This window comes from Quercus robur, chromosome 4, assembly GCF_932294415.1.
Source record: "Quercus robur chromosome 4, dhQueRobu3.1, whole genome shotgun sequence".
NCBI classification, from domain to species: domain Eukaryota; kingdom Viridiplantae; phylum Streptophyta; class Magnoliopsida; order Fagales; family Fagaceae; genus Quercus; species Quercus robur.
Window position 1 is genome coordinate 4,572,187 of NC_065537.1, and position 72,089 is coordinate 4,644,275.

Here is a 72,089-nt window from a genome sequence, read left to right on the forward strand (position 1 = left end):
TTTATACAAATTTTATTTTCAACCAAACAAACACAAATGAGGGAAACTAAAATCTTTTTTGTCCTCCCACTTTTCCATCCTCTCTCCATTTTCTATCCTCTCACTTTTCCATCCTCCCAACCAAACGGACCCTAAACATTCTAGAACGTTTCTCATATTTTGATTTGAATGATTAAACAATATTTAGATTTTCAACCCATCATATTGTTGGTATAATTTATTTTAGGGTAAAATATCATTTTCATTCTTAAACTTTCACAACAGTTTGTTTTTCATCCCTAAAATTTTAAAAATTTGTTTTTCGTCCTTAAACTTTACAAAATGTTCTACTTTTCATCATTTCATCTATATCCGTTAGATTATGTCCTACGTGGCTTAATAGAGTGCTGATGTGGTATCTGCCTTGGACTAAACTAATTTATTTTTTATAAATTATAAACATGTGCCACACAATGATTGGATCACTTGGATTAAAATTTTCAGTGAGACAAAATTACCCTCACACCCACACAGCCCAATCCAAACAACCCAATCTCCAAAATCCCAAAATCTGAAAAGATGAACCCCAGGTCCCCTAACGCCGTAGTCAAATATAGATAATTAAACACAATTTAAAATTAAACACAATTTTTTGTCATAAAATATAGATAATTAGTCAAATAATTTTTTTTAAGTAACATAATTAGTCACATATTAAAATTCTAACCTAAATTTAATACTACTTAGGATCAATTTTTCTAATTTTTAATAAGATAAAACATGTGGTGATTTTTATTTATTTTTTTTTTTTTGAGAAAGATGTTGTGATTTTTATTTAGTATATGTGATTGTTTTTACTATTTTATTTTATAGTTCATTAATATTAGATTCTTAGTATTTTGCATTCATTAACTCACTTGACACAAAGATTAAAAAACTTAAGTAGACACATGGCACAAGCTTAGGTGCTTAAGTAGATTATTATGGTGTAGTCCCCATATAAATTTAAATACATGGTGCAAAATTGGATTATTATTTCAAATTCTAATTCAACTCTCTCTAAGTTTTACCTATTAATATATATATTGATGACTTATAAATTTGAGTTTTTTTTTAGTTATATGATTATTTTTTTTATGGTTTATTATATCGGACTCCTCATTTTCTACACTAAATTAACTAATTTGGCACAAAAAATTAAAAATTTAGATTAGATGAGACACGTGGTACAAAATTAAACTCTAATCGAAATTAAATTTTTACACTAAATTAACTCACTTGGCACAAATTTCTAAAGATGAGACACATGACACAAAATTAGACTCTAATTGAATTTCAATTTGAAATTTAATTGGATTTTCTTTTTGCTTTACCTATTATTATATATATAGACTAGTATGTAACTCATGCTTACGCACGGGAATGAAGAATCGTAGTAATGCTATTGATATTAGATTGGATTATTAAACATGTAAGACATAGTTTGACTCGTACATTTGGAGGTACTAAATAGTTTTTTCTTGCAATTTTCATGATATTAGTTGCACTAAGTTTCTCATTACATTGCTATTACATATATAATTTTGAAAATCACTATTGGATCTACATATACAATATCAATTCACAATTATTATATGTGAAAGTATACTAAATACAACACAAAATAAAATAATAAATTAGTCAAATATATCTCTTAAATTGAATGGAGATAGGTGTATGAGATCGTTTAACTCAATTACAGTTTGTTATGTTCAATATCTTCGTATAAAAATATCTAAATAGAAACTGTATAAAAAATACATTCATTAGTTCAGAGCTAGAAAAAATAATAACAAAATTCTAAACAATTTAATTTGTATGGAAAGCTAACAAAAGCAAAATCCAATTTTGATTCTAATTGAATTTTCTATAAACTATGGTTTAATATTTATATATATAACCTAGTTAGTAATGGACCATACATAGTCATGGTATATTAAATAAATGACTTATAAATTTGAATTGTTTTTAATTATGTGATTAGGTATTTTATGGTTTATTTATATTGGACTCTTGGTTTTCTACACTAAATTAACTCATTTGGCACAAAAATGAAAAAAAAAAAAAAACTTAGATTAAATGAGACATGTGGCGCAAGATTAAACTCTAATTGAAATCCAATTTTTACCATGAATTAACTCACTTGGCACAAAAATTTAAAACTTAGATAAGATGGGACACGTGGCACAAAATTAGACTTTAATTGAATTCCAACTTGAATTCCAATTGAATTTTCTCTCAGTTTTACATATCTATATATCTATATATATATTAGTTTGTAACCCCATGTATATGCATGGATACACTTAAAGATGTACAATAAGATACATAATATAATTCCTATATATATAATTTAAATACTATTGATAGTCATTTTTATATTTTATTAACTCTTTAAAAAATGTTGTAAGGATAATATTAGGTATAAAATGTAAATTGTCTATTTTAAAAAAAAAATATTGTGAAGCATTTTTTTTTTTTTTTACGATTAATTTATTCTAGATTCTTTGATTTTTGTACTTAATAACTCACTTGGATAAATATTTATGATATGGTTCCACATTTGATTCTAAAATTAAGAAATAAAACTCTTTAAAAATAAATAATTTAGGAAACATGGCGCAAAATTGGAACTCTAATTTGGAATTCTAATTTGAATTTCTCTCAACTTCACCTATTATTATTATTATTATATAGATATATAGACAATAATTCTATCTTTTGTAAAAAAAAAAAAAAAATCCCTATGGTGACCTATCCCAGGGCTTTTGGAAGTGCTGGAATAGGTGGACCCTATTCCAGCGCTTCAGAAAGCGCCGAGATAGGTCATTCTCCATAAGGGAATGAAGGGACCTGTCCCAACGCTTTTCAAAGCGCTGGAATAAGTCAACCTATTCCAGCGCTTCAGAAAGCACCCTATTCCAGCGCTTCAGAAAGCGCCGAGATAGGTCATTCTCCATAAGGGAATGAAGGGACCTGTCCCAACGCTTTTCAAAGCGCTGGAATAAGTCAACCTATTTCAGCGCTTCAGAAAGCGCTGGGATAGGTCATTCTCCATAAGGGAATGGAGGAACCTGTCTCAGCGCTTTCAAAAGCGCTGGGACAAGTCCCTCCATTCCCTTATGGAGAATGACCTATCCCAGCGCTTTTAAAAGCGCTGGAATAGGTTGATCTTATTCCAGCGCTCTTAAAAGCGCTGGGATATGTCTTTCCCCCTAAGGGAAATCAGTAACCCTATCCCAGCGCTTTTGGGCTTCCTATACCAGCGTTTTTGAAAAACGCTGCTATAGGCCTCCTATTGCAGCGCTTTATAAAGCGCCGATTTTGAGCCGCCGTAATAGGATCTCCTATACCAGCGTTTTCAAAAAGCGCTAGTACAGGCTTATCTATTACGGCGGTTTGTAAAAACGCTGGGAAAAAAACCCTGGGACAGGACGATTTTTTTGTAGTGTGAAGTTTAATCAGGACTAATGTGACCGATTCAACTGGCTTTATTTTGGATTGGGTCATTTTATTGAGTTTAACTAAAATAATTGGATTTTATTCAACTATTTAAGCCAATTATTCAATAAATGATTCTTATTTAAACAATTGATCCTATAGGTCTTATGACTTCTCATGATGTTGTGACTTGATTTTTTATGATCCAAAACCACGTTAACTCTTTTAGGAAAAAAAAATTACAATTTACATTTAATAAATTTAATGAATTGTCATTTTTTGTTATTTAATTTTTTAAAAAAAGTTTAAATTTTTTATATTTTAGTTTACTAACTTTGACAACATTATCTTTTCTATAAAAGAAAAAAACAAAAACTTTGACAACACTGTTATTTTAATCTTTTCATATAATACCGTTTGAAAAATGCCATTAATACTCTTAAATTTTTTCACATTTATAATATTTAAAATGATTTTAAACAGTATTTACAAGATGAATATGTTAGATAAATATTATGGAATGAATAAGAAATTGACTTCTAATATGTCAACTTAAACATGATATTGAACTGGTGAAAATCCTTGAATCCTACATAGGAAATAGAGAATATGGAGTTCTGTGCTCATAGATTGGACATTAGGTTGGGTTTTAGGCATGTAAACTGGGTCCTCTTGTCCAAATAATAATAAGATTTTATTATTTTATTTTTTGAGTCAGTAAGTCTATATACAATAGTTATTTTTGAAACAATGTGTTTGTTCAGTAACGTATATTTTCATAGTCATTCATTCATGAAAAACAATTTTTTGGAGAAACTCTTCCTGAGAGAAAATATTTTGTGCATTCATTTGAGTCAAAGAGAGAGAAAGAGACATAGAGTTTTTCACAAAGCACAGATCTTGTGTGCTTCTTCTCCGTGTTGTAGATCATTTTATCCTCGGAGGCAGACATCCGTGAGTCTCAAAGCACCACAGATTATGTGAGGGGCGAAATCTGCTTTAAGGAGATTTGTGTCAAACACAAGACTTGATCTAAATCGTTCATCCTTCACGCATTTAGTCTGTGCGCTGAGTTTTTAATTATTTGCAGATTTCTTCATATATATATATATATATATATATATACCGTATCTATTTATTACTTTTGTCTATCACATCTATTTGTGTTATTACTTATATTTAAATATTTAAATATGTATGTTGTTCATTTTGCTTTATCACAAAAGTGAAATTTTGAAATATATCTAACAATCTTAAAGCCAATTTTTAGTTTCTTAATTTATTTTTGTGATTACTGTGAAAGGATTTGTAATTATCCTGAATCCCGGAGATTGTTATAATATAACCGTACGTTTGACTGAGTTGGTTTCGATGGACATTCTTTTGTTGGCTTCATTTTTAAATCTGGGTAGATTTTCAATACGGTATGGACATTCTTTTGTTGGCTTCATTTTTAAATCTGGGTAGATTTTTTATATGGTAGCATCGTAATTCCCGAAAAGGTTTGTTTTATTTTTTATTTTTTTTGTTTAAATTAAACAAAACAAAATAGTGCAATGATGATTTGCACGGTTGGAGAGGCTAACACATATTTGATATTTGTGATAAAGAGAGGTTCTTTATATTGTTTGATATTTCTTTTTGGGCCTTGAAAGTTATTAATAAGTCAAGTTTGGCCTCTAATTTGGTTGGGTAATATTTACTGATTGCAAGGGTAGTGTATCCTTAATTTTTTGAATACATATTGACGGTTTGATATTTGTGATTCGGATTGCACTAACATACTTCGAATTTTGAGATTCTTGTTATCATTGCAATTTTCCCATTCGGAGGATCATTTTCTGGTTAAGAGGGAATATACCCTTTTAAAGATGAGACTTTTTGCTGTAAGTCTGTATCTTACTAACATATCTATGACTTAATGAAAAGCATGTGTTGCTTGTTTGACTATTGTTATGTGATTTAATATCAACACGTTCTTGCTGAGAGAATGTGATTCACTTTACCCTTTTATTCATTGACCCATTGTTATATATTTTGCCATGGTAAAGCTGCTATAATATATAGTCTTTATTGCAGTACTGAGTATTGACCATAAAGGTTTGATTTTAGACTTCTGTAAAATCTATGTGCCGGAGTATCATACGTTTGACTATTGAATTCTGTGCAAGATTGCAATGGCACTAGTCTATGGCATGTAATCAGTAATCTATAAGTAATACAAATATATAGACACTATGGCTGCGTCAAATTTGAAAAGGAATGAGACAAATTGCACACTGGGGCGGTTTTATGGCACTTCATTCTCAGTTAGAGAGTGTACGTTTACCCCTAGGCTATAGATATTATTTATTTATAAAGTTTAAGAGACAATTTTATGTATTGATATGGAGGACACATGATTATTGTATTTGAGCATGTATAATCTTATTTAATTACATACATGTATATATATTTTGAGCATGTGTGAACTTGATTGGATATTAATGTGTTTAATCCTAATATATGTTTTGTAATATTTCTTTGAATGAAATATATGTTACCTGCCTTAGTTGACATACTTGAGTTGTTTAAAATTTAGAATGCACAAGAGTTTGTTATGAGTGATTATTAAGTAAGCAAGGATGAGGCATTAGAGATATTTATTCATTATAAGAATGAAGTTGAGAAATAACTCAATGAATGTAATAAGTTCTTGATTACCGTAGAACTTGTGGGAGGAAGCTATTATTTCGACCAATTATTTGTTCATTGAGATGCCTTAAAAGAAACCACTAAGACACCTTGTGAATTATGGAAAGAGTGATCGTCTTTCTATAAATATTCTTTAAATGTGGGGGTGTTTGATGGAGGTGGTTGTTCCTATTCCTAAATGATAAAGAACCATTGATTGTGTTTTCATAGGTTATGGTCATAACAGTAGTGCATAGTACTTTCTAATTAATAAATCTATTATTTTTATATGCATGAAAAGTAATTAGAATATGTTTTAAGTGTTAAAACATTCTTAAAATAAAGTTTGAGTACCCCCTCAAAAAAAAAAAAAAAAAAAAAGTTTGAGTATACATTTAGTATCTCTCATGATCAAGAGTTAATGGAAGAGAAGTTAAGCCTAAGCATAGTAAAAGGACAAATATCATATTCGTTTGGTCTAGATTTTCTAATTTATATGTTAGAAGATGAACTTAAAACTTCAAAGAAGCAATATCCTAAGGTGCCTTCTTGGAAAAGAGATTGTCAATAGTGCAATAAATCCATCTTAGAAATCTATGCATAGTAGTGGGTAGATCTACCACTTAGGAATTTGAGAGTTGATGGAATTATTGACTATTACAATGCGAGACTTGTTTTAGAAGGCTACAAATAAAAGGAAGATGAGAGTTTTCTTGATACACGATAAACCAAAGGGGTTAATGATTCTTGTACAAGGAAACAAAGTGTGTAGGCTTGTTAAATCTTTGTATAGATTGAACCAAGTTTTAATGCAATGACATGAGAAATTTGACAATGAGATGATGTCAAATGAGTTTAGATTTAATGCAGCTAGTGTGTGATGTGAAATACTTCACAAAGGCTATGACGTTGTGGGATATGCTCGTGTATGTAGCAATAATAAAAGCTACCAAGATGATGTCGACCGATAAGTTCAACTCGAAAGATATAGGTGTTGTAGATGTGATACAAAAAATGAAAATTTCTAATATATCTGATGGATTTGTCTTGTCTCAATTACATGAGAGACGTGATGACAGTCTAGTGAGAGCACCTTATTTAAAGAGCATATATATATTTTTTGAGAAGTCTATAAATCTAAACAAACATGCATTGTTGGATACTTGTGCCTCCTGTTTGTATATATTGGTAAGGCACTAAGTTATGGTAGGTCTCAACATATTTGTTGAAAACATAATACCATGAGGTAGTTGCTTTCAAAATGGAAGTACTTTCATATTATAAGACAGATCCATAATCAATTTTTTGAGTGGAGAGCAAGTAAACTGCTCATCGAAGGGAATGGTGTTAAAGCCTATGACCTAAAGTTTCCATGACGGTAAGCCCACCTAGTTGACTGGAGATCCCAAAATCTAGGTTTTCAAAGAGACAACAAAATTATGGAGACTAATTTTTATCACTATGAAGATAACATCTTCCACTCATTCCTATGATGAAATAGTGATGCCTGTAAGCGATATTCAGGATAAGCTTTGCTTTTAATGATTCTTATATCTTGGAAAACCAAGTGGGGTATAGCACGATATTCTTAATAGGAGTCACCTATATGAGTGTGAAATGGGCTGCTTCCATGAGAGTTTTAAGGCTGAATTCTCTAAAGCACTTCATGAATTTACCAAGATATGTTCAGGGCCGAAATGAACACAACTATAAGAATGAAATATGTTTGCAAATGAGTTGTGTGAATTATATTGTCTTGGTATACACAAACAACTGACAGTTCAAAAATATTGTGTTCACTAATTAGCCAGTATATCCGATAGTCTTTCACAAAGCCAAAAGCCACCTCTCCTGACATAGTAACTTTTTTTCTACTCTCTCTGTGTTTGCATCATCATTTGCATTGTGTTTTATTAATTTCTGTTCACGTGGGGGATTGTTAGATAAATGTTATGGAGTGAATAAGAAATTAAATTCTAATGTGTTCACTTGAACATGATATTGAAGTGATGGAAATCCTTAAGTCCTACATAGGAAATGATAGAGAATGTGGGTTTCTGTGCTCATGGGTTGGACATTAGGTTCGGCTTTAGGCACGTGCAGACTGAGCCCCCTTGTCCAAATAATAATAAGATTTTATTATTTTATTTTTTGAGTCATTAAGTCTGTATACAGCAGTTATTTCTGAAACAATGTGTCTGTTCAGTAAAGTATATTTTGATAGTCTATCATTCATGAAAAACAATTTTTTGGAGAAACTCTTCCTAAGAGAAAATATTTTGTGCATTCATTTGAATCAAAGAGAGAGAAAGAGACATAGAGTTGTTCACATAGCACGGACCTTGTGTGCATCTTCTCCGTGTTGTAGATCATTTTATCCTAGGGGGCAGACGTTTGTGAGTCTTAAAGCACCACGATTGTGTGAGGGGCGAATCTGTTTTAAGGAAATTGAGTCAAATACAAGACTTGATCTGAATCATTTATTTTTCACGCATTTGGTCTATGAGTTTTTAATTATTTGCAGATTTCTTCTTATATATATATATTTGTTTTTACTTATCACATCTATTTGTGTTATTATTTATATTTAGATCTGTATGTTATTCCTTTTGCTTTATCACAAAAGTAAATTGTTGAAATATATCTAACAGAATAAAATGATATTGTCATATTTAATGGATTGAGACGACAAAATTTCAATTTGCTAGACTAAAAGAACAATTAATTCATCAAGCTTATTGAATGTAATTGGTTTTTTTTTTTTTTTTTTTGCCTTAATTTTAACTAATATAGTAATCAATACGCAAGGCCAGCCTACTTCATTCACTTTCACCCATTATATATGAATAAAACTTAGGTACAGTATCTAAGTCTTAAAAGGGGAACCTAAAGAACAACACATAAGTATTATACCTACCTAAGTACTGTACATAAGTCTTGCTTTATATATATATATATATATATATGGAAAAGCATCTTTTCATGGCCAAGGGCTAAATTGAAGAAGAGCCCTTCCTTATTAGCTAAGAAATATCAAATATGCTACCATTGACTAATTAAAAGATAATAAACTATACAATTAAAAAGAAAAAAATTAATCCAGCAGGAAAATTAGGGCCACTCTAATTCACAGTATTGGCCTTGTTCAATGTTAATAGAATTTAGAGTTGAACTAATTAAGACCTACAATGTTACCAATAAATAAAAATAAATCTTTTTTTTTTCCTTTTTTTTTTTTAGTAAATTGCAAATTACACCTCTAAAGTTTAGGGGTGATTGAATTTTACACCCTAAAGTTTCTGAATTTAGATATTACCCCCTGAAGTTTGGTGATGTTTGAATTTTACACTCTGATATTTCAGAATTTGGATTTTACCCCCTATAATTTAGGAGTGTTTTGATTTTATTCCCTAAAGTTTTGGAGTGCTTAGATTTTACACTCCCAAATTCTGAAACTTTGGGAGTGTAAAATCCAAACACTCCTAAACTTTAAGGGGCAAAATCTAAGTTCTGAAATGTTAGGGTGTAAAATCAAAGCACCCCAAATTTCAAGAGGTAAAATCCAATTTTTGAAACCTTAGGGTATAAAATCCAATCACTACCAAACTTTAGGAGTGTAATTTGCAATTTACCTTCTTTTTTTTTTTCTTTTTTTTTTTTTTACCACTCATTGAAAGAATGGAAAAGTACGAAAATTTTCGAATGTTTTTGCATTGTAACTGATAACATCGTGAATGTTTATGATTGAAGCATTTTCAAATTCGGAGATTGAAGTTGAACAACAGAAAGGAAGTTGCTTAATGCTCACAGCTACAAGTTGAGAATATACGTAAAGTAAACAATTAACTACGCAATTAAATTATTAGTTTAATTTGCAGAACCCTTTGTTTAAGGAACATTTTAGTAAAATACACATAAAAATACAGTAATAGTATAAGGTAAATGCTCACGGATGCTCTTAGGGTATTGGTTAATAATTTATTTAAAGAAAGTTTTTACGTAAAAAGAAAAGAAAAAAAAAACAATTAATGTTTTAACTGTTTTTTTCATTTCTCATAAAAGTAGTGTCAAAACTTTTTTAAAATTGATTGTTAATGCACTCGTTAGCATGACCTATAGTATAATAATGATATCTTTACTCGGATGGGTTACACGTAAAATCATTCCCATGGTTCTTGTGCCTGTATTGAATTTAAGGACACAGATAACTCTCTCTCTCTCTCTCTCTCTCTCTCTCTCTCTCTCTCTCTCTCTCTCTCTCTCTCTCTCTCTCTCTCTCTCTCTCTCTATATATATATATATATATATATATATTAATAGCTAAAGTTCAAAGAAAATCTAATTAGATTTTAATTGAATTCTCAATTTTGTGTCATGTGTCTCATTTAATTTTTAATTTTGTATCAAGTGAATTATTGAATGTAAAAATCGAATAGTATAAATCCAATTAGATTCTAAATTGGATTTCAATTGGAGTCTAATTTTTGTCAAAATCTACCCATGACCCACATTATAAACCCACCATAATCTTCGTCAAAATCAACCCTTGACCCAAACAACTCAGATTAGTGATGGGCAAGGCGACGAGAAGGCATGGAAATATAGGCGGCTTGGCAAGAGGCGAAGGCCGGTAGCTTGGTAAGATCAGCTATGGCGGAGATTGGTGGCTCACTCTATTGGCTAAGAGTGAGAGAGGAAAAGGGAGAGAGAAAGAGGTTGAGAAAAAAAATGAGAGGCTAAGATAAAGAGAAAGACACGTGAGAATGCTCAAATCTAACAGATGTGCATGCAAAATCTCAATCTCAGCGAGACATATTTAATGTTGGCTTGGAATCTTTGACTTTTAGTTTTGGACTTTTAGGGTTGATTAAATTTTCAAAATGATCGTGACCACCTAACATGCACCTGGTCCCATCAAAAAAATAAAAAACATGCACCTGGTCCCTGGCGGAGTCACGTGGGGACCTAAGAACCATGGCCGCCAAAAAATTTGGACTTCATTTATTAATTTTAGAAAGAGAATTTTTTTTACCTGTTAGTACACTAGATTTTCCTGTGATTTCTAACTTCTAACATTTCCTCTCAAAAAAAAAAAAAAAAAAAAGAGAATTTTATCTTAGGACCGACAAATTAAGATGGAAGAAGTAGCAGATATATAAATTTTAGAGTTATCCTAACTAATTTGAAACCCAATTCTCATATCTGGTTAATAAATATAATCCAATTAGTTATAAATATATATGTCAAAAATTACAATAATCATATACAATTATCTCAATAAATAAAAGAGAAAAAAATTATTTTTTTCTCCATGTAACTCAAGTTCATGAAACACGAGTTTCAAAACGCCATTATAGGTCCTTAAAACGTCACTATAGGCTCTTTAAAAACACCACTATAGGGCTTAATTTGATTTTGAGAAAATCGAGTTTCAAAAGAGAGACGTTTCTTTAATTAGTTTGAAAAATATGACAAAATGCTGGATTTTTTAAAAGAAAAATTAAAAAAAAAAAAGGGCAAAAGCCATTTTCTCCTTCTTTTTCCTTCTTTTTAGTTGCGTCTACCTTCTTCTTCTTCTCTTTATTTTTCTTTCCTCTAGTTCTTCAGTTATTTACAAGGTAACAAAGCAAAGTGTGAATGATAATTGCAAACCAACTTGATTTCTTAAATATTAATCCTCCACTAGAATGAACGCAGGTACGTTTAGAATCTTTTCGACAGCCATGTAGGCTGTGTAGCATTCCCACTTCCCCAGATACTGTTCTTATTTTTTGTTATTTGACTTTTCTTATCATATATTGTGGATAAATTTGTTATTAAAATAATTAATATATCAGGTACCATTATAAGTGTACCTAACTAAAATATACTACTATTTATCATTTAGTTTATAGATAAAATAATATAGCATATAGTTGTTTATAGTTTATTATATTTTTTTAATGTATTGAAATTGGAATGGTTGTTTGTTTATTATTTAGCAGTCTTTAGATTATTAGTATTTTTTTAATCTTAGTCATTATTCTTAACTAGTTGCTAAATTTAGTTATTTGTGAGGTAGACTAAAATATTTTATAAAATCTTAAATTGATAAGGAAACTACACCATTGCATTTTTTTTTTTTTTTTGTATGACTTCAATTTGTGTTACAATTTGATGAAGAAGCTATTTCTTGAACGTTCAATAACTTACAAAAAATTTGTCAGACAGTTTCAGATACTGCAAAAAAATAACTCAAAAATTTAGATATTAAAACTTTTGAAAGTCCAAAAAATATTAAAGAATCAGATGATTTACTGCTTAGAAATTATTAAAACAAAACAAAATATATATGACTAAACAATAGAGAAATATAAGAGAAAAATGAGTTACATTCAAAAGAATAATTTATGGCTATAATTATTGAAAGGAATCCAAATATTAGAGTCTACAAATTCAGATGTTAAAACTTTCAAAATGCCAAAAAATATATATAATTAAATAATAAGTTCTTGAAAAAATTCAAAAAATATAGAACTATTCAAAAGAGAAATATAAGAAAAAGAAAAAAGTACACGAATCCATAAAGTAATAAGTTTTAAATTTTAACAGGTCTAAACTTTAAACAAACCTTATCAACATGTGGCCCACGCTAAAAAATGTTGAGCAGGATCTCACGTTGAGATAATAAAAGCCATAACTCCTCTTAATATATCTTGTATAAGCTTTCTGCCGAAGAAATTAACATACTTTCATATCGTGAGATGAAGCAAAGACATATGCAGTAGCAACAACCTTAAATTTCAATTATTGCAAGCCTTTTTATCTTGTATTACAAGGTAACAAAGCCAAGTGTGAATGATAATTGCAAACCAACTTGATTTATTAAATATTAATCCTCCACTAGAATGAACGCATGTATGTTTAGAATCATTTCGACAGCCATGTAGGCTGTGTAGCATTCCCACTTCCCCAGATACTGTTCTTATTTTTGGTTATTTGACTTTTCTTATCTTATATTGTGGATAAATTTGTTATTAAAATAATTAATATATCAGGTACCATTATAAGGGTACCTAACTAAAATATACTACTATTTATCATTTGGTTTATAGATAAAATAATATAGCATATAATTGTTTTTAGTTTATTATATTTTTTAAATGTATTGAAATTGGAATGGTTGTTTGTTTATTATTTAGCCGTCTTCAGATTATTAGTTTTGTTTTTTAATCTTAGTCATTATTCTTAACTAATCACTAAATTTACCTATTTGTGAGGTAGACTAAAATATTTTACAAAATCTTAAATTGATTTGGAAACTACACCATTGCATGATTTTTTTTCTTGTATGACTTTAATCTGTGTTACAATTTGATAAAGAAGTTATTGCTTGAACGTCCAATGGCTTACAAAAAATTTGTCAAATGGTTTCAGATACTGCAAAAAAAAAAACTCAAAAATTCATATGTTAAAACTTCTGAAATACCAAAAAATTAATATTAAAAAATTAGATGATTCACTGCTTAGAAATTATTAAAACAAAACAAAATATATATGACTAAACAACAGAGAAATATAAGAGAAAGATGGGTTACATTCAAAAGAATAATCTATGGCTATAATTATTGAAAGGAATCCAAAGATTTAGAGTCTACAAATTATAGATAATATATATGTGTGTGTGTGTGTGTGCGCGCGCACACGTGTGTGTGTATGTATGCGCGCGTGCGCACACAAATTCAGATGTTAAAACTTTCAAAATGCCAAAAAAAAATATAATTAAAGAATAAGTTATTGAAAAAATTCAAAAAAATATATGACTATTCAAAAGAGAAATATAAGAAAAAGAAAAAAGTACACGAATCCATAAAGTAATAAATTTTAAATTTTAACAAGTCTAAACTTTAAACAAAGTTTATCAGCATGTGGCCCACGCTAAAAAATGTTGAGCAGGATCTCACGTTGAAATAATAAAAGTCATAGCTCCTCTTAATATATCTTATATAAGCTTTCTGCTCAAGAAATTAACATACTTTCATATCGTGAGGTGAAGACATATGCAGTAGCAACAACCTTAAATTTCAATTATTGCAATCCTTTTTATCTTGTAAAAAACGACTAAAGAGAGTTTGGTGGTTCATGTATGAAAATCACTTTTTAAAATATACATGAAAAACCATAAAATTAAATAAAAATTTAACAAAGTAGAGGACAAGAAAATAACAGTAGAAGAGCTCGTACCGCTACTCAGCTTTAAATATATATATATAGTGTTCATGATTAACCTCGCAAATTATGAGATAAATTATCAACGTTTGAATTTGCATTTAAGTTGGATTTGTTGGAAAGATAGAGTTTCACTCCTTATTAAGTTTGGACTAAACAAAAATAATTTTGTAAAAAAAAAAAAAATGATAATGATGAGTTTGAGTTTAAGTTGGACTTGTTAGAGAGATAGAGTTTCACTCATTGTCAAGTTTAGACTAAACAAAAATAATTTTATTTATAAAAAAAATGATAATAATGTGGCAAGCTCTAGAGAGGTCAATAAAAAATCAATGACACAAACACACACACAGATGGGTGATAATTTAATTTGAAAAATCTATGTCTATGGGCAAGATTAGGACTATTGCTTTATTCTTAAGAAAGAAAGGAAGACAGTAATTCATAAAATAGTACACTTTGGGCCCGGTTCTAATGTTGAGCGTCCTTACAAATCTCCAAGGATTCAATTTGAAAAAACATCCTTTTGGACCAAATTCATTTAAAATTTTCACCACTTACTTCCAATGAAGTTGATGTTAGAACTTTAAAACAAGATCCATGATTACACACTCAAATGTGAAACTATTTAGTCAATCTATAGGATGAAATCAGGCAGGAAAACACAAAGGAAAATAATAGTTATCTCATTTTTTTTTCCCGAAAATAAATTGTTGGCTTCGTCACTACTAGGGATATGATACTAAATATGACGATTTCTAAAAAATTAGGACAGGAATAGAAGAATTAATTATTTATTAAATATATTGTTAACTATTTATTTTTCAGATATTATTAAGCATATATTAATTTAAGAGTAATAAAGATAACTAGTCGCTAACCCGTGCGATGCACGGGATTCTTTAAAAAAAAAATTGCAATTATCATTTGCTGCACTAAATCAAAATGAAATCCTGTATATCATCTCCATAAAAATACATACATGCCAAAAAGATTAATACCACTACCATAGGTCCATTGGCAATGAAGTTATTTTCATAGTTACATACATACTGTGAATAAACAAATAAACAAATTGCAATAATGATCGCAATCTTATTTTCATAATAAATAAATAGAATATAGTTACCAATGTCAAATTCTTTTGCTATGACTCAAAAAGAGTAGAGAAAGAACATAATACAACAAGTCTGCATTATATTGAAGAGTACATCATATATTTATTCAACATAAATCATTGGGTTTTATAAATCTTCTTTGCTTGCTCACATTCGCAACCACGTCTCTTGTGCTAAGATACCATAGATATTGCTTTTTCAAAATCATGAATAGACTTTGCCAATAAAGCCTTCTCCATGTCAAACCCTTTTGCTTTGCCTTGAAATAGTTCCTAGAAAACAGCTGCTTTACCCAAGTTGGGGGCTTTGAGAATAGAAGAAGAATTATAGTATTTGAGAAAGTGCAATAACCACAACATATTGGTGTTATTTTCATATATAACAGATAAGGAAATGTGGAAACACCATTACTAAACAAAACATGTTCTTTAAACTCAGAAAGTATCATTAACAGGCAATTCTGTCAACTTCTTCTCTCTTTTCTTAAGCGAAAAAAATAAATAAATAAAATAATTGCTTTTCCCCTACCATAGGCAAAATGACCATAATCCAAAGCTCTACCCAAATACAATTTAGGATAGTTAAGGACAACCAATATGAGAATCAACTTCAAAATAATTAAATAAGAAATAAAGACCACCATAGCTCAATTTTTAAAGGAGCTTTCCTCATAGACACATGCATAAGAAATCAATATATCAGACACATAAAGAAACAACATTTAAAGCAACCCAAATGAGATTTCAAGAAAAATAAGCTCGGCTAAATTTAATTATGAAACCCAGATGTCATAGTAGTGAAGCTAAAATTTTCTTAACAATCACTTATGAACAATTATGAAGCATATATAAATCATTAAACAAACTTTTTAAAAAATCAATGACATAGATAATCCATTTTCACCACCCTTTCTTCTACCAACCTTCCCTCACTTATTTAAGAGGAACCTAGCTAGCCCTCTCAAAGGTTGTAAGGTTGAATTTAATCAACCATGTGTTGGCTTTATTCCGTGACAAATTTGCTTGTAATACAACACTTAGAAACCCTGTATTTAGGTGGGAATCATGTAAGGGTAATGTGTGAGTGTGAAGAAATGCTCAAGACTGTACAGTGAAGCAGGGACTCACGGCTTGATCTCGCGGGAGGCTCGCGGCTTGCAAGCCGCCAAAAGTTGCACACGCGCAGAGCATGCAGGGGAGTTGAACAGTCATGCCACCTAGAGCACTACAAGACAAAAATCCAGACTGGCCATTAAGTTAGCTCGCGGCTTGAACTCGCGACTCAGTCAAGTCGCGAGGTCAAGTCGCCAGTCAACCCTGTTTTTGGAAAAACTGACTCTTCGCATTCCATTCTCACACCAGTATAAATATCCCTCATTCCCATAAAATATGTGTGGCTATTCAGAAAGAAAAACCCTAAGAGAGGTTTCTTCAAAACACCCACCCAATTAGAGAGAGCTACTCATTCTTAGAGAGAAATCTTTGTAGTCTCTTCTCATTCCCTCTCTCATTGTCATACCTATTAAGAGGAAATTTCTATCCAAACACTACCCACACCCATTTAGAGTGTTGAGTGTTCTTGGAGTTTTGGGAAGCATTGGAAGATGCCAAGGATGGCGGATGCTATGGTTTAGTAACGGAATCCGGTAAGCTAGAAAAGAAAAAGGTTCGGCGCAACCTCGTTGGAGCAAGAAACTTGGAGGGCTTAGGTACATCGGGTAAATTAGGCTTGGAGGGTCTATTGCTGTTCATGTATCCCAACTACATTTTCTAGTGGATTATTGACCGCTTGGAGGGCGGCGGAGAGGTTTTACGCCGAGGGCTTCGGTTTCCTCTTCGATAACACATCGTGTGTTGTCCTTGTGTTTGCATCTCTTTTCCCTTTATCTTTGCCTTTTATTTTCTGCTGTGGATGTGATTTATAATTGGCTTAAATTGTTTTCCAATTCTGTTTATAGCTTATGTTCATTTTCCGCACACTAGTTGTTTGACATAAAGCTTGAATTGGTTAATTTGTAAATTGGGGGTCTAAACGTTCAAGGGTGTTTATACACATATTTGAACATTCAATTGGTATCAGAGCGGGTACACTTGTTGTGGTTTAAATACCTAAGTGTGATCCTTGACCCCTTGTGTTTATTTGCCATGGATTGTGCTTTGTATGCCTCTTTGCATGATTTGGTTGGTGATGAATATAACATGCCATGTGTTTGTGAAAATGCCTCTATAAGTGTTAATCCTCATAAGTGTGATGACATGTTATTTGAATCTATGGGTGTTGTTGACAAACTCTTGAAGAAAAATGCTAAGAAGTTTCAAAAGAATTTAAGCAAGTTATTTTGTGAAAAGGATGATTTGATTGCTAAGCTCAATGAATCCAACAAATTGGTTGTGAAATATAAAAAACTTGCTGAAGATTCTCTTGAAAAGCTAAAAGAGTTTGAATGTTTGAATATGGACTTGGATGCTAAACTTGTTTTGTCTAACAAACTTGTTGATGAGTTAAAATGTGAAAATGAATCTCTTAAGATGCATGCCAAGTGTTTGATTGCTGAACCCATTGATAAAATGGATGATAATATGTGTTGCAATCATGTTGTGGTACCCGATCTTGTGCCTAATGTGTATTCTACCTCTAAGGACAAATCGGTGTACGTTCCTCCACACAAAAGAAATCAAAATGTGGAGAGAAAGGCTGTTAAGTCAAAGCCTCTATTTAGGTCTCAACCTAAGGCTTTGGATGGATCTAAGTTTGTTCCAACTTGCCACCATTGTGGTGTGATTGGTCATATAAGACCTCAATGTCATAAGTTGAAGAGGGAACAAAACCATATTGCTAGATCCCTTCCCAAAAGGCCTAGTGGACCTAAACACATTGTGTGTCACCATTGTGGTGCTTTTGGTCATCTAAGACCTCATTGTTCTAAGTTTCATGCTCTTAAAAGAATCAAAAGAAAAGAGAAACTTGAACTTCTTGGAAGTTGTACTAAAAAGAGTAAACCAGTTTTAAGTGAAAATAGCATGTTGTTAAAGAAAATGTTTAATGCTCTTAACTCCTTGACTATGTGCATCTCCGGTTCTCATTCTTCCAACCCTCATCTCACTTCTCATGAAACACTCATTCCAAACAATCATTTCGTTTGGATGAGGAAGGGTTCCTATGGTTGAGCTTTTGCTCTTTTGGTCCTTGATCTAATTCTTTCGATCTTTGTAGGACCCTTCATGCATTAAATGTCATATCTTCATGCATTTTGTGCATCTTGCATTTATTTGTATGCATTGTTTTGTTTTTGATCTTACTTTTATATTTCAGTTTTGTGTGAGTAAAAAATCCAAAACCACATAAAAAGTGAAAAATTCAAAAAGTTTGATCGTATATGTTTGAGCACATATCACATGTGAGTTTGGCCTTGTACCTTTGTACAAATGGCTTTGTGGATTTACGAGCTTAGCTTGTTATTTTTGCACCTATATCTTTGTGGGAAAAATCTTGACATATTTGTGTGATTGTTGTAAATCGATCTTCAAGCTTGTCATGAATGATTAGTCAATAGTCATGTTGGTTTTGATACATGCGTAGACTTGTGCTTATATCTCTTCCCACCCTTTTATTTTTATTGCCTAAAGAGCTCAATAAATGTAAATCTCAAAATGAAAAGAGATAATGAGCTGCAAAAGCCGTCGCACATACTAGTATTCGACTAGGAAAAAGGGAAAGCGACTTAAATGAAATTGTATGATGCCCAAAAAGCCAAGGGCTTGTTCATCAAATTGAAATATCACAAATTTCAGGCATCGATCTCAAAATGAGATGTTTTGATTCAAAATGATCAAATGTTATGAATTGTAAAGAAGCCAAATGAAAAGCTTCATCATATGTAATCATTTTCTTGTGGGAGGTCATATATGTTCATTTCTATAATTGAGATAGACCACTTGACTTAGCACTAGTTGTGTATGACTTAATTGAATTGATTATTGAAGCTTCACTCTAGACTAAGGACTATTCCACATTTGATACACACACACAACACACATGCCTAATATTCAATGAATGTCTTATTTATTTGTTAGATTGTACTTGTCTAAATGTGATGTGTGTGTGCTCAATCATATATGGTTCAATTCAAAAAGATTTTTGATCATTTTATATGTTTTTCGAAGTGATTTTTATCACTCTTTGTGTTCATGTTTAGTGTTTACTTTGTTTTTCATTGATTAACCATGTTCTGTATTGAAAAACTAGTGTCAGAGTTTTTCGCGGCTCAGCTAGCGACTCGCCAGTCGCGAAACCCCAGTCGCGAGCTCATCCAGAAGCTTTTGGCGACTCACTCGCGACTCACTCGCGACTCGCGAAAATTTTCGCGACTGAAACTCGCAACTCGTGGCTGGCTCGCGACTCGCGAAAATTTTCGCGACTGAACCTCGCGACTCACCCAGTCGCGAAACGCCCAGAAACAACTTTTTAAAGGGCTTTTTGTGGGAAACTTTTTTTAAACCTCTTCCATCTTCTCTAAAACCCCTCTTTCAATATTTTTACAACAAAACCCAACCAATTTGAATGATTTTTCATTCCATTAACATTTCTAAGGTATTTATAAACTCTTTTCATTAATTTTGATCCTTAGATTATGTTTTGGAGAGTTTTGTGCTCTTGGTTGGGATTTTTATCATAGGGGTTGGGAAAACTTAATTTTTGTCAAATCTCTTCATGGGATTGGTTTCTTTTGTTGATTTGCATTGGATGTTGGCCCCTTGTGGCAGAAAGAACATGTATTAAGGGTGAATTTCATGATGTTCATGCATTGTTTCACATTATTGTTCATAGTGTGCATACTAGGTGTTTGATAAAATAACTTTTAGACATTTTCTCGCTTGTTTGGACTCCGATGAGTACCAAACTTTAGGGTTTCTCATGTTTCCTCATTAGGAACATGTTTGGTTCATTGGTTGTGTATTTAACACACCTTACCCCACATGTGCATTTTTCATGCATTGTTTATGCATTGCACTTAGCCACCTCTTGCACACACTTTTGCTACCCTTGTCTTACATTGGTCTAGACCTTGCCTCTTCATCCTAGCATGTCATGTTTACCTTATGCTCTGTAACATTTTACATTGTCTTAGGTTTGAGCTTCATTTTCTCATTCATCTCGCACCCTTCATGCATCATTAGCATTGTTCGTACCTTCATCTCTTGCCCTCGTTTCTTCTTGACCCTTTGTCTATTCCTGACAAAAAGGGGGAAAGCATACTCTAGAGAGTATATCGTAGTGTTTTGTCATTTCTACATGACTCTTGTGCACATCCTTTAGGGGAGAAATTCTATTTCTCATGCACATTTGTAGGGGGAGAGATATTCCATAGGGGAGATGCATATACCAAGGGGGAGAAGGCATTGAGATCATAAGAAAACTTTGTTCTGTTTGTTTTCTTGTTGGTTTTATGGTGCTTAGAGTTATGCTTTGTTGTTCTCATTGCATCATGTTTGTGCTTTGGACATGCATATATCCTTATGCTATTGTGCTTCTTTGAATGCATGTTCAGATGATTATTTGCTTTGCTATGTGATCATTGTAGTCATTTCTATATGACTGTTTTGGTGTATGATCAAGTTGCTCACATGTTTCACATCATGTTTACTTGATCGCAATTTACTTGTTACATTATACTTGTCCTTTTATTACTTACTTTACCTTGAGGGTCTAATGTGTTTTATGCAAGTGTTTCAGGTTACAAGTATATATGTTCCAAGCGCATCACAGCTTCTCATCACTTTGAAGGGGAGAACCTTTATGCACTTTTAGCTTATATTGTTTAAGTTTTTATTCAGTAATTTTGTCTTTGTACCCATGTGCTTATGTAAGCTTTTAGGTTTAATGTTTTTATGCATATTCTGTAGGCTTTATGGTTTGTACCTTGCTTAATGCAGCCTTTTATGCTATGTTGAAATCAGTACTTCTATCTAAATGTCTTGCATTTTGATTTATGTACTGTCACTCTTGTGCCCTTGTAGGATTGTTCCTAGATGCATATACTTAGTGCAGTATGCATTGGTTGAGCGTTGAGCATACAAGTAACTTGCATTGTTCTTGTTAGCTTGTATGTTCAAGTGTTCATTCCAAGTGTGAATGAGCATTGTGGTCACTACCGTGTAGTGATTGCTTGTTTGGTCAAGCCATGGTTTGTTTCTTAACTCCATCTTTGCTTGATCACATCATGCCTGCTTCATATGCATTTCATGCTTTTCTACATACAATGATCATAGTGTATTGTTGTGTTTCAGGAGATTCATGTTCATATGATTCAAGAGCTTCACAGCTTCTAGATTTAGGTGTGTATGAGTTTTGCCATTGTTCCCAAACTCACGTTTAAGTCTAGAGTCTGTTTTAGGGTGTTTTGTCACGGAATAGCCAAAGGGGGAGATTGTAAGGTTGAATTTAATCAACCATGTGTTGGCTTTATTCCGTGACAAATTTGCTTGTAATACAACACTTAGAAACCCTGTATTTAGGTGGGAATCATGTAAGGGTAGTGTGTGAGAGAGTGTGAAGAAATGCTCAAGACTGTGCAGTGAAGCAGGGACTCGCGGCTTGATCTCGCGGGAGGCTCGCGGCTTGCAAGCCGCCAAAAGTTGCACACGCGCAGAGCATGCAGGGGAGCTGAACAGTCATGCCACCTGGAGCACTACAAGACAAAAATCCAGACTGACCATTAAGTTAGCTCGCGGCTTGAACTCGCGACTCAGTCAAGTCGCGAGGTCAAGTCGCCAGCCAGCCCTGTATTTGGAAAAACTGACTCTTCGCATTCCATTCTCACACCAGTATAAATATCCCTCATTCCCACAAAATATGTGTGGCTATTTAGAAAGAAAAACCCTAAGAGAGGTTTCTTCAAAACATCCACCCAATTAGAGAGAGCTACTCATTCTTAGAGAGAAATCTTTGTAGTCTCTTCTCATTCCCTCTCTCATTGTCATACCTATTAAGAGGAGATTTCTATCCAAACACTACCCACACCCATTTAGAGTGTTGAGTGTTCTTGGAGTTTTGGGAAGCATTGGAAGATGCCAAAGATGGCGGATACTATGGTTTAGTAGCGGAATCCGGTAAGCTAGAAAAGAAAAAGGTTCGGCGCAACCTTGTTGGAGCAAGAAGCTTGGAGGGCTTAGGTACATCGGGTAGATTAGGCTTGGAGGGTCTATTTTTGTTCATGTATCCCAACTACATTTTCTAGTGGATTATTGACCGCTTGGAGGGCGGCGGAGAGGTTTTACGCCGAGGGCTTCGGTTTCCTCTTCGATAACACATTGTGTGTTGTCCTTGTGTTTGCATCTCTCTTCCCTTTATCTTTGCCTTTTATTTTCTACTGTGGATGTGATTTATAATTGGCTTAGATTGTTTTCCAATTCTGTATATAGTTTATGTTCATTTTCCACACACTAGTTGTTTGACATAAAGCTTGAATTGGTTAATTTGTAAATTGGGGGTCTAAACGTTCAAGGGTGTTTATACACATATTTGAACTTTCAAAGGTCAAATGACTCAAATCCCATCTTATATACCTCTAAGTATTGGCAATATCTCTTTGCTTTTCCATCCCCATGTATACAAGCTGAGACGTTAAACATCTAAACCAAGTCAAATAAGAGAGTCCCTCTCTAATAAGGTTTCAGAAAATCTTTGTTCAGTGGCTGAGTCTCTGCTCCAGTGTGCAAGAGATGGAATATATCATAAACCTATGTGAGTCGAGATTTGGATATAACCACCACCATGCTAGAAATTAAGACAAAGATTTTCTAAAACCTTATTAGAGAGGGACTCTCTTATTTGACCTATTTTAGATGTTTAATGTCTCAGCTTGTATACATGGGGATGGAAAAGCCAAGAGATATTGCCAATACTTAGAGGTATATAAGATGGGATTTTAGTCATTTGACCTTTGAAAGGGCTAGCTAGGTTCCTCTTAAATAAGTGAGGGAAGGTAGTATAATATTGTTTTCTGAACTGACTTGTTCAATAGTAACCGTAAGAAACAACAATTAAACTTCCTCAGCTCCAGGGTTCAATTGTTGTTTCAAACCTAAATTGCTCAATTTTGTTCCAGATAATAGAAAATAAATAAAAAATTTCTGTAATTCTGTCAAATTTATCATTGCTCCCCATATGCAGAATCCCACAAAGACCTAGCATCAAACACCTCACAGGCACTATTATAGGTACTCTTTTTATCATTTTGTTGAATCAATCAAAAACTGATATTTAAATTGCCACAATTAAAAGCACAAACCACCATTTTGTTGAATCAATCAAAAACTGATATTTAAATTGCCACAATTAAAAGCACAAACCACCATTTAAAATTTGAGAGATAAGTAGGATAATTAATCGATATTTAGTTATAATAGAATATGAAGACGAAGCAAAAGAAGAGTTTGAAGAAGTTACCCATGACTGGATTAGACTACGGCTTGCTCTTACTCTTCTTAGTCATCTTCTTCTTTGACAAACTTTATCTTAACAAACGCCCAAAAGAACAAAAAAAAATTGTTATAAAATCGCAGATCTTCAAAATTGTTTTTTGCTTTTGGGTTATGGGTTTGATATGGTCTAATTATGGTGGTTTGTGGGTTGTGTTTGCTGTGGGTGGTGGTGTTGCTACTGCTGCTGCCTGCTGAGTTGTGGTGGTTGTGGGTGGAACGGGAAAGGAGAAGGGGAACGGGAGAAATAGGGTCTGAGGAAGGAGATCTTTGTTAATATGTGGGTATGGTGGGTTTTGCTTGAGAAATCTGTGGGTATGGTGGGTAGATCTTTAGATGATTTGTTGTTGGTTTGCTGTGGGTTTGATGGAGGAGGAGCTAGTAGAGGAAGGAAGGGTGTGCATTTTGGTGTTTGGTGAAAGAAAAGGCCAGAGCATCGGTTTGAGTTTTAGAAGAGTTTTTATATCGGGTTTGAGTTTTTAAAAAGTTTTATTATTATTATTTATTTAATATATTTTTAATTATGTTGTGGAAGCTTCAAAAGCTTCGGTTTTATATATATAGAATATATAGATAAAGTGAATCTATGACCATTAAATGATATTTAAAATACAAACCAAGATTCAAAAAAAATAGATAAAAGATAACTAGATAAATATTTAACATTAAAACTAATATATGAACAATATAAATAAAAATTCTTACAAGTTTGGGCTATCTCTCATTATCAAAAGTTTGGTTACAACCATATCCAAGTCGTATTATGACATATTTTGGATGTATCATTCAAAAAAAAAAAAAAAAAAGCAAAAAAGGACAACAACAACTAGGTAAATATATCTTAGAAGTATTTGGTGTGATACATATTGGATATGGGTACTTTAGCAAAAAAAAAATGTACGTTTTTAGACCCCTTAAACACAAACAGATTAACCTAGTTATTTAGCCAAGTGATTAACTTAGGTAAATTATACAGATTTAGGTTAACACAAATAAATCATATCATTGAAACAGTACGGAAAATAAATAACACAACGATATAATAACCTAGGAAAACCAAACTAATAAAAAACCTGGGGAAAATTTAACCTAGTTATCCTTAAGGTAAAACAGATCTACCATGAAAGAATTGAAGTTTACACAATAGTGACTTAGACCACTAACATCCTATTACTACCTCGAATAGGAAACTTACTACCATGACCACGTGACAGCTCCGAGTCCACAGACTACTTCTTTCTTGGATTCACAGCAACTACAAGTACTCCCACTTGTGTTTTTCTTTAAGCTCATTATGTAGCAACTGAAACGATCACCAAGCTCTCAACATCAATATTGATATTGGAAACCCTAAGTATATGTGAAGGCAAACACTTCTAGATCTCACAAGAGATTCACATACACAGTATAAACAACAACTTTAGAGAGCTTTTAGGTACAAAACCCTAGATCTACAAAAGAGGCACACTCTTCTCTCTCTGAAAAGCCATATAAAAACGTACTTAGGGTTTCTTTTATATACTAGGAGAAGTAGATCTGAAACCCTAATCCTTAATGGGCTTGAACTGCTGTTCGAGCTTAATTAAAATTCTGTAGATACGAATCTCGATCGATCAAGCCTATCTCTCGATCGGTCAAACTAGGCAAATTTCAAATTCTCTTTTCTACAACTTGCTTGTTCTTGAATCTTGACTTGAGTCACCTTGAGTATTGTCTAATAATATCTATAGACTCTAAGATCTATATCTAGACAAGTTTGTGTTCATGATTTGCCAATTGTTCTAAACTTTTAGAACCTAACAAAATATAGTATCCGTGCAACTTGCCTGTATTATATGTGCTAACCTAATTTATTAGTTTTGTAATTAGAGATGTACGTATGTTTTGAATGTACGTATGTTTTGAATTATGTGCTACCATGTGTATAAAAAGTGATGAAATACTTGTTTCTAAAGCAGTTTTTCAATTATTTATTTATTTATTATTATACTAGTTTTTCCTTCTTCTTTTTAAGCTTTATAAACTGTTGGGAAGATAATACCTCAATTCCTAAGTAGGATTTATTTCATCGAAATACTAAGAAGGTAAGTTATCTATGATTACACTAATTTGATTGTAGTTAGAGCAAATTGAAGCTTAATCAATCTAAGTAGTGAAACATATTGAAGCCTTATTAATCTAAGTAGTCATCAAAACATTAGCACACATTAAACAAATCGAGTTCAAGAAAATCATAAACAATTAAATTAATTCGGGACCAATGCATTATTAATTAAACAGAACTAGCAACAAAGAATTTGAAACAAACTGAAATAAATTTAATTAAATCAAGTAACAGGGTTACAACGAAGAACTAATTTACTGGCGTGAACGCTTTACAAAAACCTTATATAAAGATCTAAATTACAAGATCTCTTGAGAGTAATTAAGTTCTTGTTGAACGTGCTGTGTTCTCTTAAGAATGGGTCCTTTATTTTATTCTTGAAGCTCCATGGTTACTGAAACTTGTTCCTTACATATGTCTCTTTTTATTTGAATGAAAACTTGTCACAATGTTGGATGCTACTTTAATTTGTAACTTCTTAAAACTGCTTTGCAACTTAAAACTAGATCTTATGTAGGTATAGTATTTCTACTTCCAATTTTTGTGTTCGTAAAGTCACGATATGGTACATACTATTGCAAATCTATACATAGATGTTGCACTCAATTGATTTACTTTTTTTTATATAAGAATTGATTTACTTAATTAGCATTTAAAATTAGTTCTCTGAGAACCTCGGAGTTGAAGTATAATGTCTTTTTTTTTTTTTTTAGATATATTTTTAGTATATCCATGTATATGTATGGGGTTACAAACTAGTTAGTATAATAAATACATTCTTTTATCTTCCTAAATATTATTTAGGATTTGGGAGATCAAGAGTTTGTACAAAACATGTGTTCTAATTGTATAGAAGAACCAAAGTGATTTGAATGGACTGAATTAGACCAAATGGAACAAGAGTAGACCAAATAATAACGAATAGACCAAATGGGACTGAAGTGGATTGAATAGACCGAACGGGACCAAATTGGACTGAAGACCGAAGTAGACTGAATGGACCAAACAGGACCAAATTGGACTGCAGACTGAAGTGAACCGAATAGGAGCAATGTGGACGGAATAGGACTGAATGGCCTGAATAGTATTGAAGCGGATCAAAGTGGATAGAATGGAGCAAATAGGACCAATGTGGACCAAATAGAACCAAAGTAGATAATGGACCGAATAGGATCAAAGTGGACCGAATAGGACCAATGTGGACCGAATAGGGCCAATGTTGACTGAATGGACCGAAGTAGACCAAATGGGCCGAACTGAACCGACGTAGACCGAATGGTCCAAATGGACTGAATGAACCGAATTGGACTGAAGATGACAGAATGGACCAAATAGAACCAATTTGGACCGAATAAGACTTTTGAATATTTATCATTTTTATTGCATTTTTGGGGCTCATATTTATAATTTTAAATGTCTATTTTAGTATTTTTCTTTGTATTTTTTAATTCAAAACTAAGATTTTAGCCTAAATATAATAAAATTTCATAATTTTTAACCCAAGAATGAAGGAAAAAAAATCAATTTAAGGACCAATTAGTCTAAAATTAACTGAAAAGAGACTGAAATTGACTAAATGAACCAAATTGGACCAAAGTAGACCTGATTGAACCGAGTAGAAATTTTTAAATTTTTATGGAGAACAAATTATCTTTAAAAAAAAATTAGAGAAAAAATTATACATTATATTATGATATGAAATAAATTTTTTTTTAGTAAAAAATAATTATTTTTTCACACGCATCACGTGGATCTACGACTGGTGTGTTTAAAAGAAAAAGGATAGTCATGTCTTAATATAAAAAGTTTGTAAGACTTAATTTTAATTAAATAAAATTTCAAATCAAAATGCAGCATGCACAGATGAGCTAATTCATTAATACTATTTTAAAAAAATTCCTGGATTACACACTCTTATCTCTTATGTACGCATATAAAAATGTACACATAACTGTAAAGTAATTATGCACCTATGTACTATCCATTATCAAAATGTAATTTGGCATTATGGAAATGATCATGAGATTCCCCTGCAGAGAGCCGGATGAAGGGAGACCTTCACGTCCGGTTCGGAGGGCGGGGATATCCCGACCGAAAGGGTCACCGAGAGGCCGATCGAAAGAGCTCCCTCTCGAACCCTAAGGTTGAGAGGAATAAGAGCAAGGAGTACGTACAAGAGCAAGTAGCCGTTCACTCAGGTTATCCAATAACATCAGCATCCGGGCCAACAGCATAAGATCCCGAGTAAGCACCACCAGCAGGGGCAAAATCTAGTTATATTTGGAAACCAAATAAAGGAGTATCCATGCTGTTTTGGATACAAAGCGAACTAATTTAATCCTTCCAAGTTTGCAAATTTTCCATTTAGTGAGTTACTAAATTTGCATATTTACGAGTGTGATACTTCATACACCAACCCCAAGGAATTTGTGCTTAAATACCCATTACAGATTAACCCTCTTCTCCAGTACCCACGACATTACCTAATCTATCTCAATGTTGCCTTGGCATATCACTCCCCTAATTTCCCCTTTCCTTCATGAGCAAATTTTCAGAACAATTCCTAAAAGAATTGTGTGGGATATTGAGATCGGATCAGTGATTTAATAGCCAAGAATTCAACCATATGCAAATATAATAAAAAACTTAATGGCAAGTTTATTTTATATTTTTATTGTCGCTCATCTCTCTCTCTCTCAATGAATTTTTCATTTTTATTTTTTTTGTAGTTTTTAACTTGCTAGATATGGTCCAAATTTAATTTCAGATATTTTACCTGCTACTACTTTTGCTCTTCCAAAATAATATTAGTGATGTATTTTTATACTTAATTCATGAACCATGCTCTTACAAAAGTCAAGAAATTTGTTTGATAAGTTTGTTGCTTTCTTAGGTCTCAAAGATATTCTATGATAAATTAGATGAGTAATGATTGTTAGAGATATATTAAAGATATTAGCCCAATGTAATAAGCTCAAGCCCACTCCTACTTGTACTAGTAGTCTAGGATTTAGTCACCTATATATACTCATGTTAGAGTTCATTGTAACACAGGTTATTGTACTACGCTCTTACATAACAAAGATGTAACCCTTAAGAAATTCCTCTATGGATGTAGGCCAACAAGGCTGAACCATGTAACCCTCGTGTTCTCAATGCTCCTATTCTATGTTTTCCCTTCCGCATCCACTCTAGCATATACAACATGTTATAACACATCCCGTTGCTGATATATTTAACATGGTATCAGAGCCAAACTTCGTTCTTGGCATTAAGCAAATATTTCTACACAAAAAACAAGATTCCCACATGCACAACATAGATCTTCCACAATGCAACTGCTTGCCCACAAATCTGGACTGCATGGCTTCACACAGCTCCCACGAAACCACCATTGTTGTCTTGCCGCCATGTCTCTAATCTCTCAAGCATGTCGTGCCTCCCCTTTTAGATATATGCAAATCAAGCCTTTATCTAACAAAATCAACCACACGCCTCCCGTGAGCAAAACCCAGAAATCTAGTGACCCATCACCTTTGTACATGCCACCACCGCTTTTGATTCCTCCTGCTCAGACCGCCTTATGGTCACACGCGCTGCCCTATTAGCCTTGATGTCTGCCAATCTACATATGGAAGAAAGCCGATGGTCATCCGCTAAAGCACGCGCCTCCAGGCGCCACCAAATTTCTAGCCTCGCCTCCATGCATCGGTAGTGACCGTCATGCACCATACATGCACCGGAAAACATTTTGTCATCAGGACTAATGTCACCCGATGACGCCATCTAGCCACATCAATGCCACACAAGCCATAGCCACGTTAGCCCTAGTCCACATTAGTGACACATCATCAGGATGACGATAGCAACTCTGCAGCTCAATCCATGACCCAACCCGAAAAACCCAAAACCAACCTAGATCATGTAGATCCTTGACTGACCATTGACCCTAACCGTTGACCATGGTTGATATATTTTGTTAGGACATATGTGATTCACTTGTTTGGAACATATGTCACTATTTTATATAATTGGCTAATCCTTTGACAAACTTTACTTGTAATTGGGTAGATCTAGGATGTGTTTAATACTTCAAGAAACTGTGTTTCAAGATCAAGTGTTAAAGCCATGCAAATCTGTCCAAGAAACAAGCTGAAGAAGTGTTGTTCATTGAAGCTCGATAGCTAGCTCAACAACTGGCTATCTATTGAGACCTGTAGAGCTGTTGAAGCCCGTGGCTCGATAGCAGCTCGACAAACAGGGTATCTGTCGAGGTTTATGAAAAACAGAATTTCAGTTCTGTTTTAACTCCAATCCGTGACTAAGTGTTTGAGCTTTATTTTCTCACAACCCTAGACATATAAAAAGGATTATTTTAAGGGCCGTAAAAGAGTTCATAAGTTGCACAAGTGTTGAGCAAAGTTTGTTCAAGCAAATCGTGACCGAAGACAGAATTTGCCCTAGTTCATCATTCTTGTGAAGAAGTTGTTATGTTTGTGCACCATAGGGTTTTGTGACCAAGCATCTTCTTGATTTTCATCGTGGATGAACTAAAAAACTTTGCAACCAACAACCTTCTCTAGTTGGTGATTAAAGTCGCATACTGGGATCCACGCAATTGGTTAGTCACGTGCTGAGAGCCATGCATCAAAAGGAGAAATTGTCACTACATAACAAGTCCAATTAGGTATTGGGGTAAGGGTTCAACTGTAGGTTGGTATAAGGTACTGGGATTCCTTTACTTGTAACCGTTTGTTGTGATAATAGTGGAATTTCGGGAGTAGTGACCTTAAAATCACCCGATGGAGTTTTTGCTGTGTTGGTTTTCCCCATTCATAAACAAATCACCGTGTCAATTTATTTTCTACTACATACTTAGTTTATTGGTGATTTGTTTGTGCTATCATGCATTTGCATGTTAATTAACTTAATTAATTCACTTAGCTAAATTAATTGGTTAATTTATCACAAGGGGTCAATTCATTTTGGCCTATCAAGTGGTATCAGAGCAGGCACACTCTGATTAAGTTTTAATCTTTGTTGTGTTGATCCATTGACCCCTGTTGTCATGGCTGCAACTGGCTTGAAGAGATCTTTTAATTCAAATACATCTTGTTTTTCTAATCTCTGCTTGTTTGAGTGTCTCAGAAAATACAAGTCTAAAAGTTATTTGAATTCACTTGTGATGACCATTGTAAAAGATCTCAATTTGCCTAAGAAGAAACTAGATTGTCTCAAAATGAAAATGTGCAAAGGAGTTCGTCTAAGAAAAGTGAAAGTTAAAGGTTTAGCTCGTAAAAGGCACATGAGAGAAAGCACCATTCCTACTGATCTGTAATCTAAGCAAAAAGTGTGTTTTATGATGAAGTCTGCATTTAAAGTTATGGACATGTGTTTGTGGTACCTTGACAGCGGTTGCTCAAGACACGTGATTGGAGACCAATCTCTTTTCAAGGTTTTCGAGTCTAAGAAAGGTGGCAATGTCACTTTTGGTGATGGGAGCAAGTCACAGATTAAAGGAAAGGGAATCATCTCTCTACCTAGACTGCCGAACATTGCGAATGTTCTATATGTGGAAGGTCTGAGGGCGAACCTGTTGAGCATAAGTCAGATATGTGATCAAGACTTTATGGTGCTATTCTCAAAAGGAAAGTGTCTTGTCATGGATGAGTCTGGAAAGAAACTCATAAGTGGTGTTCATACTCTAAACAACTGTTATGGATTGGTTCTTGATGCTGATATTATGTGCAATAGCATTCGTTTGCCAAATGAAGATCTATGGCATCAACGAATGGGACATGCTAGTTACAAACATCTTTCTACTGTATCTAAGCATGAATCAATCTTAGGGATACCAAAGCTTAGTAGAATGAGCAATGTAGTGTGTGGACCATGTCAGCTTGGGAAACAGACGAAAGCTAAGCATCCGGGCACTCAGACATCAGCTACATCTAGACCATTGGAGCTTCTACATCTGGATCTTATGGGTCCAACTAGACCGAGTCTCTTGGTGGTTAAAGATACATCATGGTTGTGGTAGACGACTTCACTATGTATACTTGGGTCATTCTCCTACGATCCAAGTCTGATGCTCCTGAGCACATTAAAGCTTAGTGCACAAGACTGTAGAATGAGAGGAGCCTAAAGATTGATCGAATTCGAAATGATCATGGTAAAGAATTCGAGAACTCGTATATGGAGTCCTTTTGCACAAGATCAGGTATATCTCAAGAATTCTCTGCTCCTATTACTCCTCAGCAGAATGATGTAGTAGAAAGGAAGAACATGGTTATTCAGGAGATGGCCAGAGCCATGTTACACAACAAGGATGTGGCTAGAAACTTGTGGGGAGAAGCCGTTAACACTACCTGTCATACGGTTAATAAGGTGTACTTCAGACCCGGTACCAAGAAGACTTCATATGAATTATGGAAAGGAATGAAGCCAAATGTGAAGTATTTCAAAATCTTTGGAAGTACTTGTTTCATCCTCAAGGATAGAGAGAATGTGGGAAAGTTTGACTCTCGAAGCGATGAAGGTATATTTTTGGGCTACTCCTCCACAAGCAAGGCTTATTGAGTATACAACAAAAGAACTATAAAGGTGATGGAGATAGTGAATGTTGTTATTGATGAGTCTTCAGATTCCAGAAAGGTATTGAGGAATTCTCCAAAGAAATTCTTCCTCCTGAACCTAAGGAAGTTCAAGAAATTGTTGAACAAGAACCTACATCTCCAAGTACTCTCGATACTCTCAGTGTTGTGGAAGATTTTGCAGATATACCCACTTCACCAGATTCTAAATCTCATGAAGAGAAAGGACCTACCTCCAAGATTAAATTAAATCATCCTCCAGAAGTTATTGTGGGAAATATGAATGAACTCACATTAAGGAAACGTACAGTTGATAAATGTGTTGCTAACTTTGTGTCTTATTCTTGTTATTTGTCATAGGTTGAACCCACGAAAGTTGAGGAAGCTCTTCAGGATGAAAGTTGGGTTAAAGAAATGCATGATGAACTGCTTTAGTTTTAGAGGAATGATGTCTGGACTTTAGTACCTAAACCGGAGGGTGAGCACATCATCGGCACAAAGTGGATATTCCGCAATAAGAGTGCTGAGGAGGGCAATGTGATTCGCAACAAGGCTCGGCTTGTAGCTCAAGGATACTCACAAATTGAGGGAGTAGACTATGATGAAACATTTGCCCCAGTTGCCCGTATGAAGTCCATCAGAATTCTCCTTACCCTAGCATGTCATTTGAAGTTCAAACTTTATCAGATGGATGTAAAGACTACTTTCTTGAGTGGGCTACTTAAAGAAGATGTATATGTGGCTCAACCAAAAGGATTCATTGATCCACACTTTGCAGACCATGTGTTGTATCTCAAGAAGGCACTTTATGGCTTAAAGCAAGCCCCTAGAACTTGGTATGATCGGCTCATACAATACTTGGTGTCACATGGGTTCATAAGAGGAAAAGCTAATCAGACTCTCTTCATCAAAAAGGAAGATGGCGAGTTGATAGTTGCTCAAGTCTATGTTGATGATATCATCTTTGGGTCGACTAAGGATGAACTTGCTCATGGCTTCTCAAAACTCATGCAAGCCGAATTCGAGATGAGCATGATTAGAGAGCTGACTCACTTCCTTGGATTGCAGATTCGTCAACAAGATTTAGGTATATTCCTATCTCAATCTAAATATGCTAAGAATCTTGTGAAAAAGTTTGGTTTGGAATCTACTAGTTTTGTTAGAATCCCTATGAGCCCGAATGTTAAACTCACTGTGGACTTATTAGGTAAAAGTGTTGTTTCATCTCTATATAGAAGCATGATAGGTAGTCTTCTTTACCTTATTGCTAGTAGACCTGACATTAGTTACAGTGTTGGAGTATGTGCTAGATATCAGGCTAATCCTAAAGAATCTCATATGACTGCTTTAAAAAGAATTATAAAGTATGTCAAAACCACTACTGAGTTCGGTGTGTGGTACAGCAATGACACAAATGATGTCTTAGCTGGGTATTCTGATGCTGATTAGGTTGGGAATGCTGATGATAGAAAGAGTACATTGAGGGGTTGTTTTTATGTGGGTAACAATCTTGTCTCCTGGATGAGCAAAAAGCAGAACTCCATCTCTTTATCCACTACAAAAGCTAAGTACATCGTTGCCGATAGCTATTGCATCCAACTTCTATGGATGCAAAAACTCCTCCATGATTATGGTATTTGTCAAGAGCATCTCACCATCTATTGTGACAATACCAGTGCCATCAACATCTCTAAGAATCCGATTAAACATTCTCGAACCAAACACATAGAGATTTGACATCACTTCATTAGGGAGCTTGTCGAAGATGGTATTCTCACTCTTGAGTTTATTCACACCAATGATCAGAAGGTTGACTTGTTCACCAAACCTCTTGATAGAAAATGTTTTGAATTCCTTCGTCAAAACATTGGTGTTATCTCCATGGATTAATCTCTTTCTCTCCTTCTTCCTCATGAATTTGCATCTAATTTTATTTTGCTTTGCTATGTTTAACATGTTTTTGTTTGCTTTCAGTTTTGTTTATTTTGTTTTTGATATAAAAATAAAAATAAAAATTGAAAAATCAAAAAAATACAAAAACAATGTGTGTTATGTGTACATTGGTACTTGTGTACCTTGGATGGTCATTGAACCAAAGTCTTCTAAACCTTATATCTCTTGTAGCTTAGATGAGCATCTCTATGCATAACTAAGCAAGTGAGCTTTGTGGCTCATGTTTGTAATGAGTAAGGTTAAGTGATCTCTTGTACTTAACACTCGTATCACTCTTTTTGACGAGAGGGACTAGAAAATCCTAAGAGAAAGGCATAAATAACTATCTCACCACTATTGCCTGCCAATCATGAAATGAAATTTGTGTGTTTCGGCATAGCAAAATTGGAATGTCAAAAACTTAACATAATTAGGTATTTCTTTTCTATCTCTTATATGCCCATGCATGATTTACTTAAAAAGAAAAATATGCAAAGAAAAATAAAAAGCAAAAAGATCAAAATGCTTTAAATATGATTACAAGAGTGTATTCTAAGAGATGTGGGAGTTATAGGATGTACCTCGAAAGTGATAGTCTCCATCAAACAGTTATGATTGTGTGTGAGTTAAAGTGATTTTCTCATATCTAAAATCGTCATAACATGTATACACTTATGCAATCTTGCGATGTTTTTCACACACAACACGCAATATTCTTTGCTACTCTTGATACATGTGCAGGTACAATGTGATTTGGCCATCACAATGTTTACATGTGTTAATGTATGCTCACTAAACTGTCTTAACTTGTTTTTGAAATAAAAAATTGGTTAGACTTGTTTAGTGTGTGTGTTTTTGGGATCTATGTGCTTAAAATTGTTGTTAAGAGATGATTTTGAGAGCTTAAAATGTTGATTGGATCCTTGGTTGAGTTGCATGCTTGATTGCATTCATATCTATGTTTTTCCTTTCTTGAAAAACTGATTTTAAGCAATCTCGACACTTCCTCGACACCTGGCAATCTGTTGAGCTCTTAAGCTGTTTCTTATTGCAATCTCGACACTTCCTCAATAGCTAGGTGGATCGATCAAGAAAGTTCACGGATCCTCGAAAGCCTCTCGACAGCTGGTGGATTGATCGAGCTTCTTGTCTTATGTATTTACCTTGTACCTCGACACCTTCTTGATAGCTTCATCTGTCGACGTTGTTTTTTTTTTCAACACCTTCCTCGACAGATGGCTCAACACCTCTTGACACCTCTATCTGTCGAGATTTACTGACCTTCTATATAAAGGTCCAGCGCTATCCGGTTCTCATTTCTCTCGATCTCTCTCTCGATAGCTTCGTGTTCTCTCCTCCCAAACCTCTCTCACTCACTCCAAACTTCTTCCTCAAGGTTTCTTCAAGCTTTTACAAGTTTTTCTTCACTTGGTAAGCTTCAAATCTCTCATTTTCATGTTTTGAAACCTAGGTTTTGGGGTTTTTGAAAAATTTTGGGGTTTTTCAAAATTGATGAAGTTTTGGTGAAATTTTTGGGTTGGGATATGCTTATGTGATCTTAAAACTTCATGAATTGCATCTCATGTGCATTATAACAGTATTATCATGCATTTAGATGTGTGCAAATTAATTGTGTGCTAGTAGGATTGGATTGGGCTGAGCCCATGATGAAATTTCTTTTGCATGTCACATGTTCATGCATTTCCCATGCATACATACTCCTTTTTCAATATACTTGCTATATTTGAAATGTGTTGGGACTTTTCTAATTGTCTCTTTCTCTCCCTCTCTTTTCTGTTTACGTTAGTCGTGTCTATGGCACCTAAGCGTAAGTCAGCTCCGTCCCAGGACCCTTTGCGTTCTAGGGCATCGTCTTTGTCTTCTGATCCTACTCCTTCTCATATTCAGTTCCGTGATGAGGATGGCCGAAAGGACTTCTCGGAGAACTTTTCTCGACGAGGTGTTCATTCGAAACGCCAAGTCATTTCAGCGGACTTCGGCGACACTGACCTACCCGATGTCATTCACAGTCGGGGTTGGGAGTCACTGTGTGACGTCCCGGTCACATGTCCATCCGTGCTGATTCAGGAGTTTTACTCCAACATGCATGGATTCAATTATTTAGTACCTCTCTTTTTTACTCGCAATCGAGGTACGCGCATTGTTGTCACACCGCAGCTTGTTGCGGATGTGCTTCGTGTTCCGAAGGTAGAGCATCCTAACTACCCCAGATGTGAGCATCTGAGGACTGTGTCCAAAGACGAGATGATCTCTGCTTTCTACGAGCGCCCTTTTGATTGGGGTGATCGTCAGTTTACACCATGTAAGGCCTTTGCTAAAGGTCCTAAATTCATAAACATGGTGATGACCTTTGTTTTGCACCCACTCTCTCACTACAACTTTATCACAGAGCCTTGTGCTCGATTTTTGTTGTCTCTTCTTGAGCATCTTACTATTGATTTTCCTTCACATTTTATTCTTTCTCTTATAGATGTGTATAGGGATACGGCTACCCGTGATAAGCTCATTTTCCCTTCGACTATCACTTGGATTTTATGCCATTTTTCTGTTTCTTTTCCCTCTTCCGACTATTTTTCTGTCATGTGTGTCATAGACGCCGCTACCATTAAATGTAGCGAGGCGTAGTTTAGGTCACGGCAATCGGATTCAGCAGCTCCTCCCTCCTATTCAGCTCCATCTCACTCAGCTCCATCGACATCTGCTCCCTCATCTTCTACGAGCAATGTGTCACTCGGAGACATCATGGCACAGCTGTAGCGCATGGATGCTCGCCTTGATACACTCTCTACAGAGTTGTATCAGGTGAACGTTCGTGTCAATCATATTGCACAGTGGCAGGCAATCATGGGTGGCTTTGCTCCTGAGGCTTCTCCTCCATCTCTTCTAGTGGCTTCTGATTCTGAGAATGAGGATGATGATGATAGTGATGACAACGATGCTTCTGATGATGATGATGATGGAGATGCTAGCTCTACTGATGAGATGTCTACTTGACACTCTTACCCTTTGTCACTCATGACAAAAAGGGGAAGTAGTTTTGAATATAAGAGTAGTCATTCTTAAAGGGAGAGTTAGTATAGGACATTTTTGTTAGGGAGAGTGTTGATGTTTCTAAGGGATGTAGTGAGGATTACATGTATCTTTTTCTTTTCTCTATTTTAAATACATTTATTCTTGTACATGGGTCTTGTGACCATTATTGACATACATTGTACTTATCTTCTTTATATATGTTGATGTATGTTTCTTTCACCTACCTTTGCATGTGTTGTTTCTTTTCTTTCTTTATATACATGGTTCTTATTACTTGTATGCAATCTATTATTTCTGTTTCACATAAAGATGCCTTGATGAGTTTTGTTTAAAGTGTTTCAGAAATATAGGTTGTCAAAGTCTACTTACCATAAACTCTCTTCTTGCAAAAATTTTCAAGAGTTTGTGTTATGATAGATTTTATTGTATTCAACAAGTGAATATGAGTTGAGTGATTTATGACTTCTCTCATATGTTCATTTGTTTGTTGTGGTTTTGTCACAGATTGCCAAAAGGGGAGATTGTTAGAACATATATGATTCACTTGTTAGGAACATATGTCACTATTTTATGTAATTGGCTAATCCTTTGACAAAACGCACTTTACTTATAATTGGGTAGATCTAGGATGTGTTTAATACTTCAAGAAACTGTGTTTCAAGATCAAGTGTTAAAACCATGCAAGTCTGTCCAAGAAACAAGCTAAAGAAGTGTTGTTCATTAAAGCTCAACAGCTAGCTATCTATCGAGACCTGTAGAGCTGTTGAAGCCCGTGGCTCGATAGCTGCTCAATAGATAAGGTATCTGTCGAGGTTTATGAAAAACAGAATTTCAGTTCTGTTTTAACTCCAATCCATGATTATGTGTTTGGGCTTTCTTTTCTCACAACCCTAGACATATAAAAGGATTATTTTAAGGGCCGTAAAAGAGTTCACAAGTTGCACAAGTGTTGAGCAAAGTTTGTTCAAGCAAATTGTGACTGGAGACAGAATTTGCCCTAGTTCATCATTCTTGTGAAGAAGTTGTTATGTTTGTGTACCGTAGGGTTTTGTGACCAAGCATTTTCTTGATCTTCATCGTGGATGAACTGAAGAACTTTGCAGCCAACAACCTTCTCTAGTTGGTGATTGAAGTCGCGTACTGGGATTCGCGTAATTGATTAGTCACGTACTAGGAGTCGTGCATCAAAAGGAGAAATTGTCACTACAGAACAAGTCCAATTGGGTATTGGGGTAAGAGTTCAACTGTAGGTTGGTATAAAGTACTGGGATTCCTTTACTTGTAACCGCTTGTTGTGATAATAGTGGAATTTCGGGAGTAGTGACCTTAAAATCACCCAGTGGGGTTTTTGCCATGTTGGTTTTCCCCATTCATAAACAAATCACCGTGTCAATTTATTTTCCACTGCATACTTAGTTTATTGGTGATTTGTTTGTGCTACCACGCGTTTACATTTTAATTAACTTAATTAATTCACTTGGCTAAATTAATTGGTTAATTTATCACAATGGGTCAATTCATTTTGGCCTATCATATTTAACATGGTATCAAAGCTAAACTTCGTTCTTGGCAATAAGCAAATATCTCTACACAACAAACAAGATTCCTACACATGCAACACAGATCCACCACTGTGCCATTGCTTGCCCACAAATCTGGACTCCATGGCTTCACACAACTCTCACAGAACCACCGTGGCTATCTCGCCACCATGTCTCTAATCTCTTAAGTATGCCATGCCTCCCCTTTCAGTTCTGTGCAAATCAAGCCTTCACCTGACGAAATCAACCACACAACCTCCAGTGAGCAAAACCCAGAAATTCGATGACCTATCGCCTCTGTACGTGCCGCAATGCACTACCATAGTTTTGGCCAAAAATCACATGCACCACTTTAGATTCCTCCTACTCAGATCGCCTTACAGTCACATGCACTGCCTTGTTGGCCTTGATGTCCGTCGATCTGCATATGGAAGAAAACTGATGGTCATCCATTAAAGCACGTGCCTCCATGTATCGACAGAATTTTGGCCTCACCTCCACACGCCAGTAGTCACTGTCACATGCCATACACATGCCAGAAAACATCAAGACTGACTTCATCTGATGACATCATCTAGCCACATTAACGCCACGTAAGCCTTAGCCACGTCAGCAACATATCATCAAGATGACGTTAACAACTCTGCATCCCGATCCATGACCCGATCCGGAAAACCTGGAACCGACTCGGATCATGTAGACCATTGACTGACCATTGACCATTGACTGTTGACTTCGACCTTTGGTTGAATTTGACTCTTTGCGTTGACCTTTAACCAAAAGTCAAAGTTTCTAAAAGTGCCTATCTTGCTTAGTTTTTCGCGTAGCTTCCGATTTTGGACTCTGTTTCTTCATTTGAAGCTTTGAAATCAGTCAATTGGCACATTCTTCATCGTGGTTTCTTCAAAGGCATCTCTAAGGGATCTTTTCATTCTTATCCAACCTCAAGCCTTCATCAAGCTTTCGCCTTGAGTTTGAGGTAGGGTGTTAGAGATATATTAGACATATTAACCCAATATAATAGGCTCAAGCTCACTCCTACTAGTCTAGGGTTTAGTCGTCTATATATACTCATGTTAGAGTTCATTGTAACACAAGTTATTGTACTGCACTCTTATATAATAAAGATGTAACCCTTAAGGGATTTCTCTGTGGATGTAGGCCGACAAGGCTAAACCACGTAACCCTTGGTTCTCAGTATTCCTATTCTATACTTTTCCTTCTACATCCACTCTAGCATATACAACATGATATAACACATCACGTTGCTAATATATTTGAAAGCTCGAAAATGTGTTACAAACACAAAAGCTGTTTAGACCCCCAATTAAAATTACGGCTAGATTGCTTTTACTCTAACTTATCTAAGTGCGGAAACAAGAGTAAATGAAGCGCAATAAACCGATTCTACTCTAGTGCATAAACATGAACAACAAACATTAAAAGTAAAGCACAAGAGTAAGGGAAGAGAGAATGCAAACACAAGATAACACGCTGATGTGTTATCGAAGAGGAAACCGAAGAATCTCGGCGAAAAACCTCTCCGCCGCCCTCCAAGCGGTAATCGATCCACTAGACAATCAGTTGGGATACATGGGTTAGCAAGAGACCTTCCAAGCCTAATCTACCTGCTGTACCTAAGCCCTCCAAGCTCCTACTCCAATAAGGCTTCTCGGAACCATGTCTTGTCTAGCTCTCCGGATCCCGCAACAAGCTCTATGTTGCATCTGCCATCCTTGGCTTCTTCCAATGCTTCCCAGCAACTCCAAAAGCACTCACTACACTCTAAAAAGGTGTGGATTGTGTTTTGGTACAAATCTCCTCTCAATGTATGATAATGGGAGAGGGAAGGAGAAGAGGCTACAATTAATTCTCACTAAGGATGAGTAGCTCTCTCTCAAAAAGATGGGTGTGTGTGTTGTAGAAAACCTATCTAGGATTTTTCTCTCTAAATGGCCTCTCTTACATTTGTGGGTAATGAGGGTATATATAGTATGGGTGAAGGGTAAGGAATTCACACATAAAAATCCTCTAGGCAAAATGTTTCGCGACTGTCTCGCGGGAAGTCCTTACCCGCGAGACACTTGCGAAAACGACAGCTTGGCACGACTCTTCAGCTTCCAGTCATGTGCTCCTCACATGCTCTTTCGCAGCTTAGCTTCTCACGAGCTTCTCGCAAAATCCATTGATTCTTCATTTAAGCTTGAGTCTTCACCAACTTAATACTAAACCCAATATAATAAAATCCCACAAAATACAAGGAACAAAATTAGAGCAATTACAACACTTTTTGTCATGGAATAAAGCCAACATAAAACATAGTTGTAAATCACAACTTTACAATATTTAACAATAATGTTAGTTTTACTGGGCACCCAACATTATCTTGCTCACTAGTCACAAACAAATGCGAACCTTTTTAAACCCCTAGTGTTAGGTAAATGGGCTCTAGATGCTAATTTTTTTGGTCTTAGCAATAGCAGCCTCAGGCATTCCTCTGTGTTGGTGGAAACTGTAAATATTAATATCTGTACCTCTGCTACTCTGTCTTCAATATAACCTCTGCTGGGCACCTAAAATCACTTGTGAGGTTAACACTGATATCAATGGATGGGTTGGACGGTGTAAGCCCATTACTACTACCAGATGGTTGCAAGGGAATGACTGAAGCAAACTATTTTTCATCTAAGATCACATTGACATAAAGTTTCAATACCAATTATACAGTTTCTCCACTTGGCAAGAAATAATAAAAATGGGCATTTCATAATTTCATTAGCTCTTATCTCAAGTATCAACAAACAAATAGGATATGGGAGATTTCAGTCTTATGGCATTCTTGTTCTTTTGTTACATTTCTTGAATCAGAAAATCAATCATGAACTACTAATAAGTAATGACCTAACTATATATCTTTTTCAGCATGTGGATGGAGAAAGAAAGGCATTCATTCAATTCGTTGCCTGCCGCAGATTGTATGTCCCTAGCTAGGTCCTATTTTATTTTATTTTATTTCTTCTAATGCTACGTCTTAACTACAAAAAAAGTTTCTTACCCTCGATTGTATATGACAGTATGACACTTTGAATCACATTTTCCTTAGTGTGACGGTCCATGATTGGATCAAAAGATTCATTCATCATTCCCGCACAACAATAATCTTGCATTTAGATTGTAAAAGCTGATGCAAATTATCAATATCTGGAGCTGACATTGGATATGTTTTCAGATTAGAGACAAAGAGAATGCTCCTAGCTCATTTCTTACTTTGATTATTCTATCCAAGTGCTCAAAATCTTTGGCAGAACTTATGGTGGAGTCTTCAACATCATTTCACAATGTCTCATTAGTATGGTAAAATTCAAGGAACAATAGTTTTGATATAGAATTTAAATATATTGAAATTATAAGTGATATATATATATTGGTAGAGTCCCATTTGATAGAGGGTTTAAAACCTGAAATTAAAATTTCTAAATTGATGGCTGTAAACAGTAGTCAGTTTTTGGTGTAGGCAAGATTAAACTCTAGAAACTTTACTAGTTGAGCCACAATAAATTATTATCATAATTTTAATAATTAAATCTTTTTTGAGTTTTTACTTACATAAATTTTTTTAAGTTTAAAAAGTGCTAGTTTACCTTTTTATTTTTAAATCTCAAAAAAAAAATTATTATAAAAAATAACATTTTTATATATTTGTTAACGTAAATATAACCACCACTACCTGAACTTGAAAATTCTGTTCCTACCGCTTCGTCTTCGTTGTCTTCTTCTTCTATCCCCAAAATATTGTAAGTAACAATGACAATCTAGTCACTCTTTACCATTAAAAGTTAACTCACATGATTACAACGTTAATACCATTAAATGATATTGAAAAGTTTACTAATCATATCAAGTCAATAACAACCACTTGCAGCATTCATAACATATTTCCACATATTTATTATTGCTCATAAGTTTAAGATTGTACCGAGGTAGCTGGTTCTATGTTAGATTGTTGTGGTGTACCCATTGACTGCAACCTTTGAAGTTACTCGATTACTGTATTCTCAACATCACTCCTACTCTAATGTATATTATCATCCTCATCTTCTTCTTGTAGCACATTTGCATTACATTGTAAATTCTCTGCTTTTTGGTATGGCTCTTCTTCATCTAAAGGCATTTCAAAAAGGTTTCATGGCTTGGTTTCAATCACAACATTCCATGTGGGATCTTTTTCCCATTAACATAGTAAAATTGAGTTGCTTGACATGCTAATACAAATGGCTCTTTTCAACTTTCGTGATGTATTAACAGTAGTGGTTACATGACAATCTCTCTTATAATCAATTCCTTCACGAGATACATCATACCAATCACGTTTAAACATCACAACTTTATTCCCTTCAGTATATTAAAGTTCAACAATGTTTGTTAGTTGTCCATAATAAGGCACGTTGCAACTTTGATCCTCCCCTCTCACCGTAATTCCATTATTTTGTGTTCTTTTACTTTCATTACATTGTATAGTATGAAATCCGAACCCATTGACATTGTAACCTCAATAGAAATAGCCTTTTTCTTAGGGCCCCGAGCTAATGAAAACATATGCCCATCAACTTTCCTTGTATTATATAATTTGGTGGTCTACAATAAAACTTAAATAAGGTTAAACTCAAGTTGTAGTTGTTAAATATAAACAAACATACATTTTCAAAATAAATTATTATCATACTCTTTTTTCAAACCACGCAATAAATTCTTGTTTGTGCACCCTGTCAATGTCAAGAACACCTGCATTTGTAAGGATGTTTTTATGTTCTCTACATGCAGTTAAATATCCAAATCAGTTTTATTATATCATATCATGAGCATATCAAAGAATTAATTTTTGTGAAATCATCTCAATGAACAAATCGCTCAACATTGACATAATTTTAAAGGAAATAAAATGTTGTTGTGTAATGAAGATCATCATTCAACTCAAACCTTATTGCTTTTCGTAAATGGGTATTGAGAATATGGACAATTGAGAGGTATTACATATAGAAGTACCTCCATCATAATTTCTATCTACCCGATTAAGTTTGGTTTTTATTTCATGTAAATAGCCAGAACAAAATGTTAGACATTCATCTGCTAAATACTTTTCTACAATTAAACATTCTGCATGTGCCTTATTACAAGCATAACTCTTAAGCTTGTGCAAATACCTATATTTGAAGGCATAATATGAAATTTTATATAAAAATAAATAAAACACTAAGTGTGCAATTTTAATTTAGATCATAATGAAATTTTGTACACTTTACTGCTCAACTGGATGGATACATCCATCTATATTGCACTACACTTGCAACTTTAGCTTCCCAAGATAGGTGAGTGGCCAAGTGAACCATTACATCAATAAAAGAAGGTGGAAATTTCTTTTCTAATTTACAGAGGGTTATTGCAATTTGGGTTTCAAGACAATCCAAATCATCCACTTGTAACACTTTGGAGCACAATTCTTTGAAAAAGTTACCAAACTCAGTCAAAGCATCAGATAAAATTTTAGGTAAAAAGTCATACACTGCAAGTGGGAGTAATCTTTCTAGGAAAATATGACAATCATGAGTCTTCGTACGAGAAATTTTTCTCTCCTTAATATTCACACATCGAGATAAATTTGCAGAGTAGCCATTCGGAAATTCAAGATTTTTTACCCATAGGCATAGGGCCCTATTCTCATCAATTGGGGGTAGCTTTATCTTCCCATTAACCTCTATGGAGTGGAGCGAATTTCATATGCCCATTTCTTCCAAATCAAGACAAGTGTTTAAAGAATCCTTCGTTATACCTTCAATATTCATAATTGTCCTAATAACATTGTCAAATATATTTTTTTCAACATGCATCACATCCAAATTGTGACGTAACAAAAGTGTTCTCCAATATGGCAATTAAAAAATAAATAAAAAATAAAAAATGCTATGCTTCTTCCAATTATGAAACATCTCATGCCCTTCTAGCCCTCACTTTTTTCCGCTTTATCCAAATATTATTCGCTCTAATGGAAGAATTTGTTTTAACACATGATCACTAGATAACAGTTTAGGTGTTGTCTTCCTTTCTTTTTTACCATTAAATTGACACTTCTAATTACACCATTTGTGGTCTAAGGCCAAAAAATGATGATGTCCCATATAGCATATCTTAGATCCATTTCGTAACCCACAATGAGTAGTCTCACTATGACAACACGGACAAGCCAAATTTCCCTTTGTATTCCAACCCAACAAAATAGCATATGCATGAAAGTCATTGATAGCCTACAAGATTACTGTTCTCATCTGAAAGTTCTCATTGGTTGAAGCATCATATGTACACACCCCATCTTCCCACAATTTTTTAGCTCATCAATCAGCGGCCTCAAGAATACATCAATGTCATTCCTAGGACCCTCTAGGCCTGGTATAAATAATGACATTAATGAGTAAGGTTCCTTCACGCACATCCAAGAGGGAAGATTATATGGAAATAAGATAATAGGCCAGGTACAGTAAGAAATATTTTATTTCCAAATGGGTTGAACACATCAATAACTAATCCAAGCCTAACATTACGGGGATCCATCGCAAATGACTCATGAATTTGGTCAAATTTTTTCCAAGCTTCACAGTCCACTGGATATTATAACACTCCATCATTAATGTAGGCACAAGCGTCTACGACGAGGTTTTGGGTTTTTCCCCAAATCTGTGGGAAGTATGTTTTGGCCTAGGGTGGACCATGGCAAAAGGTGTAAATGAAGTTGCCACCTAGATTAGGTCTATGAATCATAAATATAGCACCCTTATGGAAAGACTGATCTTTACCAAAGCACATGTCCAAAATTTAGGTATGGGGATAAGAAGTTGTTAGGCACCCAACCCCACCCAACCCATGAGTCAGCCTCCACTCATTGTGTTCCAAATCCTAATCCCATCAAAGGGTCCTCTAATATGTTATTCTAAACTCACACACTAAAATGCATCTAACATCCAAACATGGCAAATGTCCCACACTCAACCATAACATAAAAACCCTACCATTCATCTAGTAAAATATATCCAAAGGCAACAAGCATATCCAAGGTAGTAGCATCAACAAGACATTTAATCAAACATATTCAATCATTCAAACCTAGCATCATGGTATTCATCAATCAAGGAGACCAATCATCATATTCAAAGATGCAAATTCATATTTATATGCATGACTTACCTTCACTTACCTCGTTGCACCATAACACCTTAGCACCTATGCATCAATGCATGTTCAAGTTCTCATGAACGTTGATGTGGTTTAACCAAGACATAAACCCTAATTATCAATTCAACAATCGAAGCATGTGAAACATGTTATTCTACTAATCCTAGACCTAAACATGTGAAAGCTAAACTTAACAAGACCTAAATAGAGGATTAAAACTAAGCAAAACAAACAAAATTGCAAGAACCCTAAATCTGGGATTTTGGGCACAAGTATGCGTGCGCATACATGAAGTATGTATACGCATGCCTCGAGTATGCAAACACATGCCTAGAGTATGCATATGCATACATAAAGCATGTGCGCACATACACACCTAGAAACACGGTTTTAAAGCACAACCAAACAACAATCAAACAAAACCTAACATGCTTCTAATATTTAATCCAACTCTTCATTCAAAACATGGTGACGCACAACAAAGCAAAGCAAATAAATCAAATCACATTTCTAAACATGTATAACAAATAAATCAAATTAAGAATAACAAGAACACAAGTTATAAAAATCTAAATTAAGGAAGAGCCATGAAGAAAGACTCACCTTACTTATGGAACACAACTTGGTTGATATTTAACCGGTCCCTCAATGTCTACACAACAAGATCAAATGATAATCAAAGGAATCAAAGTATTCAAAAGTTCATAGGAAATCACAACTCAAAATAAAAAGATGTTCTTGGAAAGATTGTTTGAAAAAGTTTTCTAGATTTGGATTAGAAAGTAGTTTCTGCCTTAAGACCACTAGAGAAGGGTTTTAAAGAACCAAAAAACGTTCATAATGTTGTGAGTGCAGAAAGTTCAAAGTTAGAAATGAGTTTTGGAAGAGTTTAGGTGAAAAATCAACTCTCTCTAGCTAAGGTTTGAGTTTGGAGGCATAAGGTTGTATATATATGTTAAAACTAACAGTTTTCGAGGCCTTTTAGACGTCTTTGGACGTTCCCAATGGTCTAGGGGCCAGCCCACATCAAAGAATGATATTTTGGACCAAAAAACTGAAGTTCTAGAACCTAGAAAATTGGCCTGCATATGCATGGTCGAGGAATGCATACGCATGCATGATTCATGTGTATGCATGCTCCCTAAAAACCGTAATTTCGACTACTCTGATGGCCCAACTTCAAATGATCATACCTTACTCAACATAAGTCCAAATTAGGTAAAATTTTTATTCAAATTGAAGCCCAAGATATCAACTTTCCAATGAAATAAACCACATTCAAAAATTCATTGTGAATAAAAAGTTATGGTCAAAATAGTGAGTAATGGTCATTTTTAGCACCGTTTTCAAAACGATTTAAACACTTTTGAGTTGTAATTACTTTCAAACTATCAAAATAACTTCAATTACATTTTATAGAAATGTAAAGTTTATCATTGGGACCGAGAACTAAAGTTTATTAACCGGGTACAAAATGAGGTGTCTACAATTGACACATTTTCCATCGTGCTACTTCATAGCTGTAGCAATTTTTGTTGACATACCGCAAAACCTTCCATGGTACCTTTTTATTTTCTCCTTTACCACCCTTATTTGGTTGCCATCTTGAAAGTTTACAAACTGGATATTGTGTCGCTTTTGAATACTCCTTATAATAAAGTGCTCAATCTTTATTGTAGTGGGCACAAGCACCCTTGACCGCAGTTGGGTGAGTATGCCTTTGCCTAGGGTGGACCAAGGCGGAGGATGTAAATGGAGTCGCCACCTAGTTTAGGTCTAGGAATCATAAATATAGCACCCATTTGTGGAAGGACTGATCTTTACTAGAGCATGTGTCCCGAGTTAGGTATGGGGATGGGAAGGTGTTAGACACCCAACTCATGGGTTGACCTCCACTTATTATGTTCCAAATCTTAATCTCGTTAAAGGAATATTTAACATGTTATTCTAACTCTCACACACTCTAACATCCATCTAAAGGAAAACATGGCATAATCATCCCTAAGCTTAGCATTCATCTATCATGGCATTAAGCATACATTACCAAGGGAAGTAACATCACAAGGCAAATCTGGATAAACACTTCTAAACATCCAAGTCATCAAAACTCATAGTATTCAACCAAGCATATTAAACAACTTATATATTCAAAGCTAAAATGCATGTTCATGTGATCTATGCATAACTTACCTCACTTTATCACTGCATCAATGCATGTTCATCTTCATATGCATGTTCATGGTATTTAAACAATCTAAAACCCTAATAAGCATCAAAGAGATAAAACAAAACAAAACAAAGCAGAGAGACAGATACTTAAGGATAGGAAAACTAGGTTAAACAGAGGCTAAACATGTAAAAGAAAACAAGGAAAGAACAAACAGAATTGAATTAGGGCTTATGGGCACATGTGTAAGTGCGCATCCCAGTTGTATGCATACACATGCATGAAGCATGCGCATACATACACGCCCAAAACCCTAACCCAAAAACCCAGAACAAAAAAACAAAGAAAAAAAAAGAAATCTAACAACCTAGCATGCTTCCAACATAAACACTATGTAAACCTAAACTAAACATATATGTTAAAACATTAAAACATATATACAAACAACAAAAAACAAAGAAAAGTGAAGAGCCAAGGTTAGAACATTTACCTCAACACTAGAACTCTTTAGAGCTTGATTTTGACTATTTCCCTCAGTCAATCTATTCACAACCAAATCAAAATAGGTTAGCAAACTTTAGAACTCGAAGATCAAGACCAGATAGTTCCCAATCAAGCAAGATTTGACTTGGGGATGTTTTGTGAAAATCCCTTTCTGGTTCATTATTTTTCAATGAATCTTGTGTGTTTTGCCACCGTTTTTTGTCCTCCTTTGAAAAAGTGCATTTTATGGCTTTATATAGTCAAAAAATAAGGGTGTAAGGCGGCTCCTAAACGATGTGGGATCCATTCCAAACTAGAATTAAGTGCAAAAAGCTTTCATTACATAGCTTTTGGAACCCTGGTTGTGTACCCATGCCCGTATCAGGTTTTCTACTAGTCTTTCTTTTCCAAAAATAGTTTTATTCTTCTAAAAATAAGTTATATTTTCCATAAATACTTTCCTCAAGTCAATTTTCATTTAATTGGCCCCAAAACTAACCTTGGGCTTTAGAGTACTATCATCATTGAGAAACGGGAGCCCGAGTCGTAAGGGGTACAAAATGCAGTGTCTACAATTACATGCATATATCTTCTCATAATGGAGGCCTAGATCGTTGAAAATCTTTTTTTCCTCATAGTTCGAGATAGGTAGTCTCTCACACATAGGAAATGCATCCTGCAATAGCTCTATCAACATACTAAAGAACTTGTTGCTCCATGATGATATCACTTTATATGCAATAACTTGACTATGTTGGACAAGCTTGAATGCTTTTCACAATCTGGATACAAAGGTTGTTTAACCTCTTCTGACAATTTATAAAATTTCTTTGCATCTCCATTTGGCTGTTGCAATTCATTTCCACTTGATTCCCTGTCAATCACCACATGTGGATAAGCATCCTTGATCATATCAAACATATCACCATATTGCATACCATCCTCATCATCACCTTCCACTTCACTATCACCTTCCCCATGAAGGTACCAAGTAGTATCTATCCTTATACCCCTAAATAAAAGATGATACTAGACCTCATCCCAAGTCCTACGATACCTATTGCTACAATCAATACACAGACAAAGATTTTCTTATCTTCATCTATTGAATGTTTAAATGCATACTCAAGAAAATTTTCAACTCCATTGCACGACCTAGTAGAAAGATGCATCCAAGATTTATCAACTGTCATTTAATCTACACCATTTAAAGCATTCTATTAATCATAACTAATATTGATGGTCCAGACAATAAATCTTCAAAAGACAGTTATAAACAAACATGAGCTACGTTTCATACCAGATTGTAACAAAAACCACAATCTACTTCTTCAGTAGAGCTTCTGTAAACAATACCAAGGCCTGCAAAGTGCAAAGAGAATCAATGCCTATATTTCAGCCATCATGTAAGAAGCAACACCAAACCTTTTGCATTTAAAAAATAATAATGTAAAAGTACAAGTTTGAAGATTGGAACACAGTACAAGTTTGAAGTTTCCTTTAATGAGGAAAAAAAATATGATCCCAAATTAATATGGATTTTTAAAAGGGTACTTGACTTTAGGCATGAAGGAATTTGACAAAGGTAAAAGAATTCGGGGTAAATCAACTGCTGAAACTTTCAAATGTATTCAGCCAAGAAAGAGATTATATGATTATTTTAGTAATTACTAATTCACAATAATCTTGAAATATGTATCTCTTAAGTTGCAAAATTTGACTTGATGGAACTGGCTTTATTATAATTAAAAAAACAATGAACACTTTAATAAGAAGATGACGTTATAAAAAAGGTATCTCACAAATATCAAAACTGGCTTTTAGCAAAGCATGTCTCGCAAATTAAAGATTTTTTTTTTCATTAGTTATTGTTGCACACTCAGTTATACACTGTCATACACATAAAAACTAAACTTATACACTTCCATACACATAACAGCTGGAATTGTGTTGAGTTAAAATTGAAAAACACGATTTTATATTTTTAACTGAAATCGTATTTTTAAAACATGATTTTAGCTATTCTGTTTGTTTTTACTATCACCACTATTTTTTTGAACATATACTCTCTCCATGGGAGGAGAGACTATACTTAAAAAGAGGCGGATGTAACACTTCAACCAAGAGGCTATGTATGAACTATAATTTGACAAGTCACAAAACCCCTATTAAAAGAATAATAATTCCAAATATTAGCTCTCTAATTTGCATCACCATGTGCTAAATCTTTCTTTGAAACTTGAAGAATCTCACGTAGAAAGTTAGGTTTTCTCAATGAATTTAGATAATCTAATTGTATTTCTTCATTTATATATAAAAATTTGACACATTTAATGTTATGTTTATTGTTATTGTTATTGACATTGATATAATAAAAATCAAAGTAATAATAATAATTTTAACAACCACAACAACAATTATATTGAAGATGATCATGTGCATAATAATAATAATAATGTTATACGTGATTGCTATTTTGGTCCAGAAAATTGATATCAACAACTTCACAACATCATAACAATGGTCATAAATGATTCCTTGACTTTGCATTACAGAATTAACAGAAAACATAACAATATGTTTTGTTTATATTCAGAGCAATTGGGTAGGATGTTAAGTGGCAAGGGTCTGGTCAAGTTCTCAAATTGGAAAGAGATTTGGTCATGGATGCCAAATGTTATTGAAAATAATTCCCAAAAAAGCAAAAGACCCAACGCCCCAAAAAATGTTAAAAAGATACAAGCCCAACCCGGGTTTGGTTTCTTACCAAGCCTCATTATGGGTAACTCCATACCTAACTAGACCCATTCTTTGATGATGGTTGTTGTATAGGATGTTTGTTAAACTACTATTGAAGGGGTTTCTCTTGTTTGGACTGGATTTTTTGGCGGTTTAAAAATACCCCTACATCTTAAGTATAAACAGAGACAAAACTAAAGGATAATTCGATAAAAACACATCTCTAACTCTCACCTGCAATATTGCCTACAAATTAGGACCATTTCCTATTGGTTTTCAAACTCAACTTCTAATGTATTCTGTCAACAATTTTAAATTTTGACAAAAATAGTATCCAAACCATAGGCAAAGAAGCTGCATAAGACAGGCATAAACCCATTAAAGACACTGAGGGTACTTCTGGACTTTATGGAACTGGTTTCAAATAATAGAACACAAGAGCAGCAATTACATATGAAATCAGGAAGGTTCCTATTACTGCTCCCAAATAAGAACAGAAAATTCAAGTATTTAGGAAGCTCTCTTTACTATGAATTTCGAAGTGAGATAAAATTTGAATAATAGACGCATCAAAGGAACCTTTTTCTAACCCCACAATAAGACCAGAAACCCCAAGTATCAAAGTCGTGACAACACTTCCCTTTTGCTCTACCTGATCCCCCATCATTAATAATAATTGTAATCTAAAAATGACAATATGATTCTTCTACAAATTTATTCAAAACTAGCCTCTAAGCACAAGCTCAAACGTGTGCTTAGAGGCTAGTATGAATTGAAATGTTGTTGTAGGCATTTGAATCGACTAGACATCTCTAAATGTTTCTTTTGTCTATAATGTAAATGTTTTTTATTACTGATATTGCCCACTAGGCAGTAAAAATTCTTATAATAGATGTAAAAATGCACCAAGATTCTACTATAGAGAATAAGTTCCACATGCTCTATCCACGACATGATCTCCATAGTGAGTATGTTTAGTAAAACATTGAAGTTGTATAAAAAGTAAGAAAAAAAATCCATTGAGGTGGGATATCTCTCACACACACAAAAAAAAAAACATTTTAATTAAAAAAATGGTAAAATTATTACTAAACCAAAAATAATAATACTAATAATAATTTAAAATATGGAAATTTTGCATGATGAGTTTTTTATTTTTTTGAAAAACAATTACATCAATTTTTTTAATGAGGATATGTAATCTAATTGTATTACATATATATAATTTTATCTAGTTATTGTCATTGCTATTGTTATTGTTATTGTTATAATAACAGTAATAATATTAACAAAGACAAAAACTATGATGATTATAATAACTAACGATGATGATTAAAATTTAGGAGTTTTATTTAGAGTCCATGGCTTAAATGGCTTGGAAGCCCCTTAAATAGTAGTATATAAATTAGTTCGGTTAATGAGTGCACTTAGGACATTTGTTAATATACCATTTTGGGAAAGTTTTGATACAACTGCATAGGAAATATAAAAATCCGTCAAAATATTAGTTATTTTGGAAAAATATTTCCAAATCAATGCTCTCAGGGCATACGTTAAATTTTTTTCAGAATAAAGTTATTAATTATTGCTACTAAAATTAATTATTGTTGTTAAGTGAATTCTAATTATTATTGTTTATTGACAAAACCTTACGTGATTGTCAAAACCTTAGGGATTTTTTCGTTAGCTTATCGATAGTCACGAATTGTGATGAAAATATAGTTGAATCACATATTTTGATGAAGCCTGATTCCTTCTCCTCATTGATGTATCTAGATCTAAAAGGCTCTAATATTGTTACAATCCTAGGAAGCATTAGTAGATTTGTTAGATTACGATTTGCTAGATTATAAAAACTTTACATGTACATTCACAAGAATTTTCAAGAAATTCCATGGCTTCCATAGTCTATAAGAAGTGTGGATGCAATAGACTGCATGTTGTTGGATCTACAATCATCATGCAAATTATTAAATCAGGTGAGTTCACTCCTTCTCCCGAGAAGCATTATTAGATTTACCAGATTACAAAAACTTTACATTTGCAATTGCAAGAAGCTTCAAGAAATTCCAAGGCTTCTACAATCTATAAGAAATGTTGATGTAATTGACTGCACATTGTTGAATCTACCATCATCATGTAGATTATTGAATCAAGTGAGCTCTCTCTCTCTCTCTCTCTCTCTCTCTCTCTCTCTCTCTCTCTCTCTCTCTCTCTCTCTCTCTCTCTCTCTCTATATATATATATATATATATATACACACACAAACACACAAACACACACACACACGTATATATATAGAGAGAGACAGAGGGAGTCAATTTCATACAGGCAGTTATTTTAGTTGACCAGAGGAATGAAATATTTCGGTACCGGTTGATAACAGTCAACATAAAATTTAATATTCACATATTTTATAAACCTACATATTAGCTTAAGTACATTAACCAATATTTAGATTAAATATATGTAGTTATTTATTTATATGTTCATTAACCAAAGACAATGAACTCTGTTAAATTTTTTTTCCTTTTTCGATAATCTTTGTTAAAAAAATATTTAAGATTATAAGCTCATGTCTTTTAATATCCTAATCGCTAACTAAAGTATAAGTTCATTAATAAAATATATAATAGACATATATATTTAGATGATGGTCAATTGTTTTCTTTTTTAAATGTGGCATGTGGTATCATTAAAAAAAAGCATAAATGAAAAAGTAAAAATAAAAAATAAAATAAAGAACGTTTGAAATTGGAATGGCCTTCATGTATGTCACAGGGTCAAATTTTTGCACTCAATTTTTTGCCTATGATGGCCCTATGTCCCTGACTTAGTCTCAACCAACACCACACACACATACTGCAGGAAATACTTAAAACAGATTATATAGGGACTCACACACACACTATGTTTACAGGGAACCCACATCCAACCTTTATTACTCAATCTCAAATACAAAAGAAACCCTTTACAAGCCTGGAGAAATACATAGAATTTTCTCTAAGGAAAAATACACTTTACTGTTGACACCTCCAACAACCTTAGGGTCATATACATAGAAATAACTACAATGGCAGTTACTGCCTAGTAACTACCTGGGTCTTGGACATTCTGCCACTTGTGATCTAACTTAAGACACCTTGGACTAATGTTGTCTTGGTCTGCTCTACACATTTTCAGCCCCTACATAGCAAGTTTGATCATCAGGATAACAAGGCACTACTTGCAACTGCCACTGCACATGTTGCACATGCACACAGGGCCTCTACCCATCCTCCAACAGCCTACACAACATGTTTCCCCATGCTTTAGGAGGCTTGGCCCGTGCCTAAGCCCTCCTCCATCAGCAACACAACATGCCCACATGCAGCACTCATCAAGTAACTGTCATCAGCCCACTAGCATCTATCCATGAATTAAGCCAACACCTACCAGCCCAATGCTTTACACATAGCATCTAATTGCACATCATCATAGTAGCTCAACCTTGCCTTGCACACAAGCCACCAAGCCCACACACAAGCAACTAGCCAACATGCCACCAATGCCATGCACCACTATATAAGGTCGACACCACTTGCTTCCACCCATGATCAAAACCAACTCTTCTCACCATGGCCCCTATCTACCATGGCTTTGGGGCATCATGTGGTGCAAGGTGCCTCTACATGCTGCCCCCTCACACTGCTCATCAATCCAACTTGAGTAAGGAGATTGGGCATGTCCCCTTTAAAGAGCCTTTAGGAGCATTACTAATCTAGCATGAGAAGCCATCACTGTGTTGAGAAAGCATGCAGCTAAGTGACTAGCCTAATGCTGCTTAAGCACCCCTATTCCTCATGCCATCATCAGCAACAAGTAAAACTCTTAACAAACCACCCCCACCAGAAGAAGTCGACGTCCTCGTTGGTAGGGTATCTTCAAATGCCTTCACTTCCTTTTCAAACTACCATAGAATCAATACCTTCTCCCAACTTGCTTCTAATTCAACTGCCCCTTTCCACTTCACTAAGTAATAAGTTATCATAATTCCTCCCTTTCGATAACCCGTTACCTTCTTGTTCGGAATTCTATCTACTTCATGGTCAAACTGCACCATGACAGTAGGTGGGGCACGCCTTGCCTCATTCCTTGTAGGATCTTCCTCATCCCCATGATAAGGCTTTAGAAAACTTACATGAATTTTTGGTTGAATCTACAACCTTTCAGGCATCTTCAACTTGTAAGCAGCGCTACCAACACTCTTCACAATTTCAAAAGGACCATCATACTTTGGAATCAATCCTCGATACACACTCTCACTTCTAAACTTCCTCTAAGTTTGTGGAGTTAGCTTCAACGGAACTTTGTCCCTAAACTAGGACTCAAGAGGCCTCCTCCCTTTATCCATATACTTCTTCATTCTCCGTTATACTTTCCACAAACTATATTGTGCTTCTTACATCAACTCTTGCTTAGCCATAGCAAATATGTATGCTGAAGGACATCTACCCCTTGAACACTATTCTGCAATCTCATGAGGGGTCAAGCGCTGCTACCCCATTTCCAACTCAAACGAACTCATTCATGTTGAAGAAGACTTGTGCAGATTGTAAGCAAATTGTGCTAAATCCAACAAGTCCATCCAGTTTTTCTAACTTGCAGTCACATAGTGCCTCAAGTAATCTTCTAACACAGCATTGATCCTCTCAGTCTAACCATTTGTTTGTGGGTGATTAGCAGTAGAAAACGTCAACTGTGAACCCAGCAACCCAAACAAAACTATCCAAAACTGACCAGTGAAACGCGAGTCTTTATCACTCACAATATCTTCAGGCAAACCAAAGTACTTCACCATATTTCTATAAGATAGATCAGCAGCCACCTCCATTGTATAAGTACTCGGTGCAACAATGAACATTGCATACTTTGAAAATCGATCAAGCACTACAAAAATTGAATCCATCCCCATCACTTTAGGCAAACTAGTAATGAAGTCCGATGAAAAAAAAATCCATGGACTCTTCGGTATAGTAAGAGGTTGCAGCAAACCAGCTTCCTTTTGAGTTAATCATTTATCTTGTTGACAAATAAGACAAGTTTTGACATACAACTCAATGTCTAACTCCATCTTAGGCCAATAGTAAGAACGAGATAGCAAAGCATACATTCCTTCCTTACCAGGATGTCTTGCCCATTGTGGATCATGAGTCTCTTTCATCAACTCCCTATGGATCTTCCCACTAGGAACATACAACTTGCCACCCATTGCATATAGCAACCCATCCTCAAGCCAATAGTGACACACTAGGCCTATAGTCACTTCTTGCACGAATTTCTGGTAGGTAGCATCAAGCTTTGAACTCTCCTTGATCCTTTCCAAAAAATCTTACTCAACTCTAGTCAAGGCAGCAACATACTCTTGCACTTGTTTGCGGCTAAATGCATCTGCTACTTAGTTGTGCTTGCCATGTTTGTGCTCCCACACAAAATCATATTTTGCAGCAACTCTATCCATCTAGCTTGCTTAGGTGACAGCTTCTTACGTGTATTAAAGAAGGTGTTAGCCATATTGTCTGTCCTCACCATAAACTTAGGCCCTAGCAGATATACTCTCCATGCTAGCAAATAGTGCACCACTACAATCATTTCCTTCTCATGTGCTGAAAATTTCTATTCTGCCTCATTCAACTTCCTACTCTCATAGGTAACTGGATGCTTTTCTTGCACTAACAAACCACCAATTTCTTTGTCAGAAGCATTAGTATGGACTTCAAATGGAAACTCAAAATCTGTTAAACGTAGCACTAACTCACTTGATACAACAGCTTTAAGCTTCTCAAAATCTTCTTGGCATGCATCTGTCCACATTCATTTCTTGTCCTTTTCCAGTAAATCTGTAAGAGAAGCAACCTTCTTAGAATATCCTTTAATAAACTTCCTGTAATAGTTAGCCAATCTAAGAAAAGACTACAACTCAGTAACTTTGCTTAGTGGAGGCCAATCAAGGATAGCCTGCACCTTCCTTTCATCCATCTTCACAAGACCTTTACTAACCCTATGCTCTAGGAACATAATCTCGTGCTGGGCAAATGCACACTTCTCCTTCTTGACATACAATTGATGTTCCCTTAATCTGGATAACACCTTCCTAAAGTGTTCCAAGTGATCCTCTAGGGACTCACTATATATTATTATGTCATCTAAGTAAACCACAACAATACGATCTAACTCATAGAATACTTCATTCATCAAATCGCAGAATATAGCAAGGGAATTTGTTAAACATAAAGGCATAACCAGAAATTCATAAGAACCATACCGAGTTACACAAGTCGTCTTTGGTTCGTGCCCTTCAGCAATCCTTACTTGCTAATAGCTTGACCTTAATTCCAGTTTGGTGAAGTAAATGGCCTTGCACAATCTGTCAAACATGTCTTGAATCAAAGGGACCAAACACTTGTTCTTCACCATTACTTTGTTCAAGGCTCTATATTCTACACACATTCGCAATAAGCCATCTTGCTTCTTTTGAAATGGAACTGTAGCACTATAAGGAGCTTTAGAGGGTCGAATGTAACCTGCATCAAGTAATTCGGTCAATTGCTTTCTCATCTTAACCAGCTCTATAAGGGACATTATGTATGGAGCCTTCAAAGAAGGCTTGGAACCAGGAACCAACTTGATCTTGTGATCAACAAAACACCTTAGTGGAAAGGTATTAGGCAATTCTAGAGGCATCACATCAACCAACTCCTCTAGCAGTCCAGTAACATTATCTGGAACTTCAACAAACTTGTCCTACTTAACCTCGATCATTGTAGCCAAGTAAGTCATCTCCCCCTTCTTCAGCCCATACTCAACCTGCATGGCTGACACCATTGGTTCTTTCCCTTTGCTAGTCTTGCTATTTCCTGTCAGGAACATAGCAGGGCTGCTTCTCGTCAAAGATCAACATCACCCCAACGAATGGTAGCAAGGCTGCCTTTGTTGAAAGGTAGAACTTTCCCCTTTACTCTTGTTACCCCAAATCTTCTTCTACTTATCATTGTTCTTCTTGCCATCCTTCTTCTACTTGTCTTTGCCTTTGTCCTTGTACTTACATTTCTCATCTTCACCACTTGGCTTAGTGTATTTGTAGTCCACTAAGGCATCTGCAGCAGACATAACAACAGGCAGATCACAAGGCTGCAACCCAGACAAGAAATTGAACAACTTGTCCTCCTCAGACATGTTCTTGATATCCAACATTAAAAAACTGAATGTCTTGACATACTCTAGCACCATACTAGTGTGTTTCAATTTTTTCAAGGAGTCTCTTGCAACTCAGGCAGTGTTAGTAGGCAAGAACTGGTCTTTCAATTTTTTCTTTAAGGCATCCCATGAGTCAATCTTCCCTCTACTAGCATCTACATCATCTTCCACACATGTTCTCCACCATAACTTGGCATCCCTTCAAAGATACATGCTAGTAATTGTCAATTTCTCTTGATCAAGCACCCTAGCAACCTTGAAGTACTACTCCATGTCCCAAAGGAAATTTTCTAGATCTTTGGCACTCTTAGCACCATTAAAGGGTTTTAGTTCATGCACCTTCACTTTTGTGACCACTTCTCTCTCCCTAGGAAGTCCACTGACTACCCTTTTCAACAAGGCAATCTCGATCTCAAGTCAGCTTGTTGTCTCTCTTACTGCGTTGTTCTGGGCATCCCATGCAGCAACCAACTCTTCAACTCGAATTAACATCCCTCTATTTAGTAAGTTCCCTCCTTATCACAAAAGTGTTCGTAGAAAGTGCATCCAATCTAGAGAAATACATAAAATTCTCTCTAAGGCAAAATACACTCTACTATTGACACCCCCAATAGACTTAGGGTCATATACATAGAAATAACTGTTATGGCAATTACTGCCTAGTAACTGCCTAGGTCTTGGACATTCTACCACTTGTGATCTGACTTAGGATACCTTGAACTGATGTTGTATTGGTCTGCTTTCCACATTTTCAGCCCCTACACAATAGGTCTGATCATCAGGAAAACTAGGCACTACTTGATAACTGCTTATAATTGCCACTACACATGTTGCACATGCACAACCCATGTCTCAACGGATCATGGGGCCTTTGCCCATCCTCTAGCAACCCACACAAAATGTTTCCCCGTGTTTTGGGAGGCTTGATCTATGCCCAAGCCCTCCTCCATCAACAACACAGCTCACACAGCATACCTATATGCAACACTCATCAAGTAAATGCCATCAGCCCACTAGCATCTGTCCATGCATTTAACTAGTACCCACCAGCCCAATACTTTGCATATAGCATCTAATTGCACATCATCATAGTAGCCTAGCCTTGCCTTTCACACAAGCCACCAAGCCCACACACAAGCAACCAGCCAACAAACCACCAATGTCATGCACCACCACATAGGGTCGACACCACTTGCTGTCGCCCATGATCAAAACCAACTCTGCCCACCATGGCCCCTCTTTACAATGGCATTGGGGCATCATGTGGAGCATGGTGCCTCCATATGCTGCCCCCTCACACTATTCATCAATCCAACTCAAGTAGGGAGACTGGGTAGGTCCCCCTTAAAGAGCCCTTAGGAGCATTACTAATCTGGCATGAGAAGCCATCAATGTGTTGAGAAAGCATGATCTAAAACTTGAGTTTTTTTTTTTTTTTTTTCTATTTTGGTTAGGTATTAATATTTAGGCTGAAATTCGATATATACTCCTGAATGGCCGAAATGACCTAGTACATGCCGGCATTTTAACCAAAATGAAACAAACCAATTTCTGTATCGTCTTAGTCACCAGTACAAAAAATTCTGACCATACCAGCCGATACAAATTAATTCCTTGAGTTAAAGGCCCGTGCATTGCGCTGTTTTATCATCAATTTATAAAATATATATTTTATCAAATAAATAATAACAAAATAAATAATTATTATAATAACAAAAGACATAAATTGTATTGGTATAATAACTATCAAATATAAAATGATAACACCTATATAAAAAAAAAAAAAAAAAAATTATGTAACATACCAATTATGCTCTAATGAGAATTTTGTATCTTTGGGAAATTGTTGAATACTTCTTTGTACACTATATTTTTAGTGTATCATTGCTCTTGTTTGTCATTGTTCTTTATTGGAAAATTTAATGATTGATAAAAATCATATCAAACCATATTTAATGATTGATAATATATATATATATATATATATATATATATATATATATATATAACACTAAATGGACAAACTACCTTCTTTTATCAGTCAAAGTGTACACCTCTAATAGTTAGCCAAAGCTATTTCAATTATATAAAAAAAATCAAATTCTTATGAACAATTTATCATTAAATTTATATCAACAACAAATCTTAGGAAACAGTATGGTTAATACTTAGAATTGACCAAATCTTACTCTCTTTTTCCCACAGATGGCGCCAACTGATAGTGTTGAAAAATCAATGTGCTAAATGGGCTGGGCTTTAACAGCAATTTTGTGACTTGAAAAGAAAAAAAAATATACGTATATATTAAAGGAGACTGGGATGAATTGGGCAAGGACCCTCCAATGGTTAAGTTAGTTCTCTTTTTTGGGAAATAAGTATGGAGAGTTTATAATTGGTTTAACATACCTTAGTTTGTTAAGGGTGGATCCCTTTTATAGAGAAGTTGGAGTGGGTCTACTTGTTTGGTTCCACTAATATCACGGGAGATGTGTGGATTTCGTGTAGCATTGCATAAGAGACAAGTGCAGTTAGTAGAATGTGGGAGAGAACTTTAAGGAGTTTATCCCACATTTAGGAAACTGAAATCTGGTTACTCATATTGAACAATCAAGATGCTTAATATTTTTCTAAGTTTTTATACTTGTCTTCACCTCACAGAGGTATGGGCGAGTATATTCTGCTCTTGAACGACTGTCTAGCCCCTTTTAATCTCTGTGTGCACTTGCTCCTTGTTATTTCTCTAAATTTTCCTTTAGGGTTCATCCTAGACATTGTTGGGTTTGGACTATCTTTATGGATGAACTAGAATTTGAATTTTACTATCAGTTGCCCCCTTGTCCATAAGTTGTCTTAACTATCGCCCACCACATTTATATGTTGTTTTCTAATAAGTTATTTTACAAGTGGCACCCAATGATTTGTTGACAACTTGTAGATGTCGCATCATAGATGGCGTTTGATTTTTCAGTGGAGATGATGAAACGTGGCCGAGTATCATTGGTTGAGAAGTCGAGACACTTTGTTCTTCGAGCAATCATGACACATGGCATTTTTTGATTAGCTTGTGTCACTTTAGTGTCCCACATGATTGCCTATAAATAGTTCAATACCTCTTATACCCTTTTCACTTCTTCAAATTTTATCTTTTGACATTTTTGTCTCGACTCGTCCTTCGCGCTTCGTCAAGTTCTTTCTCATCCTTAGTCATCTTCATCTAGCTCCAGGTATCTTTTCCTCCTCATTTGTAGGTTTTTCTTCTTTCCTTTAAAATGGCTAAAATTGAAATTTTATCTTCTAGTGATAGGGATGATAAGGAGATAGACGAGTATTATGACGAGAGCAATAATAGTAGTGATAATAGTAGTGATAGTAGTAATGATAGTGAGAATAGTACTAAAGACAAGTCGTCAGACGAGCAGTATCATTCTAGGGTCCCTGGAATTCCTTTGGAGGTATTCCAGGAAGAGATGAGACAAAGGATGATGTCTAGCTCGTCTGCTAGCCCCTCTTCTGTTCCTTCTCCTATTTCTTTATCGGTTCCTTAATCCTTTCCTTCTTTTCATCTTTTTGTTAACACCATCTCTTCTTGTGCTTTAAAAATGTCGCCTACACTAAATTCTAAAAAAACTATGCAAAATTAGAGGTAAATACCAAATTCTTGATGATGTACAAACCCGTCTTGCTATTGAAGGGGAGTGGTGTTGTACCCCCAACTCCTCATGGGTTGGCTTTTATAAAGCTTATTTCCTAGGTGGCCTTAGGCTGCCTTTGAATGCTTTTACTAGGGAGCTTTTGTTTAGATTAGGTATTGCCCCCAACCAACTTATTCCCAATGGTTAGAGAATAATTGTGGCAATGCAAGCTTTATGGAGAGACGTGTTTAAAGGAAATCATTCTCTTACTGTAGATGAATTCCTTTATTGCTACAAACCCTCTGAAATTAATCAGTTAATAGGTTTTTATCAATTCTCTGTTAGGCACAATGACTATAGAATGATTAGATCCCTTTCCTTGTCTGATAGAGAGTCGAAGAAGGAATTCTTTTTAGTTTCTGGTTTCTAGGCTGGTGACCACATTGAGGTTGGTAGGGATTGGTTTCCCCCTACAATTGATGCTTTAGGTCATCTTCATCCTGAGGGTAGGTAACTTTCTAATGTTTTGTCTTATCTTTCTTTTCCTCGTCTAACCTATTGTTTCTTTTCAACTCTCACTCGTCCAAGTTTAAGCAAACTGCATTCGACGAGATCATGCTTTCCCTAATAGGAGCTTTCATTCATTGGTCACCCTTAATCGTTTAGCTTGTTAGGGAATTGGACTAGAACCGTCGAAGGAAGCTCGTTCTTACGTGATTAGAACTTATCAAAGTGAGCTTTTTTCTCCCCTCGTCTTTCTTTTTACTTGGTATAAATTTTTCATAGCTTGTTATTCTTATTCATTCATAACTTTTTTTAGGGATGGCTACGATGAACAAAAACAAGGAAAATGAGATCGTTGGTGGGGAGGACATTACTCGTCTAGAAGAGGCTACCCCTGCTGAGACTCGTCTAGCTTGTGTGAGTCTAAAACCTTCGATTCCTAGTTGTTCTAGAAAGAGAAAAGTTGCAACCAAGGCTGTAGACAAGTCAAATCTTCCCAGCCATTGTAATCCAAGAAAACAGAAAATAGATCTGTCCAACACGAATAGGGCTCCACTCGTCAAACTCGATCCTCCAAACCTTGAAGCTCCAACTGTCGACACTCCTCCTGTTAATCAGGACATTGGACCGTCTGCTTCTCCCACTGCTAAACCTACCATAAACAAGTCTATGACTCTTCTAAGGAGTGAGACCTTAGCTTGGCACAAATTCAAGCAAATAATGAAGACTGAGGATGTGTCTATTTGCTATGACATGTCAATGAGGGAATTTGAGCTGTCAACGATTCATGACCTTTTCAAGGTACAAAAATATACATTCTTATTTTTATTGAATGTGTATATGTCGGTTCAAGCCCTAAATGTTTATGTTTCAGGTTATGTCTAAGTTTATGACTGCAACCATGCAACCTAGGGCTCTGTTTGGAGGGAGGGAATGGAATGGAATAAAAGGAATATTTTTAGAATATTCATCCCTCCCCTTGTTTGGTAGTTTTAACGAAGGGAATGGAAGGTCCATTCTCTTGTTTGAGAGTTTAAGTGAAAGGGAATGGAATAATTAGGAGGGAATGCTCATTCCTCCCTTTTCCCTCAAAACCTCAAATTTTTGTTCCCCTCAAAATTGGAAGGAATGGGAGGGAATAGATTTAGGTTTAATGAAATTTCTGTTAATATCAGCCCTTTTTTTATTATTCAGCTGTAAGAAAATATAGCTATCATTCTTGCACGATATTGTCCATCCTTTGCAAAGTGAAGCTGTTGCCGCTGGTCTTTCTTTTTCTTTTGTATGCTGCAATTTTTGGTTATTGCTCAAACCAAGTATGTCTATCTTTTTCTTTTTCTTTTCAGTTGTTTGCTAGTCTTTTTGTTTTTTTTTTTTGGTTAATGAACTATTTGCTAGTCATTCATAAGAGTGATATATAGTGTTTTTGTACACCTAAAAACCAAAACAAACTAGCATTCTGTAAACCTAAAAACCTTGAAAGTGAAAAGAAACGAAAATTGCTGTTAGAGTTTCCTGTATAGCTAAAAAAAAATTTTTTAGAAATTTGAAAGTGAGAACTACTGGAAAACTGCTGTAGAACTGTTGTAAATTTGGCTCATTCCTAATTTTTTTTTTTTTTTTTTTTAAAACCATTCCCTCTTGCTTACTTTGGCGTTGATGGCTGAGATGGCTGTCTTTCTGTGCATTCTTCTTCTTCATACTCAAAAAATTACACTACCACAACACACAACACCACTAGTAAATCTACAACTGAACTGATATGCAACCCACCTTGAGCCCACAGATGAGTCTTTGACTCTTTTCTCAATTTCAGTCCTTCCTCTTTTCTCTTTTTGCATTCCATATTTTCTTAGTTTATCTCCATCTTTCTTTGTTTGATTTCCCTTCTCTGTCTCTTTTTTTTTCTTTCTTTTTTTTTCTTTTTTTTTCAGGTAAAACTCTTTTTCTGCTCACTTCAAGTTGTTTAAACTAGTTTCTGGACTTTTTTTTTTTTAAGTAGTTTCTGGACTATTGTAGTGCCTTTAAGTCTTTGCTTCAATTTCAAGAAGGGTACTATCCACGTGTATGGTTGAAAACCATACACTTAGCAATGTAAAAAAAAACTAACTCATTCCCCACTAAAGTCACAGTTTTCCAGCAATCTGATACAGTGATACACGGTTTTCCAAGCAATCTGATAAACTCCTCTTTCTAGTCCTTTACTTTGTCTTCCCAACCCACTTCTCAATCGCTTGGAAGACTTGATTAAATGACTATTATTTGTCTATTTTTTTAGCATTTTTTAACCAATTAGTAAATTTTTATTTTAGTTATAATACTTAACAGATTGTAATTTAATTTGATAATCTAAGTCTATTGACAAATTAAAAACTATTAAGTTATAAATCACTTAACTATTGAAAATCTCAAAAATATATGTTTGTAGTAGTACTATTTAGACTATTATAGATAAAGTATATAATTACCTCTTTTCTTATTTGCCCCCCCCCCCCCCCCCCCCAAAATATAAATTCCTAGCTCGGCCACTGATTGTGGGATGTCTGCAAGACAACAATGGTGAAAGAATCATTATTAGTTGCATTGGGTACTTTGATGGCATGAGCATAAAGTAGCCAATGCTACTAATAATGATTGAGACGCATGAAGGTAAAAGGTTATAAACATTAAACAGTACTGGAGTATGGATGAATTGTTGGGCCAATTTTTCCTATAATATTTACGTCTTTTCTACAACAGGGCTACAGTGCTTGGGACTAGTATTGTGCTCCTTTTTATCATAGTAATGCATAACATGAAATTATTGTGGGATAGTGTTACAGTTTATCTCTCAAAGACATTAATGTACGTGTACTTTGAGAGATAATGTTATAATTTACCACTTTGAATCCCAAACAAAATTAATGTTTATAGTTAACAGTTTTAGTTTTAGATTAGTTGTAACACATTCATAATTAGTTAGACTAATAACGTAACTATTTTTTTAGAACATGTGCCCATAATTTTCTAAGTTGGACTAATAACATAACTATTTTTTTACTTAGATGGATTTGAATGATGAGGTACTTAAGACCATAATTTTTCAAACTTTATATGGAAACTAGCCTTGGTTCATACTGCATGCCGTTATCTATGTTACATTATCCATCAAAGGCAACGACTAAAAAGAAGACGTGTTCCCCACATTCCTACACAATCAACCATAGAAAGATAAAAAGTTCGTGATGAACTAATGTCTCGACTTAGGAATAGTGAAAAATGCTATGATGTAACACATGGGTCCACAAGCTTTTCAAGGATTATGTGACATTTTGCAGAGAGATGGTGATCTTCAAGACACACAGTGTGCCACAGTTGAAGAGCCAGTTGGCAAGTTTCTTCACATGCTAGCACATACTCAGATGACTCGTACAATGTCCTTTTTTTGTCATTCCGGTGAGACCATTAGTCGCCATTTTCATAACGTGTTGAGATCAATAATTATGTTAGAGGATCAATTCCTTCGACAACCTGATGGAACCTAAGTGTCACTTGAAATACTACAAAGTAGTAGGTTCAACCCATATTTTAAGGTAAATATACCATGAATATAATTTATATTTGATAGTAGTTTAGTACAAATATATTTTAAGGTAAATGTTTTTGAGAGATAATGTTAATCTCAGGATTGTATTGGGGCACTTGATGGAACACATGTTCGTGTCAAAGTGTCTAATGAGGATGCACCAAGATATCGGGGTAGGAAGGGTTACACAACACAAAATGTGTTGGCGGCATGCTCATTTGATTTAAAATTCACATACGTATTACTAGGTTGGGAAGGAACTACTTCAAATTCAAGAATAATAAAGAGTGCTTTAACTAGAAATGATAACTTGAAATCCCTCAAGGTAAATTTAATTCCAATACGTATTAGGGTGTATTCTTTATAATTAAAAAATTTGTAGTATATAATTAATGGTTTTTATTGTTTATTAGGTAAATATTATCTTGTTGAAGCAAGATACATGAATAGAAGTCGTTTGATTGTACCTTATAGGGGAGTGCGTTATCATTTAAAAGAGTACTTTGTTCGTCCCCCTGAAAATGCTAAAGAATTGTTTAATTTGCGACATGCGTCATTGCACATTGCTATTGAAAGAGTATTTGGTGTACTTAAAAAGAGATTTCCTATCATAGCAAGTACTACAGAGCCTAATTATTGTGTTGACACCCAAAATGAAATCATTTTAGCATGTTGTATACTTCATAATTATTTAATGGGTGTCGATCCTGATGAAAGTCTTATTGCTAAAGTTGATGAAGAGGTTTTGCATTCTCATCGTGAACGTGTGGCCCTTACTCCAAGAGAAGATGATAAGGATGCTAGGCAAGGAAATATTATAAGAGATTCTATAGCATCAGCCATGTGGCAAAACTATGTCCGAATTTGATAGCTTTTGGGTTTATTGTTGTTATGTCGTTTAAGACTATGCCATGTTTCAATTACTTAGACCTAAATGTTATGCAAATTTCTCTTTTCATTTTGATATTGTTCTCTATCTTTTGATAATTAATATTAATATTTACACAATATTTTATATGTGTTTTTCGTCCTCTTAATTATAGCATGGGTAAGATATCAAAGAAGAATGGTGGAGATCTAAGCAAAGAAGTACAATGGAGTAGTGTTATGGATGATGCTTTAGTGGATGCTTTTTTACATCAAGTGATCATAGGTGGTAGAGTTAATGGAACTTTTACCTCTAAGGCATATGATGATATAGTGAAAGAGTTGGTTGAAAAATTTGACATGGAGATTAACAAGGATAAGGTGAAAAATCGACAGAAGACACTAAAGAAGAATTTTTATGAATGCTATGACATATTTAAAGATAGATTGAGTGGTTTTGGATGGAATGATTCTTTAAATATGTGGACAGTTGAACCAGAAGTTTGGGAGCCACTCATAGTGGTAAATTACCATTTTTTATGAGTTTAATTTTATATTACATAATTATATCTGTTGTTTAACCATTTATCTTGATTTGTAACTGTCTAAACTTGTAGCCAAGAAGTGGATGACAATACCTATACCCAACTACTCTAAGATGGCACAACTTTGGGCTAAAGATAGAGTAAAAGGTGATCATGCTGAAACTGCAAAGGAGAAACGTGCTAGGTATGCTGCATCGACCACTATTGATGAGATTGATAATTTGATATCTCAAAATGAAGTTTCTTTGGAGAACTTTAAAGTGGAAGATGATCAAAGGTCACTAGAAATTAATGTTGCACATTCTCGAGAGTCATCACAAGATGCAATGTCTTCTAAAAGCAAGAAAAGACGACTAACAGAAGATGATGAACTCGGGAATGTAATTTCCCAATCATTTGATAATGTATCAAAGGCAATTGGTAGGGCGACTAAGGTTATGGTAAAGTGTTTTTCAAAGTCATATGGAGCAGAAGTTCACGCAGCTTTGGGTGTATTGGACTTAGATCCACTATCAAAAACTGAGGCCTACATATTTTTTATGGAAAATCCAACATATATGGAGATGTTCTTTGGTTGCCCAGATCATGAGCGCAAATGTGTCTTATTGACATTGATGTCTAGGCCAAAAAATTAAAAAATGTGGGATTTTTTGGCCAACCTTAGTTTTGGAATGGATTATGTTATTTTGTTTTGTTTTGGTAAAACTCATTACCGGAGTTTTTTTTTTTTTAAAGATATTTGTTTGCATTGTTAGACAATATTTATTTTGTTAAGAATAAATATGTGATGCGTGAATTGCTTTACAACATAGAAATATACATAACTTGTTTTTTAGCTACAATAAAATTTTCTTTTTTCCTTAAAGAAATTGGGAGATGGAGATGTATTAAATTATCAAATCCATTGTAAAGGACACCAGCCAAAAAAGATCCAATCTAAAACTAGCAGCCCTTAAAAAAAATTTGCAAACTGAAATAAAGAAATTGTGCTATTGTCAATTTTTCATGCCATTATCTTCATCTGTTAAATTATTGATTAACGTGATGCAATCTAATCACCTTGACAAAACTATTTTGTAATTCAATAATCTAATACAGGCCCAATTGTGGCTAACTAGTTTCACATCATCCACTAAATACTAAACATTTCAAAGCAATTATAAGTTCTCATTGATTATTTTTTATGTTCTTTAAAATGAAGAGTATAATAGTAATGTTATTATAAAATGATTCTATTCCATTTCTTCCAATGTCACTTCCAAATGGTGTTACTTACTTTCCATTCCATTCCATTCATTTCCATTCCTTTATTTTATAACATCCAAACAAGATTTTTAAATTCCATTCCTTTCTCTACTAAATCCATTCCATTCCTTTAATGATCATTCCATTCCATTCCTTTATAAAGTCCCAAACGAACCCTAAGGATTTGGACAAAGAAAAGAAAAGGTTGGACGTTCAAGTTTGTGAACTGGAAGGAGATCTTAGACGAAATTTCAAGGAAAACATGAAGCTTGAGCATATGTTTAAGAAGTTGTCAACGGAGGCAAAGGAGTTGAAAGAACTGGTGGAGGAGCTAAAGATTGACATCATCAAGAAGGAGACTCGTCTTGACCATCTTCAGAGAACAAATGATGAGTTGTCCAAAACCAAGGAAGAAATCATAGCTGAGTTTAAAGTGTCCAGTACTTTTCCAAAGATTACGGATGAACACTATGCAGCTAGTTTTGAGGATTTTCGCTAGGATGCTGAAGACCATTTTCCTGGGGTGGATTTTAGCTCGATTAAGCTTCGCGTAGCTAGTGAAGACTCTATTCTCGTCAGTGGGTCAGACAATGTGGATGTGGAAGACACTGCAGCTACCATTGACAATGTTGTTCCCCAGTCAGAAACTCCAATTGTCAACAATGATGAAGCCCAGTAGTTTTATTTCTCCTTTCTCTTTTTTTTTTTTAATTTTATTTAATCGTTCTTGCAAACAATTTATAGGGTCTATTGTTTTGGACCATGTTAACTCCATTTAAGTACATTTACTTCATCCAAGGTTTCTATACATTGGCCTTTTTTAGCTTTAACTTAAAAGCGTTTTTGGACGGTGGTCATCTACCCTTTTTATTTATGAAGTTAAGTTTATTTATCATGTACATGCTTGTTCATCCATAATTTGGACAATCATTCTATCCCTTTGTTTTCTACGTTTTATTCATCCATTTTTTGGACTTAAATAATTTAGGGATAATAGACGATTCTTGTTTATATCCATCGTCTAGTTATTTCATGCTTACATTCGTCTTTAATTGTATTTTGACAAATATATGACAGAGGTATTTGTTCCTTCCTTTTTACCTTAAGGTTTTATTTCTAATTTATGATATTCTGCCTTTCCTTCGTCTAAAGGTAGCTTATGACAAGACATCCGCACATCCAGAGATTTTATTCATCTATGGGTTTTTGCCTTTTGATTGTGGGTTGATTTCACAAAATATTTATAAAACACTTAATAGAAATCTACAATACTTTATTTACAAGTCAACAACTTTGAAAATCACACCGTCCACAATCATGGCACATGCAAAAAACCAGTGCCTTTTAGGGAATTAAAATACTTAATACATAAACATGTCCATAGCACATGCTAATAGCTAGTTCTTTTTAGGGAATTCAAATACTTAGGAAATAAAATACTTAAAATAAACAACTTTTAAACACATACATTTCATAGAAAACAGGGTGAGTCCATGGTCCTCCTCATTTATGACCTACTAATAGTACTTCCTCAAGTGCTCCACATTCCACGGATGTTTAAGCCTTTGTCCATCCAGGACTTCTAGATAGTAGGTCCCTCATCTCCTAAAGTTGATAACCCTGTATGGTCCTTCCCAATTAGGTCCTAGCTTTCCATGAGCCGAGTCCTTAGTGGAAAGAGAGACCTTTTTCAGAACAAGGTCTCCAATATTGAACTGCCTAGGCTTGACCATTACATCGTGGTACTTGGTTATCAGATTCTTGTATCGTGCTACCCTTTGCTCTACACCCATTCTTACCTCATCAATGAGGTCAAGATTTAAATGGAACTACTTCTCATTCTCCTTGTCTTGATAGTTAGCAACCCTGTAGCTTGCCAATCCTACCTCTGTAAGTATCACTGCATCGCTCCCATATGCTAACTTGAAGGATGTTTATCCACTAGGAATTCTCACCGTCATCCTATATGCCCAAAGGACATTAGGTAACTCGTCGGGCTATATCCCTTTTGCCCCCTCAAGTCGAGTCTTGATAATTTTTAGTAAGGATCAATTTACAACTTCTGCCTGCCCGTTTGCCTGCAAGTGAGATGGTAAGGAGTAATGATTTCTGATTCCAAGTTATTCACAGATTTCCTTAAAGGAGTATTATCAAATTGTCATCCATTATCTAAAACAAGGGTCTAGGAATCCCAAAACGACAAATAATGTTCTTCTAGATGAATTTCCTTATGTTCTACTCAGTAATCTTTGCCAAGGGTTCAACTTCCACCCATTTAGTGAAATAATCAACGCCCACCACTAGAAACTTCATTGGCCTAGTTCCTATTAGGAAAGGACCAAGGATATGCAGTCCCCATTGGGCAAAAGGCCAAGGAGCTATCATTGGTGTGAGGTACTCTGATGGTCTCTAAGCACTTTGCTAAAATGCCGGCATTTGTCACATGCCTAGATGTAAGACTTAGCATTTTCTTGCATTGATGACCAATAGTAGCCTGCACAAATAGCTTTATGGACAAGGGCCTTTGCTCTAGAATGACTTCCACATGCTCCTTCATGTATATCTCTTAGGATGTAGTTAGACTCGTCTGGAGTAAAACACCATAGGTAAGGTTGAGAGAGAACTCTGTTAATAATACTTCGTCCATAAGAATGAACTCCATGCCCCTAATTCTCAATTTCCAAGCTTCTTCTTTATCTTCTGGGAGTAGTCCATCTTTGTCG